The following is a 72,089-nucleotide window of genomic DNA, read 5'->3' as shown; positions in this document are numbered from 1 at the left end:
GAAATGCATTGATGTTACTAGGGGTAGAAAACAAAAGTTGCACAAGACCCACTACCACCTGAAAGATTGTGGTCCATCAGCAAATACATGCTGAGCAATTTGCAAACTGAGTTCTCAGCTAAACTCACCACCAAACAGAAGCCAGGCATGGTTTGGTCAAAATGCTTTTCATTTATACCCATATTTTAATGAAGGTCTATTCTGGCAGCCACCTTGGCTGCTCAGGATGAACCTTGCTGCAGCTTCACAATCCCTTCCAGCCCAGGCACACATGCATGCTGCAGGCAGGGCTGGAGCAGCTGTGCTTTCCGTGAGAAAGGCAATTCCATTAAACTCGCAGCTGTGAGTGGAGTGAGAATTTACTCTGACTTTATTTTCTGTGATTTTATCTACTTATCTTTACTGAATAAAGCAATTTGAGTCTGATTTTATTGTGGCATTGGCCAGACTAACAGGTGTCCAAATTGCAGGAGTCTCCTCTGAAATGGAAAGAATTCAGATTCTTTTGCTTCAGGTTGTGGTTTTTTTTTGTTGTTGTTGTTGTTTCTTCTTTTTTTTCTTTTTTATTGTTCTGTATCAAAGAGATTCTTTAAAGGATTAATCAGCAAAGCAGTGTTTGTTTCTTATGGTACTTGCACTAGACATTAATTGGTAAGTGTAGCAAACCCATCCCATTATTATTATAAATGCAGAAAGAATCTACAAAGGGGATTTCTTGGAGCAAGCCTATCTCCTTGTGATACTAAGCCCTAATCTGTGTGGGCTGACAGTACCACCACATTTACTGCCTGCTGACAGCTGAGTTAAGAAGTGTAACACTATGATCCAGAGGTGTCAAGATTGCTGAAATTTATACTGGGATGTGTGGTGTTTAGCTTGTTGACTCAGCTGACATAGGTGCGTTAGAGGAGCAATATCATAAGACAGCAGAGGCACTGTAATTTAGCATTAAGCTATTTCTTTTGGGAAACACTTTTGGTGCTTTCTTAGAAAATATATATTTTATACTAAGTGCAGGAAAGTGATATCTTCAACTAAAAGAAAAGCACACGTCTGTTATCACAGATAGAGAAAATGTAGTAGAGAGAATGGGCAAGAGAATGATTCTGAATTATGACGCTGTCTTCCCATTCCTTCATTCTAACTAAGCCTAGGAATACAAAGGATTTCAACTCTTGCAGTGAACAGCATGCTTTCAGAGCTCAGTTGTTGTTACTGAACTGAGCAACAGGATGACCAGGCATCAGAACAGTAAGACAGGGAAAGATCTGAGAACCTGCCTTATCAAAAGTATAGGGCTACTATCCAATCAGAGGAGAGTCTGCTCAGCACAAACAGTCAAAGATATAGTTTCAAACCGAGCTGTTCCGACACTCTCCAGTAGATATAACAGTAGCTCTCTACCATCCATTTTATCAAATCCCTTGCAATGACCGTAAGGTTCTCTGTTAAGATTAATGATTAAAAGGACCTTGGTACCTGAAGAGCTATTAGCAGAATGTTTCATTTTTTTTCCCTTTGAGGAATTAACTTAGTCCGAGGTGGGAGATTACTAAGGGTACCTTGACATCTGCTGCTTTGAATCACTCCAAAAACACAAATTTGTCTTCCACTGAATTTTTTTCCAGTATAGATGACTCAAAATTTGGAGAGGAGATGAGGAAATTCCGTCTTACCCAAAGAACTATGAAATGCTTTGCATTTGCTTTGCCTCGGGGGCCTCTTGATATCAGACTTAAACTCGGAAAAACAATAGACAACCTCAGAAATTCATGACAATTTGCTTACTGAGCTACTGATGCACATACCCTGGCTTCCTAGCACTGTTTTCTTTGTTTCCAAGAGCACTAAATTCTCAGTGACTAAACTTTGGAGTAGGCTACATTTTAACAATATTTGCATGAATGTTGACCCCATTGCAATGAACTCCTGTGTTTCCTCATCAAACTGAGAACTGATCTGCACACATGTCGGATTTCCTCAGAACACCCATGGTTCAGAATATCCTACAGGGAACTGAATCACCTCAGGCTGAGCAAGAAGTTAAATGTAGTAATCTAGGTATGTACTTGGACCACTGACTTCTGTAAACCCCACTGTCCCAATGCTATCCTTCTGGATGTATTTTTGAAGAGGAAAAAATGGAGAAAACAAGCTGTTATCAGGCTTTTTCACCACCCCACAGCTTTCAGACACCTCACTCTAAAATATATCTAGAGTCAATGGTAGTCTCCCTTGGTCCCAGCAGCATCTGTGTAACCATGTTACGACCGTTGTTACTGAATGAATAGATGTTGTAAGCTCTGCAACTCATAACTGCTTTAAGTGTGAACCTTGCAACCTGATCTTGTATGTGCTGGAGCAATTGAGATTACTTCCATTAGCCACTCAAGAACAAACTAATCTGTTGTGCATGTTATGTCTTCAGGGTCTTCATGGAACAGAATCGTAGAATCACTCAGGTTGGAAAAGCCTGGTCATCAAGTCCAACCACACCCTAACCATACTACCTTAACTCTAACAACCTTCCACTAAATCATGCCCCTGAGCACCACATCCACATGGTTTTTAAACACATCCAGGGATGGTGACTCAACCACCTCCATGAGGAGCCTATTGCAGTGCTTAACAACCCTTTAGGTAAAGAAGTTTTTCCTGATACCCAGCCTAAACTTACCCTGGAACAACTTGAGGCCATTTCCCCTCATCTTCTCACCTGTCACCAGTGAGACCAGCCCTGCTCTCGCTGTAAACACCTTTCAGATATTGGAAGAGAGCGATAAGGTCTCCCCTCAGCCTCCTTTTCCCCAGCCTAAACAGTCCCAGTTCCCTCTGCCTCTCTGCATAGGGCATATTCTCCAAGCCCTTCACAAGCCTTGTTGCCCTTCTTTGGACCTGTTCCAGCACCTCACTGTCCTTTCTGTACTGAGGTGCCCAAAACTGAACAGTACTCGGGGTGAGGCCTCACCAATGCTGAGTACAGGCGCAGGATGACTTCCCTAGTCCTGCTCACCACACCATTCCTGATACAAGCCAGGATGCCATGGACCTTCTTGGCCACGTGGGATACAATATTACACTTTTTCTGCTGTCAATCAGAAAATTGTTGTACCACACTAACTAAATGCAACCCATAAGAGCTTTTCAAGAAATGGAAGGCCAGTTTTTGTTTGTTTTTTTGTTTGTTCTGTTTTTTTTGTTTTGTTTTGCAAAACTACTGCTTTTACTACTTATTATATAGAGAAAACATGATCCACTGAAAAACCTTTAGCATTCCTCCAGAAAACATACTTCTTGAACTCACATTTCTCGGGGTCAGCTTGAGTCAAGAATGTAACAATTTACAGACAAGTCTGATTAGACGTATAAGAAATGATAACATAAACATGTTAGAGAAAAAACACATTAGTACAGAACAATTTTTTTTAAGTTAGCATGACATAAAGAACACAAGCAATTAATTTCTTCTTTCTCCTCCATACAGGAAAAGACATTATAAATTTTTAGCTACCTATACCTGTATCTACATATTCCTAACTATATTTAGATTCAACTTAGATTTTTAATTTTGGGGCTTGTAATATTCCACTATCAGTTTCAAACAAAAGGAAATGACTGAAAATTCTCAAGTATCCTAGCCAACCACATGTGTTAGCTCATCATAGCATGTGTACAGAAAATAACTTATTTTCAAGGCTCTTTAATGATCGCATTCTTGTTTTAAGAGCATGTTGCCTACAGACAAAGAAATCTGAGGTTGTCAGTCATTACATTCATGTTACCTGAACATCTTGTTTTTTACTAGAGTTTCCATGCACAAGCAATATCAACATCTGTTTCAAGGATCTCTGCTGGAATTGGAGCTTCACACAGCCAAATTGCCTATGTTTCCACTGAGGAAACAGCTATTTACTTTATGCAGCCATCTGGGCTCTAAACAGTATGTTTTATTATTCGTGATCTTGTTTTCCAAGGTTTCTTGTACAAAATTTAATTCCTTCATAACTTATTTCTTCTATAAATGACATTTAAAAAAAAATAAAAATTGAACTTGTGAATGAGTGCTTTGCAAGAGGCTTGTGCCATCAGTGTAAATTCTTACATATTTTGGATATGGAGCCAAACCTCAATTGAAACAGCTCTGACGATCTATATATTCCCCACCTCCCTCATGGAATTATACATGAAAACAGCATTTACAAAGCTCTCTCCCAGCTAGATGAATTGCACATATTGTTGTAGTTTAATAATTCAGGATGACACTGGTGAAGTCATTCACATGGTTTAAATATGTACCCTTGGAGACACAGAGCTCTCACCCCTTCTATTTAAACAAAGGGACAAATTGCAAAGGCTAACAGCACAAACATATATGCAAACCTTTCCATATAGGTCACAAGAGAATGGACATGACTATACTATTTTTGCTCAGATATTGATAGAAGTTTGGTTTTTTCCTCTTTTCCCCAGCATATCTCAGATTTTCCCTCAGCCACTTTTAGGCTCCAAGATACACATCACAATTCAGAAAGAATCAGGTACCTTGGAAGATCATTTGTAGAGATGGTAAGAAATCCTAAGTCACAGACAAGAACAAATGAGTTTCCTAATCCCTTATTATCACTCTCACAAACCAGTTTGTTATGCTATGGAACTCACAACCTCATACAAGGAAATAAAGGCCCAAGCATTATCAGATTTGCTCTTAGTTCTCCAGACACGAAATCAACGTGTCCCTTTTATCCGCAAGAGTCCTCTACATAATAGACGTATATAACACTCCACCTTTACAAGCAGGTGAACTGAGAGATCTTTTTTCTCAGGAAACTATTCCACACAAGAGTCAACACACTAATTCATCCTGGGTATTTCCTGGTACAGCTCTTTTCTGGTCACAGCTTGCACCAAGAGAAGCTGCCTACCACTTCCTGTTAAGGGTTAGTTTTTACCTATTACCTGTTCAGTCAAGGAGGCCAATCACACAAACTAAGTAACAGTAACCAAGATGCTGTTCCCTTTATGCAAAGCCATGAAGGGATAAAGCAAGTAATAAACTGCACAATAAACCATACAATGCTAAGGAAACTGGGAAGTGTTTGGCTGAACAATTCTGCCACTTTAGGAGTCCTGGCTGTGAGAAAAGTTTGATGTCTTTTCACTCTTTCCTGTGACATAAAACACTGGTCTCATAAGAACATTATTATGTTTACTTATCTGGAGTCACTGAGTTTAGGAAAGCAACAGCTAAGAGGAGCAAGATAGATCAGGCGAGTGAGTTCACACATTAGTAGACAATTAACAGCTTGGTAAGGAGGTGAAAGACACAGGCTGGAGGGCTGTGTAATGCCTGCTAGTGCACTATCTGACTGAAGCAAGAGCTGTTCCAATTCATTGAGAAACACAAGCTCTCTATAATCTAGTATGCATTGGAAATAAGTGCTCACAAAATTTTTACTGACAGAAGTGCACAACATAAAAAGTTCAGAAACCTTAAGGACTGGTGTTCCAGGTAGCACTAGCTGAACTCCAAAAGCACAAGTACTGTTGAATCAGTAATAGGAAAGTGTATGGGAAATTGGTAATCACAGCCTGAACCTCTGATTAATCAGCTGAGGCAAGTGTTGGGTCAGCTGTGGGAGCACAGGTGAGAGTAATTCAGCTTTGCTCCTGGAAGGGGTGGAGCTTGACTCCACCACCTCTATACCTCATTTAAGGGCTGACCACCACTAAAGTAGCATCACTTGGAGACTGCTTCCTGGTGGAGTTTGCCTCAGCATTTCCTAGTGAAGGCATCCATATTGGTGAGTCTTTCTTTATGAATAACCTTTTGATTATCTGTTACTATCTTTGTATCATTCCACCTTACAGTAAGTGTTAGTATACCTAGCTATTCTGTTTGCCTAGCTAGTAGTAGGATTTGAAAATCAGCCCACTTGGAGGCTGCAGCACTGTAAATGCTCCTCTGGATGGTAAAGATATGCGTGAAAACAAGTGTTTTGTGTAGGCTTCACAAATTCTGAGTGTGTCATTCAATACTGGCTGTATTCTTCTTCATTAATAGTGTAGTCAAATAGAAAAGCAATTTATTAAAGAGAAAAAAAGTGTGTTGAAGTAAAGGAGAAATAAAGTTATTGTTGTAGATCACAACAATCCCTTTAGACAAATCTCTGCATACTTAATAGTACATGCTATTTAACAGATGGTAGCAGCTCATTTTAGACTACTAGGTCTAATGCATGAATGTGTGGTCTTGAGTCTGTTAATGTGCACCACTTGCTACTGCAGACCATGATGGCTGCTTTGGAGGTGTCAGCCTAGTTTGTCCAAATCCATCTCAATCTGATCAAATCTTGATTAGTTGTTAGCTGTCAGTGGACAATGTAAGCTGATTGCATGGTGTCATAGCTAAGCATTGTCTGAGCATAAAAGTGTACTATTAAAGCAACAACGAACAGGAATCGCTGATGGATCATAGGGGAATCAAATTCAAAGTTAACAATGGAGACACCATGTGTTTACAGAGGACAAACAATGAGAAAACAAAAGGACGGGGGACAGTTTTTTATTACTCTGTTTAACTCTGTACTCAGCTGGTTTTAAAAACTACAAGGAGCCACTAAGGCTATGTTTATAGTTAAAAGGCTGCAGTGGCTGCTTCCTACTCCCCCTTTTTTGCTCAACTGACTGCTGGTAGTAAAATCATATAATCATAAAATGATTTGGGTTGGAAAAGATCTTTAAGATCACTGTATTCCAACCCCCCTGCTATAGGCAGGGACACCTCTGTCTTAGACCAGGCTGCTCAAAACCCTATCCAGCCTGGCCTTGAACACCTCTGAGAAAGCTCTAATCCATTGTAGCAACATGTTTGGATGCAACAAACACACAGTTTACATCTTAGTAAGTCAATGGGAAGAACACAGACACCATTTCCTTTTCCTGTGTTGTGGCCCTTTGGCACTTCTTTTCAGCTGTGCTATATGTACAGACAAGTGATTTTTACAAAGTCACTTACAGGGGTATATATCTTGTATATAAGAAATGCACGGGGTTCAGAAAGTAAATTTCAGCTATTCTTAAGTGCAGGTAAAAGCTAGTATAAATGCCCAGAAAATGCAGCTCTATGTCTCTACCACTTCTTCCTCAAAACATGATTCTCTGTAATCATGTCATTCCAAGAGACTTTTGCTAAGTACTGAAGGAAAAGTGGCTTCCTCTGGTGAAGGGAAGAAAATGCCTGTTGCTGCAAGCCAGCCACCATCTTCAAGTCTAAGATGTATTAAAGCCCCTAAATTTTTTATTCCCAGCAGAGCCAGATAGCACCAGTGTTTCCCTGACAGCTACTTCTATGTAAAAACCTACTTCCCAGCAGAGTTTTGCAGATGTACCTTCCTGCTCTAGGAGCAGACAAAGAATAAATGTCCATTATGGTTTTATTTGAGAAAGATATTCTTATTGTCCCTCCAGTTCCTCCCACCCACTCCCATCTTTTTTTTTTGAGAGGGCAGGAAGGCACAGCCTGGGGAAGACAACCTTCCCCCCCCAGTCAGAAAATAGCCATTTTGAGGCAAGACCTTAAAACTGATGATTTTGAAACTTTTCTCAACTGCCATGCTGTTCTGCTCCTGCATTCCTGTGGTGCCAACAGATGAAGCTGTAAGCCAGCTCGCCTCCCTGCATCTAATCCTGATACTACTCAGCAGCAGGGAAGGTGGGCAAATGTTCACTAGCAGTTGTTGGCAAAGAAACACAGCAGGAACTAAACTGGATGTTGCCACCGCATGTGTAAAACAACCATTTGAGCAAATGCCGCTGCAGTAGCATCTTTAACCAGTAAAACAGAATGTGCTGTTAACCTTTTTTTTTCCTAGCTAGTAGCGTTGAAGAGTTAATTGCAGTTACGCTGTTTTTGCTTTTAGTGAAACTATCGATGAAAAAAGATGATTAATTGTTTGCAGCATTTGATGTGATGGACTTTTATATAAGACCACAGTAACAAAAATAAGATTTTTAAAAGGAAAACAGGAATGTGATCCTGGTGCACTACAATAAAATGTTCTGTATCTATTTTAACAGTTGTTTCCCTATGATCTTTCTTCTCTTCCTTTATGGAGGCACTGCAGGTCTTTAGTTGACATGTCCCTAGCTCAGATGTTTCAGTCTAGCCACGGTGATTTTATAGCATTGGAGGACTGTTGTGAATGAGGGAGCCAAAACAGTCATTTTCCATGCTTATCCACTGTTTGTGAGCTAAATCTGTCACTGACTGTGTCATCAAGATAACTGGTCAGCACCAGCCCAATAACAGCATCTCCCCAGGCTCCCAAGTTTCCTTGCTTTTGACAGTTGTTCATACAGACCATGTTTGATACGAGATCCCCCTCTTGAAGTTGAGCTCATGTCATTCTCTAAAGCTATCAGTTTGGCGTCTGTGAAATACAACTTGAAAACCCAAAATATCAGCTGGCAATGCACGGAGCGCTCAATTTTAGGAATGGGAATTAAATTTTTCCTGTCACTGCTTGAGAAAGATGCTGAAGGATACATCACATAATTGCAATTCCTTAGTATGCTTAATATGCGTCAGCAAGAGGGCAGGTGCTAAATGACAGGCCGGAAAATGTTTCTAAAGGAGAATCATTTTAACAGTTTCACTTCAGCCCAACTAATTATGTGCATACCAGGGATGAGGGCATCTCCAAAAGTAATGCCTCTACTTTATTATGCTGGCCCACAACATCAAAGACAGATGTTTGTGGAATGGCAGTAGAAGCTGAGACTTCCTGCCACTATTCTGTTGCATTTTGTTGCTGTGTGACAGATAGCAGCAGAGGGGCAGTCTGACAGAAAGGTGTCTGCCGTGGAAGTGCATATGAAGCAAAAGAGTGGAACTGAATTCCTCCGTGAGGAAAAAATGGCACCCATTGACATTTGTTTCTTACTGTATGTTTGTGGAGAGCAGACAGTGAATGTGAGCACAGTGAGGGGTGAGTGGTGCATTTCAGCAATGGTGACAACAACAGCGGGGCACTTCCCAGGTGAAGATTTTAATAAGCAAGGCATGCAGTTCATTGCTGGTGAAATATGGTGTTTTGTAGCTTAGGATTTTCTCTATGAAACAGTGTTTTGTGTGCTCTGTGTCTGGTTGTAGTTCTTATGGAAATAAACAGAAGATACTACTTTTGGAGCAACCCACTGATCTGTTCTATCTTTATAGAGCCAAATATCAGATATTTGAAAAATCAAAGAGAGAGGATGCAGTAGGACTATAACATTTATAGCCATGTTCTCTTTCGGAAGGCAGCTCTCTGTAGAATTGCCATCACCTTCCCCACGTTGTTTATATTGCAGCTGACATTGTCATGCTTGCAAAGCTGCCAGAATAGCGATGGTGGTTGATGCAGCAAAGAAACGGCTTTTGCAGAGTGAAGCTCTATTACATTCTATTACATTAACCTGTTACACAGAATAGAACACATGAGCTAAAAAAATTTAATGGCTTGGGTGGAAGATCTACGTAGGATAGCAGCTTCTGCAAGGAAACACTGCAGTAGAAACCATGCCTTTTGAGAAAGGACTTGGAAGAAGTGAGGTGAAACTTAGACTAGAATAGCACAGCCAAGGACAGCATTTCACTTTGAAACAGTTTTTTAATTTTCCAGTGTTTTGTGAAAACAAAAAATGGGAGTTGAAAGATTAGAAGCAAAACAGAGTTCAGAGGAGCCACTCACTGCACTGAACCTTACAGGAGAACATGAAACACTTTCCAGGGAGACCTCTGCACTTAATTTTTGGTGTGCAAGCCTAGGCCAGCAAAGACAGAAGACCCATAACATTGAAAAATCACACTCTTTGCATGGAGGAAAGCGGAAAAAATATTAAAAGCAATGAAATAGCTCCCTGGCATTGTATGAATCACAGATAAGTAAAAATGGTTGCAGAATTCAACCTCAGGTCTCAGGAACATGAAACAATTTGCCCAACCACAAAGATTTTGCTTAAATATAGTGCGGTATTTGGCTTTTGATTCTTAAGCTTTGCAGTTCAAATCTGTTCTTTCATTACAACTTTCACTCCGTAGTATTTAAAGTTCAGTTCTCATGACTTTGAAACATTTTTGAAGATCAGATGGTGAGAAGTACCAGAATTGTGCCTCAGTTTTGTCAGTAGGCCTGGTGCAGTCTCTGGGTGATGCACTAAAAGAGCTGAGGAGTTCTCATAGCTCCTATTGCTATGCTTTCAGCATCCGCTCTTGGACATAGCTACTGTGCACTGAGTCAGGTTGTTAAGCTTTGTATTTATTTAATCCTCGGGAAGATAAGGATGGATGTTCTGCTAAGAGGTCTTTTGTTTCATTCTGTACCAGTTCAGTAGGAGCAAGAGAAGATCTAAAGCCGCAGGCAACGGTTTATATATCTTGTAAGTCTTCTAAAGCCTTGTCATCATATGCCGTATTATGTTGTCTTTTTTACGGAATGACCATTGCTCTATTGCACGTTACCTGCCTTCTTGTGACTTGATGAACCACACCGTAAAAAAGCAGAGATCTAATAAAGTTCCGCAGAAACCAAAACCAATGAGGGAAAAATGTTTTCCTGCAGCACCATCTTGTGGCCCTGGATTTTAGTACAGAAGGGCCTGGGCTATAGGCCCTGGGCTAGAGGGCAGCACTCTGGCAGATTTGGAAACAGCACCGAGTTGTTTCTTTCACCAACTGCAAAGGCAATGGGAGCCTTTTAAAAGCGCTTGTGCCGCCTTCTAGCTGACATGGGCCCTAATCCAGTTATTGGGAGAAACAGAAAGGAAAGCCAAGCTTGGCTCAGCAATGTGCAGCTTGATACACAAGAAACAGATCAGCAGAAGGGAAAAAGTGTGTTGCAGGTGGATCTGGGTCAACCCTATATTGAAATTATTCTGTAGTACGCTGGAGTCCAGGAGCAGAAAACAGAAGTGATGAAATCATTATGAAAGTGATAATAAGACAAATTTTAAGTTCTCTGAATGGTTCCATGTGCAAGCAAGCAGGTGATGGAAACATCCACTTGTATGTGATGATGTCAGTGCAGTTAGCCTGTAAATGAGTATTTGTGAATTGAATTTAAGGTGACTGTGGAATGAACTTAAGGTGATAATCCTTGCAATAAGATTTAGCAGAGAGCTGTCAGATTTAGGGTGGGATGGTAAAGTTGTGGTCAGACTTGGTGATCTTTATGATCTTTTTCCAACCTGAGCAATTCTAAGATTCTGCAAATCTATATTGTTATTCTATATGATTCTATAGAATCATATTCTAAGATTCTATGATTCTATATCATTATTTGATATGCTCTATAGAATTGCATTCTGAGACTCTATAATTCTACAACATATTATATATAGCATATATTACATACATACATGTGTATGTATATATATTTCTATATAACATTGTAGGTAAAAATAGCAGTTAATTCTGCAATACCCATGCTGAACAGCTGACAATTCAATTCTCAGACTGGTTCAGAAATTACAGCTTGTATAGAAATTCCAATCTAAAAATCAAAGTTTTTGCCTTCTCTGTTTTTAAGGACATCCTTACAACGGAAGTGCTACATACAAAAGGGACAGGGCTCAATTCCACAAGCAGTGCTTTTAAGTACCACTCTAACAGGTAATATAAGCATTGCTGGGTCTTCTCCATCTCATATCCCTCTTTTATAGTGCATACATGTTTGTTTTATTCTGCAGGCTACATTTACTGCAGATGTACTGAATGCTTTCAGTTAAATACAGTTGTTTTATAAGTATGTGTCCATTTGTCAGAATGCTCTGTGACATTGAAAGCGGTTGATATCAAGACGTTCCAAGTCAGACTTAGTTGGGAGCACAGCTCTCTCTCATAATTACCTTCAGCCAAGCGCTGTATGTGTTTGTTGTGTGCACATTTCAGCTGTAAGAGTTGCCCCTAAATCCAAGAAGCAGGAAATTGTTTCTATCTTTGTCAAAATATTTCAGGATTCATAAAAGTAACATCAAGAAGCAGCAAGCAGATCAGATTTGGAAGGCAAACTGAACACAATTCAATCTCCATCGTTTTGATGCTCAGCATCAAAAATATTGTAATTCTTTTTCTTACAAAATTATATCCCAACCATCTCTAATAGAGTGTTACTGACAAGGGTTGCCATATCAAGTTTTAAAACTTCTGCATGTGCTAATGCTGTATGATGACTGTATGCTCTGTCAGTTTCAGGAGACTGCCCATATGTGCACTTCAACTCTATTACACTTGGGCTTTAACTGATGTCTTTTTTAGAACTAGCAAAGCTAAGAAAAATGTATTAATTGGGTAATCCTGTAAGTATACATTTTCAAAGTATCACTATTGTGATAAAGACTTTTGTCTTTACTTTCCAGGTTAAGAGTAAAGATTAATTTACCACTGTTCTTCAAAATTCTACCATACGTATTTCACAGCACAAGGAAAAAGGGCCAGAGGTTGCTTTACTAGTGGGAAGTTGATTTCTACTGACATTTAAGTGCTTATTTTTTACTTTGTACTCTGCTATTCAAAACTATTACACGTTCATTTCTTATTTTGTGTTACACTTCAGGGAGACTGAAAGAAATTGCATTTTGGCATCACTTGCCTTGAGAGACATGTATCCGAAAGATCTAAGGAAGTTCTGTGGTGCAATGATATACCATGAACAGAAACAATGGCAGAGGAAATGTTACCAGTTTCCTGAAGTTCTTTGCCTAAGCATATCTTTAAGCATGTCGCTCTAGGGCTGACCTCTGAATTGTGAAGGTGCTTTACTAGCACCTAGGGTGGCTTTAGCATCCGGGAAATGGAATGAGCAGTTTTTCTCTTTCAGCATTACCGTCATTTTTCATAAAGGAGATATGGAGTGAGTACAAAGAAACAGAAATGAACAACTTGTAATGCAAAAATCAATAGCATTATCAAAGGTTGGCAATGTTATATTGCTTTGATGCTAAAAGAAATAATTTCATTTCCTAGAGCATACTCATACTGTGTAATCCTGGTGTCTTTCTCCTCCGTCTTCATTAATATGACATGGATGGTCCTCTACACCAAAAGAGAAGAAAAATAAGGAAAAAAACCCCAAACTTACAAACCAGTATAACTAGATTAAGGGATATCTTTGCAAATTTGGCAAACAAATATTCCCACTGAAGTTCTTCCTTGTTGTCTAATAACCTCACTGACGTATTTATTATGCCATTATCACCTTTAGCATGCTACTGTTTGGCACAGTAAATAGCATTTAATTCCCAGCTTACATGCATTTCAGCATTTAGTAAGAATGGTAGGATTTGAAGCTGTGTGAAAATACCAACATAAAACAACCCTTTCCATAGAAAAGATAGTAACTTAGTTACATCTTAGTAACTAGAAATGGCTCCTTGTTTCCTACAAGCAGCAAAAACCTTACTTTTCTTTTCTGCTCTCCCATGTAACACAATTCACACGTGGGATAAGGGACACAAAAATGGCAGAGGATTTAAGCCTAGAATATTCAATGAATCACTGAATGATTTGGGTTGGAAAGGACCTCACAGCCCCCCAGCCCCACCATGTGCTGGCTGCCCAGGCCCAGCCTGGCCTTGAGTACCTGCAGAGATGGAGACCCACAGATATGGGCAGCACTACCAGAACCTCACCAGAGCTTGCTCTGCTCTCATTGAACATGAGAGGACAGGAATCAAATTCTGGCAGATTCATTATTTGTCCCACAGCAGAAACTGAGGGTGGCTTGTGATAAAAAGTGCTTTTGTGACAAAATCTACTGGACTGGGAAGCCAACAGGAATTCAGTATTGCATATGTCTAGTATGCTATATAAAATCAACAGTAACATAATGCTGAACAGAAAGAACAAAAGAATGTTCTGAATTTAGTTTACCTTTCTTTTGTGTTTATGATCCTCTAAGCCTTTAAGTCAATTTGATAACAATCTATGCATTTCTTCACTATTTGCTTTGTTGTTCTGCAAAATTTGTTCAATTTTTTTGTTCGCTCTTCGTAAAGGATTGATACATGAACTGGAACATATTAAAACAACAGAAGGAATTAAGACCAAACCACTTAGGTTTTAGCTGCAAAAGCCTATCTGAAGAGAAGAAAAAGTGAAAGATACTACTGATTACAGGGGCCATAAGATTTCATCAACAGAACACAGAGAGCTACCCAAATCTGGAGTCTCTCTTTCTCCCCCTCTCTCTCTCAAAATAAATAAATAAATGCAGGTTCCTATGGGAAACCTTAGAATTTTCTCAACAAGAACCATAATGGAATTAATCAATTATCCCAAATTTCATCAGAGAAAGCTCTATTAATTGTTGGTCAGTCTAGAGAACCACGTTTTACTTCTGTGTATGTCCTTCACAGCACAATTTTTGTATTGTCTGTGGGAGACTCTCAACAGTGACCATACAGCATCGTTAATGAAAACAAGGATTTCCAACTAAATAGGTTTCAGGCTCTTTAAAGGAATATGTTTTGAAGCCATATCCACTAGCAACAGTTCCTAAAACTAGAAAAATCTGATCCAAGTTAATATGTTATAGGATTGCTTTTTTCCTAGAACTGAAATATGTGGTGTTGGAAATTAAAGCCATTTAGCATCTGGTTAATCACTACATGAAATAAAAAAGAAAACAACCAACAATAAATAAGTCACAGCAGAACAGCAGTTCTAGCTTAATTGGCTATGGAAAAAAAAAAACACAACAACAACACAAAAATGATCATTTAAACATTAATGTGAATTATCTCAAAATGAATGCATATTAATTCATTTTCCAGAAAATATATGATAATTTCATGATAATTCTTTGCATCCTGTTTTCCAAGTCACTGATGACTCAGTGTAGCTATCTGTATGCTCAGCATCAGCTGTTGAGCATAGAAGAAGATGTAATGTGGAGATTTTCACAGCAGGTTTTGTCTAAATGTGGCACGCCATAGCAAATAGCCATCTGCTAAACAGCCACATTTCTAAAGTCTACGTGTGTGTGTACATGCACGTATAGAATCTCACACAGCCTACTAACATCTTAGTAAAGGAAAAATATAACACTTCAGAAAAAGATCTACACAGAGAAAGACAATTACGTTACATTAACTAAGCTGTAGTATTAACCATACTATATGAACCACCACCTTAGCAAAATAAAGCACAATTATGTTATTATGCCCCATTCTAGTTTAACCATTTAAATACTGTAGAGCTTACATATTCCCCATTATCATAAGAATGCATACTCATGCCAAAACTCTTTACAATATCAAGCACTAAACTGCTTGCAAAGCATACACGGGTTGTAATGCATTCTATATATTAAATAGGAAAAACTCACTAAAAAGAAGCACCATAAAAAAAAGCCCCAAAACAACAACAATAACAAAACTATTATACATTAGCAGCATTCAATTAACTTACTTCCTTCTCTCTGAAGTCTTCTCCTCCTCCTCCTTTACTCTCCTAAGTCCTACTACTTTGTTCTTCCATCATGTTCTTCCATCCTACTGCATAATTCTATGCTTATCCTTTACAGAAATTCATTTCTACTTCCTGCTCCTTTCAACATTCCTTTTCTCATTCATTTCTTCCTAATCATCTTTCAGATAATTAATTCCCACTTGCACATGTCATTTCCTGCATAGCAGTCAATTAGTTCCCATAAGCAATGTCACACTCGTAGAAATATTTTGAAGGTAGCGGTAAGAGAACAGTTTGTTCTCCATTTTTCCCCATGGCTTAGAGAGAAAGCAAATGGCAAAGAAAAAATATTGCATTTGTTTGTTTTAAGCTTTGAAGTGAGACAAACTTTTCCTCAAATCTTCCTTTATTATAATTATAATAATAATATTATATATTATATATTATATATATATTATATATTATATTATTATTATTATTTTTTAAACTGATATTTTTGGTTTCCCACACGCTGAGATCACTGTGTCCTAAAATTTTATGGGGAAGAAAATGGGAGTATTAAGGGAACAAAAGTCTGGTCTTCCATATGCCAACAAACCTGCCCAGGACAGGATCCCACTTCTCACAGAGCTGAACTCAAATTCAGTCACTACTGCTCAAGTTCCATTCAGGCATTTATGTGGAGACTTCTCTATTAATGTGCAGTCAGTCTGCCCATAAGTTCTACATGCAGTAGGACTAAGTCCAATTCTTTATAACTAAGTCTTGAGAATGGTTACTGGAGCATTAACAAGCTATTTTTTTTTTTTCTCTGAAGTCAAACTGATTACATGGCTCCAAAACACAAGGATTTATTTTCCATGGCATCGTATGACTTTTTCAGCTTCTTTTCCCCATCTTTTCTCTGTTCACTGGCTCTAAATATGTCCACTATACACATCCTTGACATTTAGTAGCAGTATATTGTATAACTAGTTGTTTTGGTGCTAATGCTTACCTCCTCTGAAAGCAGACACAACAAAATAATGGTAGACAACCCAAAACTATAGATCCAACTGCACCAACCAAAAACAGTCGAAATGTCAGCTGCAGATCTGTAGGACCAGTGGAAGTTTGTATTAGTTACAAACAAGTCCAAGATATATACTGAGGTGCAGGAGACAGAGAATAGCCTTGAAGACAGACATGCCTGTATTTCAGTCACACAACAGGAAAAGAGCAAATCCTAAAAAAGCACCCAGATCAGAAAGATCAAGTCAAATTTGACCACTGGATTTGAAACACTTCCAAATGTTTAGTTTCAGAAATAAAACTTTAGTCCTTTATCAAACTAGACTTACATAGATGTATATGCAGTCCTATAGAGCTTCCTAAAAATGAAGACAAAATCATGAAAATTAATGCTATTTATCTATTTCAGTTCAAAACTTTTGCAGCTTCTTCTATAAGCTTTATTTTATTTCTACTGAAGTTGAAGACAAAACTCCTAGATAAGAACCATTCAAGTGTGCAGCCTATGACCATAAAACAGAAGTGCGAGTGCCATGAGTCTTAATGTGCTTCTTCTGTCAACAATTGCTACAAGGCAAACAGCATATGCTCCCAGGCAGTAAATGCTGATGTTTCCTTTGGACATATGTTGTATATCCTGGAGCATTCAAGTAGCTTGCTACAAATGACTTGATAAAATAGCCCATCTTTTAAATTTACTTCCGTATCATAAAAGGAATCAAAGCAGTCATGGTTTAATAAGTATATCTAATTTTAATACATTCTTAAGTATATGTCCTAAATATAAGCCAAACATCTACAGTTTTTACAGGGAAAAATAGGATAAAAATTAAGATTTGTTTCAAACCTTTTAGTGAAGCTGAGTTTACCATACGGTTCTGTCAATGATCAATGATTGATTCTATCAATGATTTGATATAGAACAAGATCACTGAATTCTCTCATAAGAGGAAAAAAATATCATCCACTCCAAGTCTATGTTTAAAGAAAACAATAAAGGCAAAGCATTATGTTTGTTATGTTAAAGGTAGAATTTGTGAAGACGATTATCAAAGCCCAGTCTTCTGCCTGAAGCAATATTACTATCGCCATTAAGTGAAGTAACCTGAGTCTTTGTACGGCCATGTCATAAAACTCTCAGTAAGGGTGATGCCATCTCTTTTCTCATGACTTGTTGTCACGGTTCTATGATTTTTGTTATCAGTATTCCACATCATAACATCATGTAAAGCATGATGATTAAAGTTAGTTCCCCATTCCCATGGACTGCCGGTTTTCTGAATACCTGGCTCTTCAAATAGAACTACATACCCCAGAGGACTTTGTGTTCAGAAAGAAAAAACTCCTGGCAAGACACGAGACTCTCTCTCTTTCTCACTGCCTGGCAGTGCATGGGTGTGCTTCCCAGCCATTTTGCCTTCAATTCAGATTAAGGCCTTCAGTTTTAGATGCTCCCTCTCATTTTATTTCATTTATTAGCCTCAATTCCAAACATATATTGTATTATATTATGCTACCTTGCATTCCAATATCATACATAGTAAATTAACACTTAGATCACTGCTGCTGTTCTGTTTTTAGGCCCAGCTTCCATCTCTCTACCCTTCCCCTTTTCCTGGGGCATGGGTTTGTGGGTCCCTTGCCCCGTTAGTTACAGAACTGGGATGAACCAGCCTGTAAATAGTTGACCCCCCCCATGCAAGCTGAATTTCTCAAGCATCAATGAGTTGCAATTTCCTGTTGTCATATCATCAGGTCCTACCAGTTTGCTTTCTACATCTTAGTAACCACCCTTCAAACCAATTTCTATGGCTATTTAATAACCATTTCACCTCTTCCTCTACACCCAATTTCTTGAACTTTTCTTTACAGCACTTTCACAGATTCACTTCTTTGTATTAAACTCACTGCCCTTCCACTTCCACAAAGCCTTCCCTCTATTCTTTGCACTATTTGACGTAGCTACTTATATTTGTACTTCATCATATGTTCTTAGTTTGTGCTGAGGTTTACAAGCTACCCAGATAATGAATTGCTTTCTGTTTTGATATGCAGAAATAAATGCCCACTTAAATTTACTTCAAAGAGAATGGTGACCCCCAAAAAAACAAAGGAAAGAACAGAAATGAAAATCACATTATCTTACTAGGAAGAGTACTCGGCTATGAAGCAAATATTTACAGAAGAATACTTACTGTCTTTAAATGGGACATAACATTCCACTTCATGCCTGCCTTTGGAAGGACAACATCTATTTTCCAAGCACACTGTTGCATTAATGTTCCCTCCTACATGACAAGGGACTAAGGTGTGCCTTTCTTTGTAATGGCAAGCTTTAGAAAAAAAAAAACAAACAAGTAGTAAAATATAAGATTTCTGTTCTAGAAGGAATACCTAAAGAGAAGCTATTACTTTCATGCTTCCAGCATGTTTTGAAGAAGTCTGTTTAAAAGCAGCGTCATTGACTTCCACATAGAATTCCTTCACAAAAGCTAATCAGTCTTTAAAATAAAGTCAAGAGAAAACCTACGATCGTGTCATATGAAATCTTAAATAACTGGCTTCCTTTCAGTAAGAAACATTTAAAAAAACGGAATTGAAAAACATATATATTATGTTTCTAAAGTGGAAAGACACCAAGTTTTCTGACTACACTGTTTCTAATTAAGCAAAAAATAATTAAATAATTAGTTAAATAAAATCAATCAAATTGAAACATTAAAATATCTTAATTTTTTTGAAGGGTCAATTATATGGTGCACTGCAACAAACCACCTCTCCATTCAGCTTTAATTGCGTGATTCTACAAGCAGCTGACATGACCAATAACCTAAGATACCCAGTCAGTTAATGAACACAACGTGTATAATTTGAAATTAGATGTTTAAAAATAGGTTTATGGATAATCATAAGATCTCCTGTGGGAAGCGCTGTACATATAAATTGCTTATAAGCTTTAGATATCTGACATACAGTCCGTGATTTAATTCCTATCAAACTTAGTATCATGCAACACTTTCACAGAAGCTGCAAAACATTTGGTTCTGCCACTCCCAAGATTGGCTGCATTGTCAGTTTCACCTTTATCAAATTCATTATTGGGAGTCAAATTCAGTTATATTAAATGTGAGGTCGGGCACTTCACAAGACCTCAGTGTTTATTTAGGGCTAGGCAGAAAATCATCAAGGTATTCACTGTTATTACTAAATAGTTACATATTAAGTGATGAGTGACATTTGCCTTCCATTTGCCGATGAAACAATCCTAGAATCAGGCTTGCCAATCTTGTACATGCTGTGCACTTTCCACATCTCATGGATTTTACCTTTCTTATTGCTATTAGAAAACACATTCTATTTTGATGCCTTTCTCAATAGTTCTCTAAAACTAATGCGTGTCTCACCAATTAATTTCAGCAGTCCAAGGGTCTGATCTGATGGCCCTGAATCCTTCCTCAGCAAGTAGAAATGGGAGCAACTACTACTGAGCAAAACACGCTTACACAAGCAGACTAGAAAACTAACTCAAAACAAATGCAAGACAGTTTGGGAAGGTGAATTCTACATCAAATTGTCCAGCATTTCTAGGTCACTTCACTGATGATGAATAGTTTTATAAGACAGAAGTAACACAATTGAAGCAAATCCGTGATGGCTCAAACAGCACACTTAATGATACCCTTTGGCTGAGAACTAGTGAATTTTACAGTATCAGACTGAGGGGTTCAAATGCACGGAGTGCCAGCAGTTAAGGAGTAAAAAGCTGTACTGGAAGTGAGATGGAAGAAGAGGAAAGAAACAGTGCTGCAGTGATGAAGTGGCACTTACTCACTGGCCTGAAGAAGTTTAAAAACGCTTCAGATGCATCTTTCAGTTTCGTGACAAATTTGCTGTCTGCCACTTCATTTTTTTCCGAAGCAGGAGTTGGTGATGTAAAACCTGGAAGCTCATAATGATTAACTCATTACCATCAAAACATCCATAATTAATTAAATTGAATGACATTTTCATTCTGATTATCTTTCATTATGAAGGCATTTATAGTCATTATGGGTTATGACGCTGATGGCTAGTAAGGTTAAGCACAGATGTCTTTCCATTGCGTTCCATTATATTACATCAAACTACTTCATGCACCACAGTGAGCAAAGATGTGAAATTTAAATAAAGGAGTCAATTCACATGGGAATTGAAAAGAGAACAAGCACTACCTTTCACATAAAATATGCAGGTTACATGAAAATTCTGTATTACAGCTGTATTTGTCACGTATGCAAGCAGAACTTCTGGTCTTTAGACCAAAATATGACCTCAAAAACAAACAAACCCACCCATAGAAGCGTGTCATAGATGGTGGCTTCACTGGATACAACCAAACTTGCATCTCCTGTGGTTATTTTTTTGTTGTTGCTGTTTTTTCCTTTTCTTCCAGACAGTGGCAGACACACAGGAAAGGAGCAAATAACTCATGAATACAGATATTCAAGCACCTTTGAAAACTAGTAATTTGCTGGGACTTACCATAGAATTGTTTGAGTTGGAAGGGACATTTAAAGGCTCTCTAGCACAAACCCCTGCAATGAACAGGGACACCTACAGTACCATTAGGTGCTCAGAATCCCATCCAGCCTGACTGTGTCTCCAGGGGCAGGGCATCTACCATCTGTCTGGGCAACCTGTATGTATGGGAGATTGGTAATCACAGCCTGAACCTCTGATTAATCAGCTGAGGCAAGTATGGGGTCAGCTGTGGGAGCACAGGTGAGAGTGATGTAGCTGTGCTCCCAGAAGGGGTGGAGCTCGACTCCATCCCCTCTGAGACCTCATTTAAGGGCTGACTCCCACTGAGGCAGCATCTCTTGGAGATTGCTCACCAGTGAGGACTGCCCCAGCTTCTTCAGCCAAGGCACCACCACTGGTGAGTTTTCCTTTACTTATTCCTTCTGTACATTTGCTACCATCTGTATATTAACAACCAATACACTGTGCCATTGCCTCGCCACCCTTATTATAACCTACTTCTTCCTTATATCCAATCTAAATTTTCTCTTTTAATTTAAAAACTTTTTCCCCCCTTTCCTTTTACCACAGATCATGCTAAAGAGTCCATCCCCTTCTTTCCCGTAGTTCCCCTCTAGATACTGACAGGCCACCCTCAGCTCTCCCCACAGCCTTCCATCCTCCATGCTGCACACCCCAGCTCTCAGCCTGTCCTTGCAGGGAGGTTCCATCCCTTGGATTATTTTTGTGGCCCTCCTCTGGATGCGCTCCTACAGCTCCATGTCTCTTCTGTGCTGAGCACTCCCCATCTGGATGCAGCACTCCAGGTGAGGCCTTACAGAGTAGAGCTGAGGGGCAGATCCCCTCCCTCGCCCCGCTGGCTGCACTTCTTCGGAATCATCCAGGATCCGGTTGGCTTTTTGGGCTGTGAGAGCACAGTACTGGCTCATGTCCAGCTGCCATCTATCAGTACCCCAGGTCCTTTACAGCAGGGCTATCCTCTATCCTTACAAACCCTAGCTTGTCCTGGTAATGAGTGTTGCTATAAGCCTGCTGCCAGACTTTGTACTTGGCTTTGCTGGCCCTCATGAAATTCTCCTGGATCACTGCTTAGCCTAAATCCTTCTGGATGGCAACCCATCCCTCAGGCATGTTGACAGCCCCACAGAGGTTGGTGTCATTCACAAACTTGCTGAGGGGGCACTTGATCTCACCATCAGTGTCATTGACAAAGACGTTAAAGAGTACTGGTCCCAGTACTGACTCCTTAGGGACACCACTTGTCACTGATCTTCATCTGGACACTGAACCACTGACCACCACCCCCTATGTACCATCTCACAAATGACTCCTCCCCCATCTAACAGTCCACCTGTTTGATCTGTATCTTACCAATTTGGAGAGAAGGATGCTGTGGGGCACAGTGTCAAAGGCCTTACTGAAGTCCAGACAGATGACTTCAGTGGCTCTTCCCTTGTCCACTGACACAGCTAGCCCACTGCAGAAGGCCAAAAGGTTGGTCAGGCAGGACCTGCCCTTGATGAAGACATCCCCATGTGCCTTAGCATAGCTTCTAGGAGGATCTGCTCCGAGATCTTCCCCAGCACTGAGATGATGCTGACAGGTTGGTAGTCCTCAGATTATCCTTTCTACTTCTTAAAAATATATGTGACATTGCCCTTTTTCCAGTAACCGAAGACTTCACAGTCATGACTTCTCAAATATCATTGTGAATGTCTTTGCAATTACATCAGCCTGTTCTCTCACCAGGATCCATAGACCCCTATACTCTTTCCAGGGTACCTGTCCCTGTTTCCACTACCTGAGAAAAATCTTTCTCTCCAGTTTGACCAGCAGGTCCCAGTTTAGGGGTGCTGGTCTCTTGCCTTTCTTTCCTGAATTCCTACTTTGTAAGTGACCAATTCTTTAAGTCTCTGTTAGCCTCACTAAGATCACATCATTGATAACTGTAAGCTTTGTTAGCCTCACAAAGATCATACCTTAGATTGCTTGTACACATACAAGCCCAACGTAAACTGCTGACCAAATCTGGGACTAGGAGGGAATTCAGCTGCACTGTGGCTCTTTGTGGTTCAAGGAGTTCAGAAAGGAAGGTGTCAACTCTGAACCTCATGACTCAGCAAGGGAGCTTTCTGTACTTGCATTTTTAACCCTACTGTCTATGCAGTAAATAATCAAGTGCATACAACCATCTCAAATCTTGTCACCTTAGTTACAATTAAGCTTCATTAAATCACTATACTGTATCCATATTACGATCGGTAAAAATAGTCTAGTTTTTCTCCTACAAGTGTTTTCCATCCACAACATCAACTGCAGTTGAAATCCCCCAACAGAACAAGAGCCTGTGATTGCAACACCTCCTGTAGCTGGAGGTATAAGCTTAAACAGACTCTGGTGGAGGTAGTCTGTAGCAGACCCCAACCACAAAGCTCCCTTAGTTGCCTCAGTCTCTAATTCACACCTATATGCTTCTGACTTGCTCATGGCCACTCTTCAAGGACAACTCTTCACATTCCATTCTTTCCTTGATGCAAGGGGCAATGCCTCCTTCCCCTTCCTTCCCTTCTGAACAGCTTGTAGCCATTGATAGGCACACCACAGTCATGGGAATCACCCTACCAGGATTCAGTGGCAGTAACTATGCCATGGTTTCCTAGTACTATGGTGGCTTCCCGTTACTTTCCCAAGCTGGATGTATTGGTGTAGAGGCACTTCAACTGGGAAGCTGATCCTGCCACCTTCTTAGAGGATAACTCCTTAATTACTTTGAAGTATTTTCACCTAGTTTCCCTGCTGCCTTCTCCTGTTACCTCAGTAGATCCCAGCTCATCATCAAAAGATTTCAAGACTTCTCAATTACCTTACAACTACACTGCTTTGAAGAAAGTATTAGCAATAAGCCTTGTTGTCTCACTCTACCTCTTTTTCATCAAAGCAGAAATACCAATTACACTGGGTCTCTACTGGAAATCAACCAATTCACAGTGTGGAAGAACTCAGAATTCCTATTCGCTTGCCTTCCTTCCCCCTCCCTACAGGGGAAACTTAAGTCATCGGAACTTTAAGAGCTTTCAGTGATAGTTTATTGAAAGGCACTTCATGGTTTTATAGTGCCTTATAATAAGACCATAGGCTAACCAAAACCTAATGTATTCAAATAACTTCAGGTTTTTGTTTTGTTTTCTAGTTATTCTCAAGCAAGGAGCACCATTAGTTCCAAGTACATAAATGCACTATTTGTCTTGGTGCACAGTTTACATTTCCAGTACCAAATGACATTCTTCGGAAAAGAAGCATTACAGGCATAATTGAATTCACATCAAAATAGGGACTGATAAGGATGTGTAACAGAAAACTGAGCAACAAAGTCACATTAGCAGATATATCACTGTTTCTCCGCCTGCCTTGGTGGTAAGAGATAGAAATTTTATAGAGTTCAAGTTTCAAACAAAATTTTACAGATTTTGTAATAATTTCTTAAGAATTTCATGCAATAAGCAATCTGGCAATCAGTTTGATAAGTAACACCTGAAAAGATGACCATGATCGTCTTTCTTACTACTCCCTCGTCTTATTAAATTATATCAAACTAGGCTTAAGGAGGCAAACCATATAATGGACACTGCCAATCACATCTGTATCTATATTAGAACTCATAACAATACAAGAGGTATTACAGAAGCATATTACAATGAGTTCTGCAGCAAATCGATAGCTTTTCATCGAGAAAAAGCTTCAGATGTGGATTCTCACAGCATGAAGGATTAATAGCGAGCTTAATGTGTGGGCTGATACTTTAAGCACATTTCAGATGACATTTAACTTCATTTGAATGCAAGTTAACAGCTTAACAAAAATCATCATTAACTATTTTGAGCCACCTGCTGCAATAAGCAAATAACAGATCTCAACAGGTTATAGGAACAACTGTATCTTGGAAAATGTAGTTTAATGGGGGAAAAAAAAATCAATAAGCAAATTAAAGCAAGACAGGTGCATTACCAAGGATGAAACAAACAGCACATTTCTCACGGGTATAAACAGAAATGGGAACTACAGTTGTTGAGAAAACATTTGCTGTGTTGAAGTGACAGAACTCTGACCAATCCCACCTACGGTAACTAACTTTTATCATGTTCTTCAGTAGTTTCCAATCATTGCCAAGACAACAAGATTGTAACCTTATAGGCAAATTACTTGCTTCTATGAAATCACTTTTCACCTTGAAAACTCACTTGAATTGACGCTATGAAGCAGCATCAATATGACATAGCTCCGTGCTAGATGAGTGCCAATTCCTTCTTGTAGCATTACTGTAATAAAGCGAACAGCAAGGCATGTGGTCACACACAAACTTCTGATCTTTTATCTTCGTACTCATGCATTACAACAAGCATGACAGGTTGCTTCACAAGGCATGTCTGTTATCCCCCCAGATAGGGAGGCCAAACTCAACAAAAGATCTTTCGGTGGTAAGAAGTGATTTTGAATAAGTTACTCATTTTAGAACTTATGGGCTTGTTAAACCGGGACTGGGGGAGCGGAAGGGGGAATGTATATCTTCAAAGTATCTTAGAGCTAGATAATAAAACCTTGAAAGATCATTTGTGGTCCATTATTCTAATTTGTATTTAGTGAACAGAATGAGGACTGAAGAATTCAAAACTGTTGAAAGCTTACAACAGAATTCCAGTTCAGCTTACAGAGTTCTTCAGCCTTCCCAACATCAGAGAATATGAAATGTTTTGGATAAAAACATTTAGAAAAGGTGGACAAAAAAGATACAATGGATAAAAATACTTCTAAAATTCTCAAGTCGTTTCTATCAATTTAACAATAAAACTAAGTTGGGTTTTTAAACCTCCAACCACCCCCGGAAGATTGCTGTGCCAGATGCTATGTTTCACTGCCTGCTGCTCCTGTTCTGATACTCTAAAAGGACTTTTTCAATCACTATCACAAGACAAACCAGGGATTTGGTTAACATTGGTAAAGGAACAGAACCCTACTTTCTTAATTGCTGTACAGAGAACGGAATGATTGTGTGTTACACAGGTATTGTCCTATGAAAGGTCTGTTGTTTGTTCTCCTGCTGCTAAATGATGAACACTTTCTTGCAGTTTGAACATACCTATACTGTAGAGTAACACACAAACACATTTGCCGTCCCAAGGAGAAACTTTACATCTGACAGGTTTTTCTTCTGTTTTTCTTAAGAGGAGAGGAATCTAATTTTCAAGACACCTACTATAGAATCACAGAATTATCAAGGTTGGAAAAGACCTAAAAGATCATCCAGTCCAACCATCAAATAATCAAAAAGTCAAACCATCAAAAAACTATAGTTTCTCCCCAACATACTTTCCTTATATTTTCTTCTGCAATTGGATCAGTAAGATCACTGCTATCCTGTGCAACTCCAGGCAGAGTCAAACCTCCTCGTCACAATGGGCTACTTGTTACCTATGATGTAGCTCAGAACAAACAGAACAGATGTGGAACTGAAGCTAATATTCAGTAGACCAGAAAAATCAGCTGCATGTGGTATAAAAAAGTCAGCCTCCCAAGGAGCAGACAGCTAGAAGACTCAGTCTTTTAACTCACTAAGTTAAGATCACATTTGTGCCATTACTAACATACAATATACAGGAATACCACCTAGTAGGCATATATGCAGACCAGGTAATAGATACCTCAGGCTATTAAAATACACTCCTCATAACAGACAATTGATTTCATTAAATTTAACACGAGCCTTGAGTATAGACTAAATCCATCAGCCAAAGAAAAAAAAAAGCCCTTTAATACCCCATGCGACCTTAACAAATCTTCATTATACCATTTCTAAAATAGCTGAGTTCCTCATCATTTAAAGATAACATCTACGGGATGCTAGTTTGGTTTAAATTACCCGCTTTTATTGGAAACTGGCATTTTTTTTTGGAAAAAAATATTGGAATTCGGAGCAAAAACACGAGAAGGAATCTTGTCTTATTGAATCCTCAGTAGAAACTTAAAGCATTCATCTATAATTGTTGCTTTTTTTTAATGATCCAGTTTTATAGCACACTTAGAAATTACTTTAAGGATTTCTTTAAAATAGGCTTCAAACAACAACACCACAGTAGCAACCAGTTCATAGTCAATTTAGCTCCATCAGGAATTTCTCAAGATCAATGATCCGTGTATCATGCGAACAGAAGTGGCAAACATGAAGTACACCTGAAAAAGACTGTTAGGAATAGAAAGATTCATTGCTTCTTGTGGGCATAAGATCCACAGGCTGCCGTGAAAAATTCATACTTTCAGAGAGTCGAGAGCTATTGCAGTGAAGACAGCCCTTCCTACAGTAAATAAGCATGAAAACATCAGGTGAGAGCTGACTTAATTTCAGTGAAACTCATGAAAGCACAATCCTGTAGACCAAACTGGACTCTGTTCAGAACACTTCACTCTGAAGAACTAGCATCATTTTTCATAACATACATAAGGATGCCTTATACGTTCAGATATTGCATTTCTTCTAGCCACTGTGGTTTAACGGATGTGAACACAGCTCTATGAGTATGGCTCTATGACTACCATCTTTTAAGGTGAAAACATAAGTAACTGTTATGTTCAAGTTGATGGTAACAGTATCAGCATCAAAACACAGTTCTACTATGACAGCTGCTACTGTTTCAAGAAAGCCTTTAACAATACGTGGAATTAAAAAACCCTGAGACTCACCTTTACTTCTGTAGTTTAATACAGAACACCACTTATCAGAACCATACCTCAGGGCTCCTGAAACAACTGAGGAACACACCGTGAGTACACTGATAACTACTTAATCTATTCCCCTTTAATATTCAGAGTAAGAGTTTTGAAGAGAAAATACGCTGCAGCTCAGAAAAATAAGTTACTTTTCACAGTAAGTGTTCCTACAAAGAACAGAGTCTACTCACTCAATTTACTTGCAGCACTTTACTTGTTTTTGGCCTGTTGAAACGGACAAGCAAAAAACATCTTATTTTAGTGACACAAAATGGTAGAAAAAGCCAATCTACAAATAGGTCGCCTAAAAAGTTTCCATACTCGAGTTAATTGATTTGCTTCTTGAGCTTACAAATCCTCATCAAGGGCATAAAGATAGGCATCCAGATAGATCTTTTCCTGAGAAGACTGTGATTCCTGACAATATTTTAAGCAAATTCTGAGAATCTTAAGTACCCAATGAAATTAGCAAAAATGCAATTGATACAGAAAGTAAGCACAGACTTCCTACTTCCATAAACATTTGTTAATTTATAAGGCCTTGAGGTTAACCCTATGGAATTTAAACTTTGGCATCATTCACGAATACCTCTCACTCTTTTTAAAGAACTTTATTTTTTAAAATAACTTTAATTCATAGGACCATACTTTATAAGTTACCGATACGACAGACCTGCACTCAAGGATCAGACATTTGTTGCACTTTCAAGTTGCTGTTGTTTTGCTTTGTTGTTTTTTTTTTTATATACTATCACATGATTTTTCAAAATAAAACTAAACATTTAGATTCACAGTTTAATTTGTTGAAATTTAATAACACTTAAAAACACTAGAATTTGAATTGAAAGGGATACATGTTAAGTACACAAATACTGAAAGGTCATAATTCCAAAATGCACTTGAAAACGGAATGTGACTAATTAGTCAGAACTGTAGTTTAACTTCACATTTAACCTAGTTAACACCTTAGTAAACTCACCACTAAATGTAAGAGATATAGTGCATATAGTGTGACAGCTCAACAGATTTTGTACCATTTCATAATGAGAACATTTGCTTGAGCATTATGTGCCATATTTTTGAAAACTGGTAATATTTCAGAATTTTTCTAGAACGTGGAAGTAACAAAAGCTACAGTTAAGGTCTAAACAGAAATATTTTCTCTACTTGCCTTGAGATTTTTTAAAGCAATCATTTATAAGGATTGCATCAACATCAGTTAGCAGAGGAAGATCAAACTTTATTGAAACTGCTTGCATACAAAATATATTGCACTATAACCAAACAAATGTCAACATAAAATCCAATCTGTTGTAGCTAATATGTACAGAGAATATTGCCCAAGAGCAGTTACATTACAAGGTCAGTCTACCTCGGTTAATTATCTACAGTATTTTAAACCAAACAGCTTACAGATGATGTGTGCAAGGTACCAATTTCTGTTTTCAAATACTATACATTCCCAAAATAAATAACTAGAAATCAACATTAATGTTTGGCAATACTTTTTAAGACATTTTTATATTTGTTAAATCATGTGCAGTTTGTTGCCATTTTTAGTATTCTCACCTGTATGCAAGGAAAACAGTGAATGTAGGAAGCAAAGAAACAAAACTCACAAAATACATCAGAGGCAAGGTCAAGTTTGTACAATTCTGTACATAATGAGTGGCTCTCACTCCGGAGTAATTTGAATTAAAAAAAACAAATGGATTAAAATGGAGGTCCTTATATAGCTGTGCCTATTAAGCTTAATGTGTGATGAAAAATAAAAGGAAGCACAGCTCCTCCCCCTACTTCCCACTCTTCCCTAGTGTATGACTGTACTTTGGATCAAATGTTCATTCCAATGGGCTGGTATTTCAGACCTTATACCTCAAAATATGACGGATTTGTTCCAACCACGGCATCTCCAGTTACTACACCAGGACTTTCCAAGATGGTGATTTTCTTTCTACCTCTCCTGAGATAGTCCCCAAATTAAAATAACAATTCGGAACTTTTCGGGAGGATGAAAAACATTAGCGCTTTAAACTGGTCATCTGGCCAAACAGCAGGCACACATTACTAGTTGTGAACAAATTACTTCTGTTCCCTTAGTAACAATGAGTTGTATTTTTGTTGTTGTTGCTTCTTTTTCTCATTTATTTTTTTTTCCTTTAAGTTCTCCACAATGGAAAGTTTTTGTTTTTGTGTTTTTTTGTGTTTTTTTTTTTTTTTAGGTTTTTATTTTTTAAAAATCTATACTGCCTACAAAGAAAAAAAGTTACAACCCCTTTTTCAGTAACACTACTCGCCAAATCTTCAGTGCAAAATAAATTTCCTATTCTTATAACTGCCTAACCCAATGTTTATGTAAGGAAAAAATTATGGAAAGCATGCACTTGTCTATAAAGTACTAACATCTGACAAGGATTGCTACATATATTTTACATTTAGTGTTACCAACTCATCTTCCCTGAATTCTGCATCCAAATATATTATTCCTACCTGCCAAGATATAAAAAAGGCACAGATCATACAACTTTTTTTGCTAATGAAAATGACAACTGTTACATCACATGTATTTTCAGGGTCCACTAAAATACTGAAAAAGGTGGACCGGAACGTGAACTGACACAGGACATAAAACGACATAGCATTTCATGAAGAACTTGTAAGTTAAATTGAAAACAGAAGCCAATTTGATTACTGCAAACACTATTTATTCTGAGAATTGAAATTGAGCAGTGATTTTGACCCAGTGCGTTAAAATGGTACAACTGAACAGAAAGTTTACCAATGCACAGCTCAGTATTTTTAAAACAAACAAAAAAGATTCTTTAATTGTTTGAAGTGCAATATGTACTTGAAAGCGATTTTCGGAAACTCAGATATTTTTTTATGCAAATATTTTAATAACTTTTTATTCTGAAAACAACTGCATACTGTTGATGTTAAAAAAAGGCTAACAGAGAACATATGTTCATTTCATGCCCTGCGCCATCTTGCCTACTATTTGTCTTTGGCCTAACAAGTTTCTCTAACGTGGAATAGGAATTACTGAAACAGTATAGGAAATATGACTTCAGACTTATGCAGTTTAGGGTACTCCATTCACCAGCGGCTGTTGACCATCTGCGTTGTCCGCTTTCTCTTTCTTCTGATTACGTTCTTTACCTGTGCGCAGCCGGCTGCCTTCACTGGAGGTATTCTGTAATGTTTTAGTGTGAACACTCCTTTCATTATTGCAGTCAATTCTGATCTGGAACAAGTCAAAGTTATATAAAGCATTCTCCTCCTTTTATCTACCCCTGACATTTGCTACCTTTGCAGCCAGGAAGGAGTCAGGAGTTTATTAAAGTCAGAAGAAAAGTAGTGCCAGATCCTTAAGGCAACTAGCTGAAACAGGCACCATATGACTGAAAAAGCCACGTTCTTTGAAACACACACACACAAAAAAGCCACCCACAAATGCAAAAGTCCTCACACTCTAGACTACCTAGGACTACCTAGCCTTTGAAAGATGTTCCTTGTACTCACGTCTCCTTGAGACTGGAAGAAAAGAAGTTTATGTTCAAGAAGTTGGAAGACCTCACAGTGCATGTAACTCATTTCACTTCTAATAATTCAAGATTCTAGCTGTATAGAAGCATTTTGAAAAAAACAATCCTAGAAAACTCATGAAATAGTATCAACACTAAAAAAAGTCATCTACCCATGCACCTTTTGAACCTGAAAAATCTCACTTAATCCACCAAAAAGACCTATGTGCCTGTTGCAAATAGCCACATTTTATAAACATTCAAATAAGCACTAAAAGTTTCTTACGTGTAGGAGGTAATTCCTTAGTACTATTTCTAGCTTATTACTTAAAATACAAGGTTTCATGATTTGATTTGTCAGCTTTCAAGCATACTTCAGTACTAACTTAGTACCAAATACTACATCTAAATCTCAGAGCAACAGAAAAAAATGACTACGATGATTTTCTTTCTTCAGTATCAACATGTGCCTTCATTTACTTCATCCTCCTTTACCTACTTAAAGTAGGTAACAGCATATTAACTATAAAGTTAATTGCTAATTCACCAAAAAGAATCTTCTCAATCTCATCAGAACTCCCAGTAACACCATGCAAAAGGTGGCAGCTACTCATTTTTTTCCTCCCAGTGTAACTCATCCTATGGAGTAGGAGATGGTTTAATGTCGGCAAGTCTCACACAATGTGAGAAAAGTTTCCGTTTGGGGAAACTTCAAGTATAGACATAAAATAAATATCAGCTTGAATTAACTTTGCCCAATGAAACGTATTTGAAAAACTGCACTAGTATCTTTATAAAAATCTAATAAGTCTTTTCAATATGTGACTAGAACTACTTCTTCATTTGCATTCTTAACTTCTCTGGAGATTACGGCTGCAATAGACGTACCTGTTTACTTAAAGCATTAAGTAATCTTTTTCCTCAGTTACACTGCTTGTGTTGAAAAGAAAAACAACACTAGACAATGCCTCAACAAAGAAAAATGAAGAATTATAGGCTAATAATTATAATTAATACAATAAGGCTGCCTAATAAAACCTCATGGCTCAGGAACAGAGTTGTAATCCAAGGGAAAACTAAGCTCAGGAAATAAGCTCTAAACTATCAGTCAATTTGTGGTCAGTCTGAGCTAAAAATCAAACAGTGCCACTTAGCACTTTCAGAAACTGGTAACAAACAAAAAGACACATAGCTTCCACATTAGGTAGCTGCACCTTGATGTATCAAGGAGCACGTATGCTAAAAAATACAGAACACTGCTATTCTTGTAAAAGCAATTAGAAAATAAGGAACCACAAGGCTACTGTGTCAGCTACTGTTCTGAAGAATCTACTCTTAATATATAACGCTTATGAAATTTTAAACAGTGCATAGGTCTAATAAGATAAAAATTACCAGTAGAGATCCATCTGCTGTTCTCCCTTTTGCATCCCTTGAATTACGCTGACGGTTATCTGTTCGCGACTGCTCATCATTTCCTGCAAAAAGAATTAACTATATTTTTCAGTAAGGATGTAGCATTTTACTTTAAAAATTCACGAGTATTACAGGTGATTACTTCAAAGTTTCCATCCCAAAGAACACTAAAAAAAATAACACAACCCTTGATAAAACAGCAATAGCTCTCTAAGTATGACTGAAGAAGCAACACAGAACACTTTCTCAGGTGGTAAATCATAGACAAAACGTCATCACCGAACAGTACAGTTTAAGAAGACCATCTCCTGAAAGAAAATGGAGATGTCTTACAAAATGATCAGCCACAGTGCAGAAAGACACAATCAACTTTAGTAAGATCTAACATACTTGTAGTTTCTGTAATACCTTTCTAAATACTGCATTACTTCTTTTAATAAAAAAAATCTTGTTAAGTTAAGCAGTATCCATAACTTGAAAAAGCATTTCAAAAGATATGCAAAGTTGTAGAATTATTACTTAAGTACAATGAAAAAATTCACATTAGTAAAGAAAATATAACTCCAATGAGTTCACCCATTTTACTTTTGTCCGGTCTTTTCCATTCAACATGTAGATTCCAAACTTGTATTTGGTTTCCACGCAGTGGGATTATATAAGATGGGAATATGAATTATAGGAAAGTGTAAGATTCTAAGATACAATTCTACATGCATTTTCAAAACAGAATTTGGTTTCTTGACCTCTGTAAGCAACAACATAACCCACAAGCTTGAGTCAAGATGCATGTTAGGAGAGCAAATTATAATGAAATGTAATCACAACTAACTCACATAGGGAAGGAACTTGTTATAGAAAGCATGAAAGGACCTCGGAATGCCTTCTCAGCAAGTCTTCAAACGACATCAAACTCTGGGCAGCGGCTTAACCTTGGGGGTTAGGGCTGGCAATTATAAGGACCTCAGTGAGCTGACTGGAAACCCATTAACATTAGAGATGAACTTGAAGTCACACAGCGTTAACAGACTAATTCCATCCAACACTATTTGTTGTAGACAGACTGCCTATACAGCAGCTCCACAGAAAGGGCCACGGCGGTCTGCTGGACAACAACTCAAACAGACATAAGCATGTTGTCACAGCAGTGACAGCTAACTGAATAATGAGTCATGTTACTATGTGTATTCAGCAGGTCAAAAGAAGGGATTTCCCCTCTGCTCAATATTCAGTACACATACTAAGTAAAGTGTCCGGTTTAAGGAGACTGACAAAGTGGAGAGAATTCAGAAGAGGGCTTCTGGAAAGGCTAGGACATTGAAGTACATTACATGAAACAAGAGGCGGAGAGAACTTTGCTTAAGACTGACCTCCAAAATTAAGCCTAGATTTACCTTTGAATCCTCCACGACCCCTCCCTCCTTGCCCTCTTGCACCACCTCCACGTCTTCGCCCATCTCCTCTGCGAAGGTAGTTGTCTCGTTCCTCTTCTGCTTGGGCTAATGACCAATCACTAAGTTCATCTCTGTGATCAGATTCCGTTTCAGAAGCATTTGATGCTTCAGAATTAGTTCCTATCAAAAGGATAAAAAAAAATCCGAAGTGTGCCAGTGTAGCTCAATATGACAACAAAACAAATAATCCACGTGCACTTGAAAATGTTAAGAATTCCAAAATTGTTGAAAACTGTTTTCCAATCTCTAACACAGCTATACTTCTCCAAAAAGTCAATACAGGTATTTTCAATAAGTTAGAAGTACACATCGTTTTAAATTGTGCACTTTCATAGTTACTTGGTTTTTAATAGCCGTACCAATTATTGGGTCTGCTTGCGCAGATGCAGTAAGTCTAGTCAAATTTAAAAGAAACTAAATTCCTGAATTTAACTTGTCCTGTCTCAGCTCACACCCAAGACTCTTTTATTAAAAGAGAGAAGAAAAAATAAAAGTCTAGAAATGTATCAGATAGAAAATAACGTCCATTCCATAATTTTTGTAGCTAATAGATCACCTTTGCTGATAGTTTCATTATTTATCCCAATTTTCCCTTCATATAACAGTTCTTAGCCAAGTGACCTCTTTTAAAAACAAAAATCATAATTTCTCTACTTGAACAGAAAAACACTGGTCTCCGACTACACTGAATGTATGCCAGAACTGTCTTAACCAAGCTCATACAGGCCTTTCAGTCAGGACAAGCATCAGCTGGCCTTTTTTCTGAATACTGAGGTTATAACCAGCCCCGAAGAAGCAGGATCTCAAAACTATCCATTGATAACTTAAACTTCAAAAGAACAATCTTATTTTCTTGACTATGCTTTTCTGGTAAAAAACAAATTCAAATTAATATAAGGTAAGCACTTTTGTAAACTGATCTACATGCAACATATTTTCTAATTTTCTTTGTACTTATGCAAAACTAGCTCTTTACAGGGTAAAAGGAAAAGCAAGGCCTACTAAGAAAGGTTTAAAATACAGATAAAATAACAAACTTTGCCCTAAACAGTTTATACATACATGCGCTCTCAAGAGACAGAAGCTATGTGAAAATATTAGCAGTAAATTTTACTTCAGAATATTTTCTTGAGCAAAAAAGCTCTGAAGAGTCTTCAAATCTTATTACTTAATATGAATTGAATTTCTCATTGAACACTTGCATTTCTAAAGTGTTAACTACTAATAGAACAGGATTCAAGAAAGCAATATCTAATTGGCTACTATTAAAACTATAAGCACACTTCTAGTTACCTACCCGAAGCGTAGCCTGGACCACGTCTGCTATGCCCTCTGTTTCTGTAAGGTCGACTACCTCTTCCAAGTCCTGGACCATCATCAGTTATATACCCTTTTTCTTTATCCGTACGATTTGGTGGTGGCCTAGAGGTAGCTCCAATCTGTCGAAGCTGCTCATCAATTTGCAATCTTTCCAAACGTAGCTGGTCCACCTCCTGTAGAAACACAAGCATAACAAAGTCAGATGTAACCACATGTGATGATCCACTTGCATTTATCAGGAAAAAAAAAACACAAAAGTGTTTCTGCTGATAATCTATTTAATACTTTGAGAAAAATCTGTTGTATAGTTATAGTTCCTTTATGAAAATGATGTTAAATAAACAGTGAAGTTTACATTATTTTATTTTTGAATACAGTAATATCCAATCATAGTGTCCCAACAACAGCATGGTGTAAACTTCTTAAGATGAGATTTCAACACAAGCTTCCTATTCTTGCATATAATAAATACGAAAATTAAACAATTATAATGTATTAGCATGGTTTCATGTAAATGCCTAAACATTACATTGTTGTTAATTCTACCTAACTATAATGAATAATGCCAGGGAAGTAAGAAAGCATCAAAGCATAGAGCACAAAGTGCTGTAACTCAGACACAGAAAGTCTGTACATGCAGTACAGACATAACACAAACAGGAGCTACTGACAGCAATACATTTAGAAAGCACTTCTGTTATACATTGAGAAGTTGTCTAGTTAATACCAGTAGCTGGTAGCAACCTTTGTTCTTTCTCATTTGTTTTTTTTTCCTCTTTTTGCTCTGTGTTTTTTGTTTTTGTTGTTGTTTGTTTTAAGTGAAAAACCTATTTATGAAAGCCAAAAAAGTTTCACCTCCACCAGAGAGCAGCTGAGCTTGGAAGGCATCTTTGAGGGTCACCTACGCCAATTAGGACATCGGCGAGCCCCTTCAATATTTACAGAAATGGGATTTCTCTCTTCCTTATGTGTAAAATATCCCCTTTTTTTGAGATTGATTTTTCTGTTGCTTCTTATTCCATTGTATTGTGCATTCTAAAAAAAAAACCCTGTTTTTTTTACTCCCCACTTCTGACAGTTGATTCTTTGAAAAAATAAGCCAAAAACCAAACCAAGACTGAACAAACACCGTGGCATTTACAATAAGCCTTCTAAAATTGACTGGATATATCAATTTTTTTAAAAGCCTTTGGGGCCTGAACAGATTTTACCTGTTATCTTAAGTACTGTTAGACAAACTACAGTGGCAGAAAAGCAGCTTTATCCTCACCTTTAAATAATTAAGATGATAATCCAGAAGAACAGTTGCATTAGTGATGCTATCCTTGGTTCCCACAAATACAAATGGTACCATTCCCTAAAACACAGTAGCACAGTAACATTAATCCTATGTTTACTGATTAACCATGAAGTATCAAAGAGAATCTAACATTTTTATAAACCAAAAAACAATGTTTACAATATGGATAAGTGTAAATTCAGAAATAAGACAACAATGTATTTAAATTTCATACTGACTAGATCATCTAGACTAAATTCTTAGTGACCTAATCTTGCTTAAAAAATTCTTAGTGACCTAATCTTGCTTAAAAAAAAAAATCTTAGACAATGTCTACGTTTTTTTCCCATATCAAATGAAATATTAGAACATACCATATTTCTCCCCTTCTTTCATAACTAATAATCACCTTTGTTGATCATGTTTGCACTCACACAGCTATTTTTATGCAGAAGGTCAATAAAAAAGACTTTCAGCTTTTAAAAAATTAACGCTGCCATACAGTCGAACTTATCTTTCTTAATGATCTCTCAATTGGTAATAGGAAAACAAGTCAGTACATCAAGCAAAAATTACTAACTTATATGCCTGTTACCTCTGAAGTATTTTAAGTGATTCACTAGATACCTGCAAAATATAGAGCCAGAGTTGAAGTTGAGATCTGCCTAAACAGGGCCCCGAGCACTGAAAACAGCTAAACTTTAGCAGATACAAGGAAAATTTCCACACCACAACATCAAACCCTGAAATAGGTCCATGTAGCAACTCAAAAGTTCTAACTACTGCCCACACAAACATGAGCTAGATTTAAACTACTTGAGGCTATGAGATGCAGCCTCAGAGTAGTACAAGCTTCACTGTGAACTGCAAAAGTCGAATTAAGTCTTGTAAAGACTCAAGACACTGAAACCTAAGCCAGTGCAGACAGAACTTGACTACCCTAACTGAACTTATAGATAATTGAATAAATAAATAATCACTAGGTTATCTCATCACAACCTTTAAGCACGCACTTAACTTCCACAATGCACACAGTTGTTAACTGCATTTAACAAGGAGATTTGCTTTTGTGCCCCATGCTCCTTCAACTGAGAGCAACTGAAGACACACTTGAAAAATCAAACAATAAATACATTCACAACTTGCTGAGGCTCCCTGAAAGTGACAGTGATAAACCTGTAATATTTTCTATTGTTTTTTTTATTTTTATTTTTTAAAATGAGCAAATGACCCGTTAGGTTTTACACATCTGCACTAAATACACTGCAAGGAAAAATAACTTAAGGCAATTCTTTTATTCTAGGAAGCTTCAACACTAACACTAGATTTTTATTTTCCTTTAGCCACAAGCACATTCAACTGAAATATATTATCTGAGGTAGAAGTATTTAATAATTGATGAAGTTTGCTTGTTTTTTTAATATATAAAAAAAAACAAAACACAACTGAATGGGCATTAACCTCGTTACAGTATCAGATTAAAGACAATTGATTCAAAAAACAGCTTAAGGAAAAACCAGATGCCCATTACCACTTTTAGGCAAGGAACCCATGTGTATGAATGACAACTCGTAACAATTTGAGCCAGTAGTAATGTCAAGCAATTTCAGCCCTACAGAAAATTCAGTGTTTATTCACTGAACCTTATTTCTAACTTTGAAGCAAAAGCAGAGTCTTCCACCTAGCTTCTGAAGTGAATTCTGAGCAACATTTGGACTTAGGAAATTTAGAGACAAACATAATATACATGATTAGAAGTCCCGATATAAAATTATGCAAGTTATGAAATTGCAAACAAGATTTATGGTAAAATCCTGACTGCTTCATTCTTAAGAAAAAAGAACCCAATACTGTATTCAGATTTAGAAACCAGGCTACTGTTCTTCACACACACAAAAAAAATCAAGCCTGCAGTATTTGTGTCTAAATCTTGAAAGATTAGTACATACTCTTTCCAAATATGACATAAAAATAAGTTTACAAGGACCAACTCTTTCCTGTCGCGCTTTGACCTCAGGAGAAAAAAAACAACACCCACATTATAATCAGAACTTCACTTTACCATTACGAAGATAAAAGGAAGAATCTATTTTATCACTGGGCAGAATACAACCATCAGATAGCACAAAGAAATCACATTAAATGAAAAGATACCTCTTCTTGTGGAATATTTTTATCATTTTCAGCCTCAATTCTCACTCTTACAACACCAGATTTGTCCACTATCTCCTGAATCAGTTTTCCATTTTTTCCAATTACTTTCCCTACAAAAAGGACATATAAAACATTCAATTTCCCCCAAAGATTGAGAGTACTATTATACTGTTATTAAACAAAACCATTTAGTTAACAGTGAAAGAACTTGTCAATACTTAATACTCCACAACATATTTAACAGGAACACAGAACCTTATGACTGCTGAAAAACCTAAAAAGTAAGGAAGTTTATTTCTTATTTTTTTAAACAGGACATCACTGAAATAAAGGCAGTAATTATCGAGTGCATAACAGCTGATACAATTAACCCCTGGAGAACAAATTAAGCTTTTCTTTTAATCACAAACAACATTGCACCTATTATTCAAAGCTAAACTAATTTTTCACTTCCGTGTTTGTTTTTTAAACCGTGAAATTTTAAACCCTAAATATTTGTACAAAACGCGAAGAAAAAAAAAAAGCTACTAAGTTCTTCCTTGAACACAAGGGTTGTTCTGACAATCAAAAGCTTCTTTTGAGTAACTTATTCCATTACATCTTTGGAGTAACTGGTTCCTAATAAACGAAACAAAAAAAACCTTGGTGGTAAATTCAAAAAAAAAAAAATCCAAGTGAACCAAATACAAAAACGAACATTAAATGATAGAAAAATGTATTTCTTAAAAACAAATGTTAAGTAGAATTCAGCAACATACATGAAACTCATTAAAAATTATGTATACATACAGTTCACTTCGTAACCTACATTTTAGGTTACTGATTTCTATGAAACCTTTTAGAAAGGCAACAAAAACTTTTAGTTCTGTTTGAAATTTTTTAAAGGATAATTATGTAGAGAGAACAGATGCTGAGTTTTTATTTTATCTAAGGAAAACGTAACGATTCCAGTAACGTAGTAAAAGGGTTTTGTCTTCATAATCCAAACTCATTTGTTTTCTGCCAAACTACTAGAAATTAACAAGTGAGCAAGCACTATTCTGGATATGAGATAAGGTTGGTCCAATTATATGTTTAAGGAACCTAGGCCAAGAAGCAGACTAAAAGTAAAATGCTGCCAAAACCAGAAGGAAATGCAGGGTTTTAAGCAGAAAATAGACAAAATAAATTTCCAATTAAAGTAACAACAGCAGCCTACCATTTCACTTGTCCCCTTAGAGGTAACAAGAGGGAGTGGGATGAAGAGCCTACCCTAAAGCTACTGCTCTAAAACAACTCCAGAGCTGAGCAATTAAAAGCACTTGTCCCTCTGCAGAATTTTCCACTGCTTCAACACAGGCTTCCATAAACTGCTCCATATGAGGTACACTAGAGTTCACAGTATTCTTCCTCTTTGTAGCAATAAAACTCAATAAAAGAACTTCCACATATCCCGCACATAACGAGGGCCACATGCACTCCAGCGGACTCTCACAAGGTATTTGATAATCTAAGTCACTATTAACTTTGGAGTGTTTTCTTGATCTTCAAGTACCTTAACCAGGCCTTCAGTTTATCCTACAGTGCCGCTTCTAAACAAAGAAAAGCACAGGAGAAAAATACAAGACAGTGCAAGAATTACTTATCTGTTGTACAGCTGAAAAAATACCTCAGCATCTTTGAAGGAAATAATTCAATTCTTTGGCTTAAGCAAGAAACTACTCTACTTTGTATTAAGGCATCTCTGAACTGCAAACCAACAGGTAATTCCTTAGGAAGGACTGAAAAATATTAACAGAACAGGGGTATGACAAAAAAAAGCCATAAAAAAAAACAACAAGGCTTTCTATCACCTAAGAACTGCTGACAGATAACTTTTTCTTACCCTGCCTCAGTTCTAAACATTAAAAACCTCGGAAGGCATTTTTCTTCAATACCAGTCTCCAGGACTAACATACCTACTAAATTTCTTGGGACTTGTATGACATCTTCAGCAAACTCAAGGTAACTTCTTGCCTTTTTCACTGCATCTTGATCCTAAAACACAAAGGGTATGTAAGAGAAATGAGATGGGTTTTCCCAAAGTGTTTGTTTTATATAATTCTTATCATTTGAAGGGTTAAAGAAGGGATCCTACCTCTCCGTAAATATGGAATGTGCAGGTATCTTCATCAAGATCAATGGCAGTCACTCCAGGAACTTTTCTGGCTTGCTGAATATTAGCACCATGAGTGCCAATAGCCAAACCCATTAAGTCTTCACGAACAACAAATTGTTCATGGAATCGTGATGCAAGTTGTCTAGAACTCTGAAAGGAATCCAGATATTTATAGCTGTAGCAATTAGACAGATCAATACAATGAGAAAAGGAAAAGTAAGAGAAGCTAGTGTAGTCATAATAGCTGTTTTACTTTTCCTACTCTGAGCTACAATAGAAAAATACAGTAGCAGACATTCAAAGGTCTACGGCACAGAATGGAGTTTATTTGATCGAAACAATGAACCATAAATAATATTGTAATAAAGCCAACTCCATTCACTAAATATTTGTTCAGCACGTGGATATGTGCAATTTATATATTTATATATTTATATGTCAATTAGCTTTTCAACAGAAATTTTTTACTACCTGAAATTTTTGAGTTTGGCTGAAATTGTCTTTATAGTTATTAACAGAAACATGACAAATATCAGCCAACTTCTATCATATTAATCATAATCATAGATATTTATCACACAATAACCTTCACTAAAGTATGATGCAGGTAGAAAAAAGACTTTCTAAGCAGAATTGAACAAAATTCTTCAGCCTTTCACAGCAGAAAAAAGATTCATGATTAGAATAAAAGCAAGAATCCCAGATTAGTTAGGGATGGGAATTAATGACAGCAGTTGCTGGTGCACACCTCTGTGGGGACACAGAGAAAGAGCTTTGAAAAGGCTGCTGTTCTTCCCACCTCTGAAATAATACTCTGCATTTCATGAGGTAAATTGCCCACATGATTGCCAGTTCTGGAAGAAGACAAAAATGAATGACTGAAAAACTACAGTGGGAGTGTTCGAGAAGGAAAAATCAACGAGAAGAAACTGTTTCCTTCTTGGTCTTGAGAATATTAAGATCTAAACTATGTTGGCTTACAGTTCTCAAATACAGAAATCAAGAGACTAACAAGAGTAACAGAAACTCTTCCTGTAAGCAGTTGTAACACCTTCTGGATACAAGAGGTTTGAACTACCACACCACATCCCACGAAGGGATGAAACCACAGCAGATCTAATCCTTTCTGGGGAGCGGGGTGGGGAATAATGAAATCTGGCTTAAAAACAACGAAGTTGGTATACATCCATATACAACCTACTGCTCAAAGTTTTATCACTCTTCTAGTTCTTGCTGATGAATCTAAAAAGAAGTTTTAGGAAATGCTGCTATATTTTTCTGATTCGTAGATGGGAGAAAAATATACAAAGATAGGTTAATTCTAAACATCCTCTAATTTCCTATTCCTTCCCCCCCTCCTATGGATGAGTCAAACTTCTTGCCAGTCAACACCCACTCTCCAGTTGCAGAAATATCAGAAGTCTTATCTGCTCTAAGATAATTTTATCTAGAGACAAACCAATCCATTTGTACATACTGACAACAGTCTCACCCCCTCCTATAGATCCACCTCTCATTTTCATAGAATCTTTCGAGTTAGAAGGGACCTTTAAAGGCCATCTAGTCCAACTCCCCTGCATCTAACAAGGACATCGATAGCTACATCAGGTGCTCAAAGCCTGACGGGGCTTCCACCACTTCTCTGGGGGCAACCTCTTCCAGTGCCTCACCAGCATTATTTTAAAAATTTTCTTCCTTATATCCAATCTGAATCTCCTCTCTTTTAGCTGGAAACCATTTCTTCTTGTTCTATGGCAACAAGCCCTGCCCCTCCTTTCTTACAGCCTCTCTTTAGATGCTGACAGGCTGCTCCCAAGTTTCCCTGGAGCATTCTCTTCTCCAGACTGAAAAGCCCCAGATCCTTTACCATGTCATTGCAGGGAGGTGTTCATCCCTTGGATCATTTCTGCTGATTCAACAGGTCCACATCTCTCCTGTACTGAGCACTCCCCATATGGATGGGTGAGGTCTCGGAGCACAGAACAGAGGTGCAAATCCTCTCCCTTGCTCTCCTGGCCACGCTGTTCTGGATGCACCCAGGATCCTATTGGCTGTGAGGGCACAGTGCTGGTTTACATCCAGCTGCCATCCCCTAGTACCTGTCCCTGATTCCACTGCCACTATGTTTCTTTCACAAGATCCTGTTCTAGACTATCATAGTTTCAAGCCACGCTCACTCCAATTACTTTTAAAAACAGTAAATTGAAGCTATCAAACATGGCACTATCTAGTGCAATGCACTGTGTCATTAGACTGATCATTTTATGGCTCATACTATGAAGTATGTGCATATACACACGTATACACACACTTCATAGTTTGAAAAATTATATATATTCTTATTTAGTAACAGAAAATCCTGCTTGATGGGAAGGACTAGGTATGAGACCGTATAAAAATGAATACTCGTAAGAACAGACCACCTAACTATAAACTTATTACCTACTGTATCAGTAAATAATAATTATTCTCCTCTCCCATTCAAGTCCTATCAGCCATCAAGTGTTTGGGAATTATTTTTAAATCTAAAATTACTTCAGAGAAAAAAAACATCCATACCTCCAGTTGTTTGCTAGCTTCTTCATTTCTCAAAATCAGGGATAACTTGGTACGAAGACTTCGAAAGTGCATATCAATCAGCATATTCGCCCGCTTCGTTGTTACATCATTGATTGACTAAATTATTAAAAAGGAAAACAATGTTTATGTAAGAAATTTTCAAAGTAAGTATTGCATTTGGCATGGTTAGATGTTCATACTTACTAAAATAATAAGCTGATGGTTTTCGGAATCATATATTACAGAAAAAGCTCCAACTGCCTTTTTGAAGTCCTTATGTGCAGACTCTTTGGCACACCTAAAAATAAAATGCTACTAAGTTAAAATAATAAGACTGCTGCATTAAGAGCCTAAAATATTCTTTTCTCAATACAAAGAATCTTAAACCCATTTATCTATCTATATCCAAGTCTTCCCTTCCAATGAAGGTACTATTTCATTTAGACATAATCTACTTTGCTTGTTTTGGTTTTGTTTCTCTTCATGAATAGAATCAAGTTTTTTAGCTTCATGTTAAAAAAGCTAAAATCATTACATCCAGCAAGTATAAAATCTCAAACACACTATGCACTAGTGTGGCATGTGATTTCACTGTAACTACTGCATTATAACAACTCCATGCTCATCTCACACAATACTGGCTTCTCCAGACTTCTATCTACTCACTACTTAGTGAACTTGTTTACTGTAACACTGACTTCCACAATTCCAAGTCTAATCTGAACTTATAACTTATATCATAACGGGGCAATAATATACATCTCAAAAAATAACTAATTCTGAAGCTAAAGAGGGGAATCACTATTAATCTGGATTTTAGACTTATATTCAGAAAAAAAGATGTCTGTGTTCTGGGAAAAAACAGTTGTTTCTGCACTGCACAATAGGAAGTTTTAATCATTGCACAACTACTTGCAGAACCATCATCGGAAAATCTTATGCCCAACAGTATGTCTTTTATTGTCATTAAATACCAACTTTGACATTGTCAAATAGTCCATCAATGAAATCCTGAGCATTTACAAATTATCAATGAAGATAACAGGGAATGGATTTACATTAATTTAAGCGTAACTGAACAGTTGTAAGAAAACAAATGGCAATAAAAATCTTATTGCTGTTCTGCACACAAGCCTTAAATCCAGCAGATCTATATTACGCTTTAAAGATCACCTTTAATATTTTTGAGCTATGATCATATTCACGTTTGTACCTGCTATATTTTTAAATAAATATTTTAAAAATTACTTTAAAGCAGTAAGAAGCATTTTTATTCCTTCTTTCCTCAAGCTCAAGAAGTTACCCATGTTTTGAAACAGTTTGTAAAGAAATACTTGCACTTACATTTGCCTTAAATCCTCAGGTACTTCCAGTTTGATTTTATGGAAAGTATCTTTTGTTGCGGGTTTGTTAGGGTTCACAGATCTCAAACGCTCAATTGTGACAATTTCGTTGTACGTAGCATCACAGGCTGCATATTCTATTACATAAAACTGATATAAAAATAATAAAATCATCCGAGACATGTTTTATTACAAGAGTAAGAATTACACTATCAAGTTAGAGGCACTTTTGTTAACTCAAAAACTAAAACCGAACTCTTCTTGATTGAAGTTAATGGTAATTGCAACTATCCTAGTCAAGTTGTTTTTTGAAATTGAAGGGAGAAATATTAAAGTCACTTTACATCGATACAAATGAAAGCAATACAAGAAAAACTTTAAATAAGTATATATTATATGCATATTCCTACCTCACCCTTTATCATTCTCACTTTAGCCAACCACCAGCAGCAGGGTTCTTTTTCATTTGCCCTGGAATAAACCTGAACAAAACACACGCATTATACAGTTGTAGCCCAAAAAGCTGATACAGATTAGTATTACCATCAGCTCTGCAAAAGATGTGAAGACCAGCACAGCACATTAGTACTTACAGTCTCCACTCTAAGAACTAAATAGCACGAACGTTAACAGCCAAAATAACTATTGCAGATGTAAGTAGGATATAAAACTACTTATATAAGATCATAGAGATCTACCAGCAATTGTTGTTTCAGTCTGTGTACAGGAAAAATAAAGAAAAACCAGCCTTCTGTATGTTGTACAGTGCTTCTTACCTGTATGCAGTTCCAAAGTGTGGGGAGGATGACAGGAAGACAGATCTTTACTATTTCAATACATACATGATACTGGCTGTAACTACATTAATTTATTTTTTTTACATTTTCTTATTTTTCAAATCAGAAGTTTTGCTCACATGCTATTAAACACTCCAAGTTCTTACTTTTTATAAATAGTAGAAAACTTATTATTGCTTAATAAAATGTTGAAGTCACAAGAACATGTTCAACTAAATCCAGGCTCCTGCTAGCTTTACAGAGGTGTTTACATATATATATTTATGTTTACTTGTATTTTGCAGGAATAGTATGAAGGCTGCTCAGAAGGTAATGCCTGCTACTTTGACATCAGAGATGGAAGCTGGTGATATGACAGTAGAGGATGAGCCTTCCTGTCCATATCCTGTTGGATTTTGTCACCATGTGACAGATGGCAGCTGAGAGGCAGCCTGACAGAATGGAGTGTATGAAGCAAAGGTATGGAAATGAACTCCTCCATGCAGAAAAAACATAACCCACTGACATTTATCAGGTGACATTTGCTTCTGTGGATTTTTTCGAGCTCAGCTGTTGTTCACTGCTGGCAAAAACGCTAATGGTGCCTGACTATGTTGAAAAATTGTGTTTTGCAACTGAGAATTTGCTCTGTTAAGTAGTGTCCAGCAGAGGGCCAAAAAGATGATAAAGGGCCTGGAGCACCTCAGGAAAAACTGAGCGACCCAGGTCTGTCCAGCCTTGAGAAAAGATGACCCAGAGGGGATCTGATCAATAAATATCTAAGGTTTGAGTGACAAAGGGAGGAGGCTAGACTTTTCTAAGTAGTGCACAGTGACAGGACAAGTGGAAATGTAAAGTGTGACAAAGTGAAGTATACAAAGTTCTGCACAAATGTGTGCAAGAACTTCTTCACAGTAAGGGTGATGGAGCGCTGGAACAGGTTGCCCAGAGAGGTTGTGGAGTCTCCTTCTGTGGAGATGATCAAGACCCACCTGGATGCCTACTTGTGCAACCTGGTCTAGAGAGCCTGCTTTGGCAGCAGGGTTGGACTTGATCACTAGAGATATTCTGCCCCTACAGTTCTGTGATTCTGCTATTGTGCTCTTTGTAACTGTTGTAGTTTCCATGGAAATAAATAGAAGGCATTACCTTTGGAGCAACCTATATACAGAACGCACATTTTTTTCATTCAGTTCAAAGTTTCGCTAACAAATAGACATTATATTAACTTACCTATATACACATTAATACACACACACTAAAAGCCTAAATGTAGTTAAAAGTAGTCCAAGTTAACATTGCATATCCAAATCACCGAGTTCTGACAAAGGATCCATGCTCAAAGAAAATCTGATCTCTTTTGTAAATCAGTGTGCACATAGTGATACTGTCATACTGTCAAAAATACCTTTTGAGTGTAAGTTTGACATCATTTTCTATGTTGTATTTTGAATCAAAAGAGTTGCAACATAATATGGAGACAAGCCTTCCACTGGCTTGGCTGACACTTTCACCCCAAGTTCTCTCACTTCTCAAAAACGTATTTTGTTAATGGAATATACATACCTCCACTTCATCACTTTCATTTATGTCTTTATTATAGCCTGCAGGTGGTGGAAACCTCACATCATGGAATGGTATTTGTCTCTCTGGTTGCCAGCTAGGAATAAAAATACAGTGAATGACCTAAACACTTTCACTTTCTTTTTAAGACATAAATTCATTCATTTCACCTTTTTTCAGTTTTGCAGAACTTTTGTGTACGTATATCAAAATCTTGCTCCCACCTGTACTGTTCTGAAACCTTCCAGTTGTTTTTTAGAATTTATAGCTACAGGTTTTATCCCCAACATCAAAAATTCAGGTTAAAAAAATTCTTAACACTTTTGAACTTTTACTTCAAAATCAGTCTCTTCCATCTTTAGCTTATAAGGAAATAACCCAGATTATGTCTGAATTCACTTTGAATTTTAAGATTATTTACGAATCTTAAGGAAAGTTTTGTTGTTGTTGTTGTTTTTTTCCCAAAAGTATATAGTTATAGTATACACTATATATATATATATACTATATATATACACTATAACTATATACTTTACACACATATATAATATATATACTATTATACTTTATATAGTTATAGTATATATATACTATATAAAGTATATCGTTATAGTGTGTATATATATACACACACACACACATATAAGTGTATATATATATATATACTTATATATAGTATATATATATATATATATATACACACACACACACACACCCCACCTTGGTTTTCCTTCCTGAAGGAAACAAAATCTAAGCTAAACAATGTAACAGAAGGCTAACTTGCTGTGCCACTAAATCATGGTAAAATATTTAAGCGTGGGAAACTGGCATTCATCACCATCTATAAAACAAATTCTGTAATAAAGCAATTGGGAAAATCTAAAATAAAATATTCAAATAAGATAGAAGCAGTCATGGTATCACCGCTTACTTAAACACCGGTTGCTATTATGTAAGTCCAATAACATAATTTCCAGAACATTCACCTTCCCCTGGTTTTGTACTTTAAAATACTTAAACAATTGAAAACACAGACAAAACGTATGTAGTAGTTAATCCCCTAATTCTAAAACGTAACATCAGAAGCACACACTGTCTAAAGGATGCCACTCTCCATCATCAAAAGTGCTATTTAGGTTCATCAAATTCAAGACAGAAACTCTCTTAACTCTGTATTTGCAGATGTAACAGGAATATACTTACTTGTTTTCAAATGCAACTGTTATTGAATCTTCATGTACATCCTTTACAAATGCCTGTGAAGAAAAAAAAGAGGTACTTTTACAGCATGTCTACAGATACTTTTAAAAAACAGTCTTTCCTCAAATGCTTTCCTTCCACAAATATTATTCAGGATGTAAATATGTTTTTGAGTCAACCTCTTACATTTTGTAGTAGACTAATATAAAACACGCACTGAAAGCTGGTAACCTCCTGAATTCATGCCTGTAAACAGGCAGACAGACAGAACGTCCAAGGATTACACACAGCCTTTCTGCTTCTTAGAAATAACAGAAGAGGTAACTAACAAATGACAAAATCATTTTGAAGTATGAGATATGAAATCCAATGTCTTAAACTTGAGTTATAGTTATCACTTTGTACTTTCTGACAAGAAAACTACAGTTTAGAAATTAAACATAATTACTCTTTAAAAAAATATTTAAAAAATCCCACCTGTTTCACCACAAGGTAAACCTGAATATTGATCCACCAAAAATCACACACAGCCATTCTAGCACAATTTTCATTCACACACTCAGCATCCTTAACATATAAACTTAAGCAAAATGCCCTGCAGCCTTCCTTGTTTTCTTCTGGGCAATGAATAGCAGCTGTGCTAAGTCTCCCACACAACCATGAAGCAGCACACAGAGTTAAGTCTATAAGCCTAGAGGGTGCTTTTTTCCACTTACGCTACTGAACTCAATGACCCTTGATCATTTCTCAGCTCTATGCTCAAACTCCCCCATGCACCGCACACCATGATATTCTAGTTTAAAAAAACTTAGGGATTCACTAGGAAAGATATTTTTCATAGCCTCAAACAGAGGGAGCATAGCAATGAAGGTGGAAAATAATGCATTGTTTGTTTCTTTTCAAAAATACCTTTAAAAGTTACTGAAATAGATGGGCACTAGCAACGTGCTGAGCACTTCACCAGCATTTGTCCAAGCTTCTCACACCCTTGCAAAGTAGAGATGGACGAAAGTCCAAGAACAAGAGAGATTACACAAGTTAATTCTACCAACGGAGGTGCACCCCAGTAGATGAACAAATTCCCAGTAAACTGAAAATAACTTAACAGCAACCTTCCTGTAAGTTGTAATTAATGAACTGGAGCACATTTCTTTCTTTCTCTCCACTTTTCAAGTTGCCAACAGAAGAATAACACACGTCTTAAAAGAGTGTTAAGATTCTGTTAGGTATGGCACCTAAGAGGTTAAAAAAATAAATAAATCCACCAGCAATTCTTTCATGAAGGATTCTCAGGCATCTGCTAAATTGCAGCAGGATCTCACAAAAATCAAACAAAAGCAGTACCTAATGACCAATATGGAGCTCCAATAACTGATTACAATTAAAGTAAGCAGTAGATATTCACAACTGTCATTAGAGACATTCACTACAACAAAGAAGTAGAATGCTAGTTAATAACCTGAAAACAATGCCATCTCAAACAGAAGCCAAAGCAAAGTGACAACAAGAGCAAAAATTGTTTTATATCTTGCTCATCTCTCACAAAACCATAAGAATAGACATTCTGAAAAGTTTTCTATTGCTAGCATCCAAAGGATGCCGTCAGGCTCTAAGAGCATTTAGATATTTATTTTGGAATTCAAAGATATCCTTTCCAAAGGAGTGGCAAACACAGTTTGTATTTTTTAATAATATAAAACAAAGTGTGTCTAGAACTGTATCTCTGCATCATGTTGACAATACAACAAAAATACTATTTATATAAAAAGGCAAAAGAACTCCCGGTCGAACATTTATGTACTGTTTTATATTGCTGCCTCTTTTGCAAGAAAACTAAAAAAAACATGCATTTCATAGATACTGTGGTAGTCCTGATTTGATCTGCAACACTATACAGATCAACTTCAAAGTTTTTTTCCACATTTTGCCCAAAATGTTTGCCATGAGCAGCTCTGAATCGCCTATTCTTATGGATAGAACAGAAATTGATGCCTTTAATACCTGAAATAAAACTGCTGAGTGTTTGCTATGACTTCTTAACACCACAGAAAAGACGGGACTTAGTATTATTAGAAATATTTGAGTATATGAAAGTTATTTTATAAAGGGAATCCAACAGAAACGCTACCAAGAACAGCCGTGAAGAAAACAGTTAAGAGTAACATCATAAATACTACATCCTGAGAAATAACTTGTTGATACGTCATTATCACATGCACAAAACAGCAAAGATTGTTTCTGCTAAAGAAAGATGAATGATCCTTTCGGAGAAGTCATCCCTCCTCTAGTCATTAACAATGCTCCAAAAAATCACTCCATTGAAGAGTATGGATCATGGCAGAAAAATGCATGAGCGCAGTAGTTTAAAGAAATTCTCATATTCAGGCCTGACAGCTCCTAACATCCAAATCATCTTGACTAGAAGCTCCCGACTACAGCAACATAAGCAACTAGATTTGGCAATCTACCATCAATAAACACACTAGATAGCAACACAAATGTAAGTTATCAAACTGAAGACTGATCTAGCACCTTTAAACAGTCTCCCACTTATAAAAATCTGGAAAATGTAAAGCAAAGAGCTAATTGAAAGTGTATTTAACTATGGGCAATCTTTGTTTTCAATTTAACATCATGTCCTGGTTTAAAGACTGAAGAGCTAGTTACTGTCTGTCACACGATAAAAGAAGGGTGAGCTTCGTTAGGCTGAAGATGATCTCAATAATGTGCAAAGGTTTACAAATTAATTATTATAGCGCTTTCTCACTTTCCAGCTACTACGAAGGCACTTCAACACTGCTTTGGTCTCAGCCCAGAAATCTGAACGTGCCTTAATCAAGAATTTTTGACCATAAACAAGTAGCATCAGTAAAGATGTTTCACTGACTTCAGAGGAGTCAACCACAGAAACAGACTGAATATCTGCTTTTTCCTCCAGCCTGGCCAAAACCACTGATGTTACTTATTCACCCTTTGATTTCTAGCCTTGCTGATCTTACAAACATAAAATTCCTAGCAAACACCTCAATTCAAATAGACAACATACACAATACCTCAGTCTACTTCTATGAGCTTTATGCTTAGATAACAATCAGACAAAATATATTAAGAGCCTAAACATACAGTTTCTTAATTCTACCGAAAGTTGTTTTTTCTTCTTCTGCAGTTCCAATCTTGTGACATCAAAAACAAAAATCTGATACTTTGATCAGATCACTTTTTACAGCCTATACTACAGCATTATGTCTATTCTCCACAGGTATAACAAGTTAAATAGACCCATATTAAGTAAAATTGAAGCACTAAGTTCATACACTTAAGCACCTGTGCATTTCTAATTACAAACTGTAATGTTTTGAAACATCGAGTTTTGTAAGTAGCTGTAAAAAATAAAAATCAACTTAATCATTAAAGCACTAGGAAAGCTGAAAGCAACGCTTAACACCGCTGTATTTTTTATTACACATACCACAGAAAACTACACATAATGCTGAAAGGAAGCAACAGATCATCATCACAAGCCAAATTCACTACAACAGGATAAGCCAATCCAGATGTCACTGAGGGCAGAGGATAGGTACTGATTTCACACAGACTGCTATTAGAAGCACAGTAAGCAATCCTTGGTCTTTCTGGAAATAGGAAGTCCAAATTGGGCATGGAAACTCAAACTTAAAGGTGCACATATGTGGACTTGAAATGCACACCCAAGAAGAGATAGAACACTGGCAAATATGAACACACAAAAGAAGCTCTGAAAACACAGAGAAACTAGACAGAACTAAAATAAGGAAATAGGATGCTGTGACTACAGCAGCTACGATGTCACCAACTGCAGTGCCATCAAATTAGAGTACATACAAAGAAATTCACATCACTGTAAGTTGTGCTTTTATTTCTGTAAACAGAAGCAAGTTTTACAGAGGCTGGGCCTACTTGTTCTTCTCTGATATGAAAAGTCAAATCGTGGCACGTTTCCTATACCAGATTTCACTTTCAGTCACATTAATCATTAGGATTTTTCTCCATGCTTCATGAACTACTAAATAGACAGTGAGAATTACTGGAGACACCTATATACTTATTTATGCACTAAATGGCATGACGGACACTTCAAAGGAATGAACAGAGGCTCTAGCTGTCATTAAGTGTTTTTGTTGTTGTCCCTCCTAACCCTTTCATCAAATAGAAACACAATCAACCATTTTAATAATGGAAAATAATAATTTTAAGAAGTGAAAATAAGCAAAAATATGTTCTCGAAGACAAAAGACTTACATTTATACAGACCAATATCTACACCTGCCTAACAGTTCTGTAACATTTTGTACCTGTTGCAAGGAAAGAGTCATAAGGAAGGGCAAATCACATTAGAGAAAAGGCACACCAAACAAAAAGGCAGACCAGGAAAAGAAGAAAAGTCACAGAAATGAAAACTGAATCAGAAAAAAATAGTACAGACTATCATCCTCAGAAGGACCGTCAATGAACAAAGAGAACAAAGATGCTTGTTAACGGTATGCTGCCTCCAACAGGATGCTTCCTATTGCCAGCAGAGATTACAACAAATAATTACTCCCAAACTGGAGAAAGGAAAAAGAAATAAATAAATCCCATGCTAAAATGATCTCTTTTCAAAGGAAATAATATCTAGAGCTAACACTGGAAAGACTGGACAATAGACTGTCTGACAATAAGAATGTGAAAACCTTCGATTATTATACCTACATGAACCAACGTGATGTGAAACAACGTACCCTAGCAGCATGCACCTCCACAGTTTAGCTATTTAACTGAGCTGCTAAAGGGCAGTTCCGTCTCCTTAAGATACACAGCCCTGGCTGTTGGAATAGCCTTAAAAGTAAATAAAGGTATTTAATCTTTTATTCCCAGGGATTCCGAGCCAAGCAATGTATGAAGTCATGACAAAGCATTTTCAGGCACTAAATTACTGATTATTCCTAAATTATGCTTATCTACTTCACGATACTTTCCATGAAATAAGTCATACGGGAAGAAAAAGTTCATGGAATGGTGAAGCATTCTTCACATAATTAAATCATTACTCCTTGAAAGAATTAGTATCCAGCTATCAAAATGATGCATTCAAGAACTCTTGTGGAACAATGAACCTGACCAGTAAGAAACTTGAATTCAAAACTTCCACATTCTGAATACATACTCCACCTACCAAAGTACCAAAATCAACTCCTATGTTACACATGGAACATTACCCATTTAGACATATCTCAGCATGCATTCTGGATCAAGTCCCACAGCCTAGTTTACGTCTCTCAGTAGAGTGCAGGTGACAATTAGGCACCCATTTTTTACTTTCAAGATCAAGATGTTGCTGGAAACACTCAAAATCAGAACACGCTGATGGACTTTAATTCATATGGTCTTTAGAGAGTCTATGAAAGCCTCAAGGAGAAATAAGGCACTGATTTGTACCACCCCACCTGTCCATGACTCCAGCAGCCTCATATTCCTTCCCTCAACATCCTCATAGAAGCAGGGTTGCTTTTTTTTTTGCCAAAACACTTAAATGCAATAATGAAGATCATAAGAATGATTTCAAGCCAAAGAAACTATCACTAAGTATCAGTAAACCATGAGATGGTATTAAAAAAAATTTCCTTTAGATATGCTTTCTGTTATTGTTGTAAAAGGAGACTGCTTAAAGAAACTTCATATACAGGAAGAAAATGAATCTTGCAATTACGTCCACACTTAACATCACCGCACTTCTTGTTATGGCGGATCAATCAATCTGGTTTACAATCAAATCCCAGATCTGCAAGACAAGCACGAAACTCAAAAGAAAGAAAACATTCAGATAAATTACTTCATAGAAGTGTGACACCCAAACATTATGATATGTGAAAGATCAGTAAATAAAACACCAGCAATTTAGGCTAGAGGAAAATTGCTGGTCTACATTGACCATTACTGCATGAGATGGCTTGTTCCCCCCTAAATAAGTAAATAAAATGAAAAAAAATCATCTGTTGCTCTGTTTATCTTAAATGTAATGCTCCATCCAGACAGAAAATACAGGTGAAGTGTAATAAACCTACACGTCCCATTTAAGTTCCCTTAGATAATTTGACCATTTTCATTTATTATAGGGTCCTTTTTGCTCTTCAATCCCTCCCAACCAATCCTTACAGATTAAGGAGGGGAGAAAAAAATTCCTCTATTTGAATTTCTAAAAGTTAAAAGGCAAACATAACCTGCAATTTGGAAGCAACGCCCATGTCATAACTCAGATACACTGAGCTACATGTAAGCAATAAACTGCTGGGAGTATATGCCTATCTATAATTATTACCTGAGCTACAATCAGAAGCGTGCACACATTTTGGAGGAGAGGGGACAAAGAGCATAACAATATTAGAACTACATGCGACTTCCAAAAAGTTTACAGATGTTTTATACTCTCCCTGGTGGCTTTTAACACTAGTTATTAAAGAATGCACAGTATCATTTTTAGTATCATCTACTGTGCACTACTGTGTAAATACTGTCACAGGATTTGAGGAAAGCCTCATTAGAGCTTCTCTCTTAAGTAACGTATTTATGCCTGTGTTTTTTCCTATGTACATACTGTACCTTAAAAAAAACCCACAAACTTAAAGCTGATTTTTCAAAGCACTAAACAACTTCACTACAGGAAATGATATTCAGATCCAGGACTCGGACTTCAACATTGCAAACCCACAGCGTACATCTGCGTACCAAACTTCCAGACTTCTTCCATACTTTCCTTTTTTCTTTATTTTAAACTCCTCCGGAATGAGGAGAAACAAACGTATTTTAGAAATAAGCTTTTAAATTGTCTCCATGGAAAAAAAAAAACTCAAGTCAAGAGTGTTGGACCTGTATCATTTGGTACCAGTCTGCCCTACCACATTAACATCAGTGTGAAATTCTACCTCTTCTTTCCTTACTAACATAAATATTTGATGCTGCACAATAACAACGTCTACATTTTAAAATAATACAACATTTAAAGAACGGTAAACTCGCAGCAAAAGATTGAGGGGTGCTTCTGGTATGTTTGTACACAGGTGTACGTGACAATGATAGTAGGCCCACATTCACCACGCTCAAACTTGAGTTTTCAGTGAAGGGGGTAGAACCATACCTTGCACCCAATAATATGTTAATCAATATACCCTAACACAAGCAAAGCCACGCCAGTTTCCAGTATTAACGGAAAAAATTAAGAGCTCAATATGTGTATTGAAGAATCAGTGATGGCTTTATTCAGCACACAGACTTGGAAACAAACATGGAACGCTGTTCAGTAGTTTCAGTAAGTGGTGCCATTGATAATAAGACGCATAGAGCAGCTCAGCAAACGTATTTGGTCAAGCAACACTCTTCTTAATGTTAATATGCAACGTCCCCAGCCGTGGGATTAAGAAAAATAACTGACAACAGCTCTGATCATGAACGTCTATGGAACAAGCACCCCTCTCCTCCCCCGCCTTAAACGCCGTGCACCAGCAGTGCGGCTCTCCCGGGAACCTGGAGAGCGAGAAAGACTTTCCTTAAGTAGCGACAAAAGCTAAGGATTTAACAATTAACGCCCCATCCCCGGCCCTGATCCTCGCTTCAGCGCCCAGAGACGAAGGCCCCGGCCCTCCTCCTCCGCCCCAGCAGCGCCAGGGCCTCCCCTTCCCACAATGGGCGAAGGCCCGAGGCCTCCTCCGCGGCCGGGGCCTTCCCTCCCTCCGTTGCCCACAGAGCTCTCGGCCCCGGGGCCGCATCTCCCCGGCGGCGCCTCCCGCCTCCCGGGCGCAGCGATGGCCCCGCCGCGGCCCCCACTCCTCCCTCCTGCCCCAGGGCCCCACTCTCCCTCCACGCGGGGAGGAGCCGCCGCCGCCTCCGTCGCCTCCTCCTCTTCCTCCCGTCCCGAGCCCCGCTCCCTCCCCTGAGGCCCGGCCCAGCCCGAGCGCCCGGTACCTTGTAAAAGGCCCCGTTGGAGCCGCGCACCTCCACCACCAGCTCCTCCATGTTGTGCGCGGCGGCGCGGTGCGGGAGGCCCAGGCTCAGCACCTCTTCCTTTGCTTTTCTCTTTCTCTCTCTCCCAGACCCGGAGGAGGAGAAGGAAGAAGAGGCAAAGGTGTGGTGTGCGTGTGCCGGCCGGGGGAGGGGAAGGGGAATCTCAGTTCACCGTGAGCCCGCGGGGGTGGGGCCGCGCGGGGCGGGGCGGGGGGGGGGGGGAATGGGGGTGGCACTGCAGGCCGCTCCGCGCCGCCACCGCTCGCCTTCGGCCTCCGGGAAATGAAAGCGAAACGGCCACCGCCGGGCGGCGCGCGAGGGGTAGGGGCGGCCAGAAGGCGCTCGCTTCGGCTGTAACCACTGAATCCCGTCACGTGACAGGCTGCGGCGGGGCGGGGAACCGGCCCCAGCCAGCATGCGCCGCTCGCCGACTGCCTAACGGCCGGGCCGCGCACCGCCCCCCCCCCACCCCAGTCTCGCGAGCGCGTACTGGCGCGCACTCGTACGCATCCGCAACGGCGGCGTCAAACTGCGATCGAGCCCAGCCGACGCTGAGCCTGCCGTCGGGACTCTGAGTGACTGCGCCGTCGGCCAATCACGTTGCGCTCTGCTCACGGCGCTTTGACGAATCAGAAGGGGGAAGAGCCGAGTGGGCGTTTCTTCGAAGCGGCCCCGCGAGCGGGGGCGGGGCTGAGGGGCCGAGGGGGCGCGGGGAGAGGTGGGCCGGCGGAGGTGGTGTGGGTCCTCACGGCACGGGAGAGATTACATTCGAGAGGGGAGGATAATGTACGCGCTGTGGTGGTTCTTAATGAGCTTTGCACTGCCTGATAGTCTGGTGGCTGTGGCCTAAACAGCTCACGAGAGGCATAACGGGACATCAGCAATGCCTGGGTGCCAGGTGTGCTGTTCCTCTGTGCTCTGCGTATGGGAAACAACAATAAAGTTTGCCATGCTCTGTCTGCTGTTGTTCTAGCTGTATCTAAAAACTGAGTGCATGGTCACTTCGTGTGTGAATTCCTACCCTACTAAGTGCTGTAAGTGTTCTTACAACAGACTGGAGCAGCGTGCATGCAGTTCGCTACAGCACTTGGTGCTGGTGTCTGGGAAGAAATGTGGCTGTGGTAAAAGCAGAGACCAGTGGGATGAAGTTCAACAAAACTGAGTCCTGCACCTTGGCCACAGCAGCCTCAGGCAATGCTACAGGCTTGGGACAGAGTGGGTGAAGTACTACCTAGAGAGAATGGGCTTGAGGGCATTGGTTGATACTTGGCTGAACATGAGCCAGCAGTATGCCCAGATGGCCAAGAAGGCCAATGGCATCCTGGCTTGTATAAGAAGTGGTGCTGCCAGCAAGAACAGAGAAGTGATTGTCCTCATATACTCAGCACTGGTGAGGCTGCACCTCAAGTACTCTGTTCAGTTTTGGGGCTCTCACTGCAAGAAGGACATTGAGGCCCTGGAACAAGCCCAGAGAAGAGCAATGAAGCTGGCGAGGAGTCTGGAGCACAAATCTTGCAAGGAGAGGCTGAAGGAACTGAGATTGTTTAGTATGGAGAAGATAAGGCTCAGGAGAGACCTTATATTTCTCTACAACTACCAGAATGGAAGTTGTAGTGAGGTGGGGGTCGGCCTTTTCTCCCATGTAACTAGTGATAAGGCTAGAGGGAATGGCCTCAAGTTGCACCAGGGGCGATTCAGGTTGCACTTTAGGAAACATTTATTCTCTGAAAGAGAGGTCACTTGCTGGAACAAGCTGCCCAGGGTGGTGGTCGGGTCACCAACCCTGGAGGTGTTCAAATAATGATCAGATTCGATGCTACGGGACATGGTTTAGTGGGGAAATATTGGTGGTAGGTGAACAGTTGGACTGGACAGTCTTGGAGCTCTTTTCTGACCTTGGTGATTCTATGATTCTATAGTTCTATGATTCTAATTTTAGCAAATTCTTGAGTACAATGTAGGGTCGATTCAGTATAATGACTTACTGTAAAACTTGCATTGCTCATTGAGCAGGCTGTCTCACTACTGACTTGTTTGGTGTTGGTAGAATGTCTAAGAGAACTAGAGGAGGAGAAGCTGGAAGAGGGGGAGCAACATTTGTATATGAAATAAAACACTGGGGAGATAAGGTAACATAGTATCAGTACCATGAAAAACATTAGGAAAAATAGACCTCTTGTCACTATTTCTCATGTTAGGAATGTCTTTTTATTTAAACTCAGAGTAATTCTAATGGAGAGATCATGTACTGTCCTAAACCAAAATTAGCTAAGTTTTTCTGTCACTTGTTATTTATTCCAGTTATTCTCTTTTTAACAGAATAGGTTGCTGCCATGCAGGTATATTATCTTTAAGCAGTTAGAATCTCAGGATGTCTAATTTAGCTGTCTTCCAGTGATCATTTCACCACTTCCTCTATGTTAAACACTGCTATACTGTACAATCTTCCCCAATTCTTAAATTTTTCTTGCCATTACTTAAATTCAACATTTTCTGTCTTGTCTTGACTAGCAAATGTTCTCATCCTTGTCTGCTTACACCAATTTACGTATCTTGAGAGCATACTGTCAATTTTCTGCTCATTGACTCCTAACATTTCTTTGTATTTTTTCAATTTGCTTACTGTTTCTGCTATTTTACTTTGAACTGTCTTCAGACAGAATTGTCAGTCCCTTCTGAAATGTGATGTTCACTAATTAACTCGTTTTTATATAGCCTTAATGTAAACCACATCCTTTTAAACGTCTATCAGAAACATGGTGAATCTGCAAAAATAGATCTCAGTAAAGATCTAAATACCAAAAGACTTCAGTCTTTTAAAAGATAAAAGTAAAATGTTTAATTCAAATGTTTGACTTGGTTTCTCATATGTAACTCTAGTGTTCAATACTGTTTCACAGACTGTAGGATTATGATTTGACCAAAATACTTTCCCCCTCCCATCCCCATAGTATTCTTTCCCCAAAAATCTCAGTTCATCTGCTCTAAGTCTTGTGTTTGGTCCTTCAGTTGCTCAGTTCTTTTTCAGATCTATGCTGCTTTGTGATTGCAGACTTATCAGCTAATCTGGAAGGTATTTCAGACACGCTGCATATTGGAATATGTTTTCTTCAACAAAATAATAATAATAAAAAACCTTGGCTTTTATTCATTATGCATTTAGTTAGGTGCTTTGTTAAACATTTGTAGAGAATATAAGAAAAATGTTTCCTCATACCTTGTCCTTAGGAATGCTGAAGTGCAGGAAGCAAAGGTAAATGGCATGTTTCAGGGCATATTGGAGTCCTTTACCTTTTATTTTCAGTACCTGTTTAGCTAATATCATTTCCCTTGGACTTTTCTCTTAGTTGTACCTGTTCACTGTCTATTTACCTTCCTCACAAATGGTAGCAAGAAGTTGAGCATTTAAAATGCAGGCATCAGTGTCTGCCTTTCAGAAGGACAACAACAAGCAGAGGCTTTCCATCATACAAGAAATGGTTCTAAGTTTCTGAAAAACCATTCATATAGGCACTGGGATATGAACAGTGGGAATTAGCATTATTCTTAATAGATGGTTATCTCATAACTGTTAAAGTTATGGGGCCCCGGGCAACCTAGTCTAGTATTGAATGTGTAGGTTGGCAACCCTGCCTGTGGCAGGGGAGTTGGAGCTTGATGATCCTTGAGGTCCCTTCCAACCCAAGCCATTCTATGATTCTGTCATATTCTAAGGTGTATAGAATTCTGAGTTACTTCAATGTAGGACTTTGTTATGTCATTTAGACCAAATGGTTCAGACTTCTCTCATCATTTTATAGTCGGAGCCAAATGTTTCAGTGAACAAGAGACTATTGCATTATTTTAAAGATGAACTGAATGGCTTCTATCACGTATGATATAATTTCATGTATATATGCTGTTTACACTGTCTCCACTTGCAGACATAGTAATTTTATCTTGTATGTTTAATTAAATGCTATATCCATGGTAAATTTCTTGCATCAAAAATTCTGTTAGAATCTCCAGTGTTTATTTTTAGCCCCACAATATTCAAAATTTTGCATGTTTAACAAGTTCCAGCACCTTACTCCCATCTGAAGTTCTGCATTTATAACCTCATAACCTCTCTCAAAAACTGGAGTTAATGCTCCTTGGGTGACCTGTCTGATAATTGGACCAATTGAGCCACACTTCATCTATAATCTAGATGTGTATAACACAAAAAAAGGGAGCTTTTCTTCCAACCAGTTATTAAAATTAATCAACTTCACCTAGTCATGTTTTTTCTGGTCAGATAGTATAATTTTGTAGTTATGTCTGTAAATCAACAATTTTAGACATTACATGGTAAGAGTGAGAAATAAATCCCTCTCCTGAAGCTTCCTTTGTGAAGTTCGTGCATGAAAAGCTTTTGTTGCAAGATAAACGACCTGGTAGGAGATCTGTATTCTGATGCAATTCAGAATTTCTGATCTCTTTTTTTGTTAGTGCACACTGTAGTATCAATAAAATGCCTTACGGTAATCAAGGTGAAATTGTAATATTATAGTAAGTAGGTCAGCAAGTAGAAGAAGCAATTGCTATCAGTAGAGGTATAAAGTTGAAAGATACTTAGGATAGCTTTATGATTAATGAATAATATCCAAAGGGTGAATATTACCAAAATATTGTGGTTTTATTTGCTTGTCCTTGACTAAACCAATAGCCAGGAATGATGGTATCCAGATCAGGGTGTAGAGCAGTAGGTATTCCTGGAACTTGTGAAGAAAACCTGAACCAAAACAGAGAAGATTTGGAAGTATTACTGTATATGTACAAGAAATTGAATTATGCTATGCCTGTTTGCTCAGATATTTAAATAAATGAAAAGGGAGAGCTGGCATCCTCAGACATGGAGAGAGCTGAGGTGCTATGAGTTCTATGCAGGGAGACCTGGGGAACTACATATTGGTGAGCCTCACCTCTGTGCCTGAGAAGATAATGGAGTAAATCCTCCTGAAAGAGATGTTAAGGCACATGGGAGATGATCCAAGACAGCCAGCACAGTTTCACAGATTACAGATCGTGCAGCAGTCTTTCCTTTGGGTCTGTAGATCCCCAGATCCTCATTACAACCCTTCTTCTATATAGTGCTCTCACTAGCAAGCCTCTAATTCTCTGTGACCTGTCAGAGTGACCAGGAACACTGATAGATGGTGGAAAGCAGTTTGGCTATTACCTCCACCATATCCCTTAGCATTGTTGGGGTGGATCCCACCTGGTCCCATGGACTTGCGTCAGTCCAGGTGGGAGGTAGTAGGTCTGTTTCTGTCTGAATCATCAGGGATTTATTTTGCTCCCCATCCAAGACTTCCATGCCAGGGGGCAGAGAACCCCAAGACTTTGAAATACATTTTTACCTTCATTAGCTTGAACAGTCTTTGACATATCATATGTATGCTTATATTCTGGATATATTTGCTATATGGATTTTGAATGTGATTTTCATAAATAATGTAATATTAACTTGCTTTTTTATAACTTCACAAGCTCCAGAAAATATGTTTGAAGACATAACTCAAATATTTTCTAAACACAAAAAAGAATTAAAGTGCAGTAATTAAGCCATTACCACAAGAGGTCCCCCAAAGACAATTTGTCTTGAAGTGAGAACATGAGGTGATGAAAATTTGCTTTCAGAGTACTGATGTCCCATATGTTTAATTAAGTTTTAAGACTAATTGAACACTCCACTGAAGTTTTGAAAGAAAAAAAATGATCTTAGTTTCTTTAATGCTGACTACAGACAAGCTTAGGACCAGTAACTTTATTTGGAACTGTTATGGTTTTGTAATTTGGTTCGTGTTGCTATTCCACATCACAGCATCATGTGGGATAATGGGAGTTAAGGATACAAGTTTTTTCTTTTTTCTTCCTTTCTGTGGACTGCCTTAAATGGGCATGGGGGGAGGGGGCAGCACCGGAGGGAAGGTCGGGAAGAGTACGGGGTTTTGTTCGGTTTCCTGCGAGGAGACAGCGTGGTTGGAGCTTCTCGCCTTGCACAGCCCGTAGGTAAGATTTGGACTTGTTTTTTTCTTCTTGTTGACACTCTCTCGTTGTTGTTTAGTGTCACTGGATTGATTAAACTGCCGTTCGTTCTCAGATCGTTCCTTTTTTTCCCCTATTTCTTCCCTCCTAGCCCCATTCGCAATCTCCCTTCCCTTCCCCTCTCTCGGAGCGCACGTGGCCGGGCTGTGCCGCACCGCATCGTGCTGTTAGAGAGAGGAGGTACTTTGTTCCTTTTCTCCCCGGGTTTGTTACCACTGTCCCGGAGTGAGCTCTAGAGAGAACTCCGTGACAGGACCTAATTAGGCATTATAAATACGTAATGCCATTTGTTGTAGTTTATATTAATACTGAACTTAAACAATGTATGGGAACTGCTGAATCACGGTCTGAACCTTTGACTGACCACCTGAGGTGTGAGCAATAAATCAGTGCTGGGAGCACAGGTGAAGACAATTTTCCTGTGCTACAAGCAGTGGTGGAGCCTGGCTCTATCTCTGCTAGATTTCATTTAAGAGCTGACTACCACTGGCAAAGGATCTCTTTTGGAGATTGCTCCTTGTGGAGGTTTCTAGTGAGCCTAGGAAAAGAATAAGCTTCATCCATTCTTTAATTTAACAACTTGTTTAGTCTAACTCTTCTGTATTATTTCCTAATTATAGCATTGGTATATCCACTGATTACACAAACAATTATTAAAGAAGATTATTACTGTAAATGTAATTTAATTTTAGCAACTGTCCTGTAGCTGTTATCTACACTGTTCTTCTATTGATTTCAACTACTCATGAGAAGGCTATGAAACACGTAATATATGCATTGAATCCTGAAGTTCCCTTCTGAACTCTCGAACTAGATTAGATCTGTTCTCTTCTAATGGTCCTGTCCCTTTCAGTTCAGAATTCTTACTCATTTTCACAGGCTTTCAAAATAAAAAAAAATAAAAATCTTATGTACTGGAAGTTGAGAGTGAGGTTGTGCTCTGTTAGATTAGATTATAATGAAAAGTCAACTAGATGTTCTCATTTTATGGGAAAGACATACGTGCTGCACTCTTCAAAAAAACTCCAATAATGCATTTCTGAACCAAATAAAATGAGATTTTCAGCAAAACCATGATGTTATTAAAGGAAAGGCTGCTAGAAGAGCATCCCTTCTAATTTAACAGCAACAACAGCGGGGGTGAATAAGTGATGCCCAAAGTGAGGCAGAGGCCTGGCAGGCTAATGTTGTTTTGGTAAAGTCAGAAGTGCAAGAGAGGGCACCAAACATTAGCCTTAACCCAACCTCCTCTGATTAACAATGCCATAAGACTCGCTGTGATGCCTGTCAGCACAAGACATGTGACTCAGTCCCACCACATCAAGAGTATAAATCTGCCTTTCTGTCATTCAGTATGCTGTTTGGAGACGCTCCATTGGCTTGGAATGGTTTCAAGCTATGGCAGGGGAGATTCAAGCTGGACATTAGAAAGTGTTACTTCTCAGAAAGGGTGGTCAGGAACTGGAATGGACTGCCCAGGGAGGTGGTGGAGTCACCGACCATGGGGATATTCAGTGAACGACTGGATGTTGTGTTGAGGGACATGGTTTAGTGGGAGATGTTGATAATAGGTGAATGGTTGGACTGGATGATCTTTTAGGTCTTTTCCAGCCTTGGTGATTCTATGATTCTTGGGTGTGTCAACAGATCTCACTCATCTCCTTTCTTGGTTAGCAGGGTCTCCTTTTTCAGTAAGAAATTGTGCCTCAGTTATTTTGTGGATGGTAATTATTATTTTGTAGGCACATTGTTAATTAATTACTGTCTAGCCTTAAGATATTTAGTGCTGTGTAGCTGATGCATTTATCAGTCACAATTCTACATCCATTATCTGTCACCTCAATAAACCATTTATTTTAAACTTTGTGAAACTGCTTCAGTGTAAGTCCTTGAGAGGGCTCTGAGAGGGTAATGCTGATTCTCATAAGTGTCTGTACTGGTAGTCCTTTAGGTGTATTTAACTAAGTTTGAGTACAGCAGCAACCAGGTTTCTCTGAGAAGTTTAGAAAGCAATGGGGTCCTTTTTGAACATCATGAGTTGACAAGAGGGCTTCCCCTTCTAGCCACATATCAAGATTCCTATACTTAATGTGACAAAGATTTAAAGCCATGGCCGCAACATAGTGTTTGAGTGTTTTTTTGTTCACAGAGTGAGAATTATGGGAGTTAGTTGTCATACTGCTTGCAAGAACAGTGGGATCAAGTGCACCTTCAGCAAGTTTGCAGATGACTCCAAGCTGAGTGGTGCAGTTGACACACACTAGAGGGAAGGGATGTCATCCAGAGGGACCTAGACAGGCTTGAGAGGTGGTCCTAAGCCAACCTTATGAAGTTCAGCAAGGCCAAGTGCAAGGTCCTGCACCTGGGCTGGGGCATTTCCAAACATGAATGCAGGTTGGACAGAGAATGTCTTGAGAGCAGGCTTGAGTAGAAGGGTTTAGTGGTATTGGTTGATTGAAAGTTTAATACGAGCTGGCAATGTGCACTCTCAACCCAGAAGGCAAATCATATCCTGGGTTGAATCAAGAGAAGCACGACCAGAAGGTCAAGGGGGGTGATTCTACTGTACCTAGAGTACTGTGTCCAGTTCTGGGGCTCCCAACACAAGAAGGGCATGGAACTACTGGAGTGGGTCCAGAGTAGGGCCATGAAGTTGATCAGAGGGTTGGAGCACCTCCCCTACAAGGACAGGATGAGAAATCTGGGGCATGGAGAAGAGAAGGCTCCCAGAGGACATTATACTGGTCTTCTAGTACCTGAAAGGAGCCTACAGGAAAGCTGGGGAGGGACTTTTAGAAAGAGCATGTAGTGACAGAACAAGGGGAAATGGTTTTAAACTGGAAGAGGGTAGATTTAGACTAGATATTGGGAGTGAGTTCTTTACTGTGTGGGTGGTGAGTCACTAGAACAGGTTACCCAGAAAGGCTGTGAATGCTCCCTCCCAGGAAGCATTCAAGGCTAGGCTGGATGGGGCTGAGAGTAGCCTGGTCTAGAAGGTGTTGTCCCTGCCTACAGCAGGGAAGTTGGAACTAGATGATCTTAAGGGTCCCCGCCAACCCAAGCCATTATATCATTCTGTGATAACTTTGTACTTATTTAAAGATATTTTCTCTCTAAAACTGTCTAACATCCCCAAGTATAGAACAGAACTGCTATCTAGAAATGGAAATGTCTTTTGTTTAAATATAATTAAAAAATAAATTATTCCCCTTCAGCTTTCCAACAAACACAAAAATCAGTAGACTTAAGTCTACTGATCAGTACTTAAGTCTTACTGTCTTTTAGCTTGAGGTTAGCGTGTTTTAGCAAAATTTATTTTACTCCCTCTTTATACATTTTCTGCTTTTAATATGAAATGATCGTTCTATGATTCTATGATACCACTGTAAAAATATCTACTTGTGTATTGTTAGCTCTCCTGCCTGATCTTCTATAAAGGCATGAAGTTATAGTTGATGGCAGACATGATTACTGATTTGAATTTTAAAGAGGTGTCAGTGCATCATTCTTCCTTTTGTACTTAGAACAATTTTCAGAAGAGATGGGGAAAATGAAGTGTAAATTTATTTTAAGTGCTCTCTAAATCTTTTGGAACAATGACACAACTCAATCTGGGAGTTGGTGGAAGAAATGTTTAAATATGGAAAGGATTTAAATGAGTAACAGACATGGATATTCTTGTAGAGGTGTTGTGCCTCTGCAGATTACTGTTTTTCTATTAGTTGCCTGAAAGTGTTGGCTACTTAGCATTGCCTAGATTGCCTGCAAAGTGCCAGCTTAGTATGTGATGTGCAAAAAATCATCACCAGGAATCACAAGCTGTTTTCTCACTTTATCACAAGCCAAACTACCCCACAAATACTGAGGTCTTATGATAAGATTTATTTTGGTAAAGTGTTTTGCTGAAGGAGTTTTGCTGTTGGTTTCACTGAGGTCAGGATTCCATCTGTCACCTGCCACTAGAGTCTCTAGGATCTCAGTTGCTCAGCTACAAATGGAGTTGCACCGCATGACCTCCAGATATGCCTAAGGTAGGCATATCTAAGGTAGTCTATGATTTTGTAAGGTTGGAGTAATTCTGTACTTCAAATATGTTCATGCTTTTTGATGCAACATGTATCACCACTTGTAGCTAGTTTCCATTAAGTATTAAAATGCTGCATACATGGTTAAAGAAAGTTTGAGAGAATTTAGTGCCTTGTGAAAGTTCGTATGCCATGGAGTGTGTTTCAGCAGATTTCTGAGTTGGAAACTAAACTGCAGAAAATCTATAGTGTGGACACAAATTCTATTGAATTGTGGAATCAAACTCAATAACCATGAAGTAGTTAAAAGACAGGTATGTTTATTCAGCGTCTCCTGTACACTGGTTGCAGGGGGGATAGCCCCTTCCCAACCTGCATGCTGAAAGCAGGTAAACATCCTTATTTACAGAAGGAATACATGCATATTCATAGTACTTCTAAGATAAGGAGTGGTTACTACAGTTACATCTAAAAATTCATTACAACATTCCACACCCATTCTCTGCTCTAAACTCCACTTTGTTGATGTGGTACACTTACATAGTAGTAGGTCTGTTGTTGCTTCAAATTAGCAATGTGGGTAGGCAAAATCATTTTAGAGAAAGATTATCTCTGTCTATTTTCCAAAATGATGGGGGTGTAGTGGGCTCTTGGGTATGTCTAGGCTTTATGTCCATGACTTTTTGCATGCAAGTTGCATATCATCTTGAAATTTTTGCCAGGTTTTGGTCTCCTCCAAGGAGAGAAAGATAAAGGTATTAATTTCAAGCTTGTTGTATCGCCTCTCAGTGAAGGGTTGTGTTACTACTGAGAAGAACTCCTTCTTAATTCCCTCCCCAATACTAGCAGCCTTTGGTATTCAGACACCCTTAGAATTCAGACAGACTTTTTGTAAAACGTCATGAGTCTTTATATTCAATACAACAGGTACCAAATTTACATGAATTGTAATCTTTCCTTAACATATGTGACTACATGTGTAGATGTGGGGAGAGAGCACTCCAGGTTGGTGTACTGTTTTCCCCTTTTTGTTGCAAACATCTCTACTCTGTCCCAAAGCCACTACATCTCACAGCAAATGGATTTTATATAGATGCATTCTGGAAGCAAGTAGCTGGTTCTATGTACTTTGTCTCCCCGTCCCCAATTTTAAATCTGACAGTTCAAAATTGAACCTCACGGGGGTGCTATTCCACTTGAAATAAATTGTATTACATTACACTGAAATGCCTTGATTGATCAGGATAACACAAAGACGTATTTGAAATTTCTTTTCCTTCCTCTCATCCTTACAGCATAACCCGATCCTTTGTTTCACACAGGATCCTAAGAGTTACTCTACAACTGAGTTTCTCGCCTGCCAAAGAAATCTTCAAACACAAAAGCCTTGTTTAGGTGAAATACTTCATTGGGTGAAGGACAGAAAAATACATGCTGCAAGAAGCAGGTTTCTGAATCATATAAATAGTTTCAAAGAGATTTCTAAGAGATTACTAAAATTGCAATATTTATTTATTTATTGCTTCTATCATATCTCTTGTGCTTCCTTTACATTCACCCTCAACAAGAGGGGCTGCTTGTTTCAAGCCTCTACTGTGACAACTATTTAATAACTCAAACCCACAGAGTAAAAACCTGAAGAAATTGCTCAAGTTCACTGAGAAAAAGTAAAAATACAAATCGGGAAAAAGGAAAGCCTACCGCTCTGAGGATGTACTCAGATGTGCATTGGCAATGGAAAATAAAAGATGTACAAACAGTCAAAAATAATAAGTAGATGTATTGAATAATATTGAATAAGTAAAAACCAGTGGAATGTGGAAAACTTTGAATGCAGAACAGATACCCTAAAATCACATCTGCCTGAATCAGTCCAGGCAATGCATCATGCTGCCGGGTTTGGTATGACATCACAGAGCAGAAAAGCCATATGTGAACAGATAGTATACCTATAAGGTTTCTGTGCTTCTTTATTTCTCTCGGCACCTGCTTCAGAGGTCTGTACATGTTAAACCATTATCAGTGTATTTCAAAACGCACTCAAGAAACTATTTCAGATAAAACATTAATATTTTTGAAAACGCTGTCTGTCACAAATATCATTCCCTAGTAGAGGCAAAACTTCCATTATTAAACTGCTAAAGCTCTTCTTGTAGTACTAGATCAGCACCAAGAGCCCTGTTCCCTAGAGAGCATTGTTTATGGCTTCCCATGGAACACAGATTGAAGGACGAGGACTGGGATGTGGAAGGAGCTGATGCCATTGAGTTTTGAATACAAATTAATAAAACAGATGTGCTAAATAGAGTAGCTATGGACTGATCTTATCATTTGTAGTTATTAGCATATACTGATAAGTCTTATTAGTTTCCTAACCACCAATATACTGCTGGGAGATGCATGCATATACTTTCACTTCTACTTCACACTTAATGAAAACAGACAAACAGCCAATAGACTAAAAATGAGGAGTTATCTTTCCCAACAGTCACATGTACAATGATTGTGTGCTTAGTGAGTGACTGTACAATAAAATACTGATAGGGATGAAAATAAAATAATCACATTAGCCAATTCGGAGTTTGAGAAGACCTGTCTCTAGGAGGATTGATGATCCCAACTCACAAGTGTGGCTGCCCACTGCTGCCCAATGGAGGCTTAATGGCTTAGATGATATTTGGAGGCTTAATGGTTTAGGTGATATTTGGATAATTTTGATATTTGCTTAATTTTGAAAGCTAGTATGGAGTAAGCTGAGAGACAGCTATGGGTTAGAGCAAGAACTTGAAGTGCTTAAGGGATATGAGGAACAAATATCTGAAATAGGACGCAGGCTGGTGTATCCAGAGGAAGTCTTTGAGTTTCTCAACTTTACGTGAGAACTGATAGAGGCAGGAAAGCAAGTCCAACCTCACTGAGAGCCCTCCAATTATTTCTGCTCTGTGCAGGTCTGTTCAGTAAACAGAATGATTTGATGATTCATTTTTTGATTCTGTGATTTCTATAACATCGGGTCACCAAAGGACCTGAAACTAATAGTTTTCTTGAAGGTTCCAGAGCTTCTTAAAAAATAATAGATGGGAACTCATCAGCTTTGGTAAAGTACTACTTGGAAGTACTCTTTTAGTTTTGTGTTGATCACTTGGACATGAAAAAGCCTCTTCTTCAACTGGGGATCCTTGTGCAGCATCGGAAGCTGCACTATTGTCACATTCTGGAATAACTTGTGTAGTGTGCCAAATCAACTAGTTTGGAAGACCAGTGAATTTTCTGATGAAGAAAGCTCTTTTTTTTTCCTCAGCTTTTTTTTCTCTGCAGTCTTTCAGCTGCACACCTTTCACTAGTGCAGAAGTGTCATAGAATCTAACCTCATTGCCATGCTAAGGAAATAGTATTAGGCTGATATGTATCTCTGTGGACAAGAATAATCTCAGCACTCAGCTTCACTGATGAACCACCTGAGTGTCAACTGCTGAAAAACATGTTACAAACATGTTCCAAATGTTTCCCCCAATTATGGATTAGCGATTTTCATATGAATGATTTTATCTGTATGTTTTCTGTAGGAACTTTATTTCTGTTTGTGAGCTTTACTGCACCTGGTGTTTTCACTTTGATTTGCTCCTACACAATCTTACACAATTCCTATTAGCTCTCAAATTATCTTCAAGACTTGATTTCTGTAATCCAAGCCAATGACTCAACAGAAACTATTTTGAAGTGATCGTGATAAGGCACAAAATGAAATACATTTGTTGTTGTTGTTGTTTCTTGGTTCAGAATATTGTCACCTTAATCTGGAATACTAATGTTTCACTTTGGAGATGGAACCACATGTTCAACTCTGTATTCTTAGGACACGATTTGGTAAAACTTTCAGTGATGAATTGGCATTATGCATCAAAGTACAGTACACATAAAGTGCTGTGAAGTTAGGAACTGATAATCTGAGGACTTTCTTATGATTGACCACCTTCCACAGTGTGTGTTAAAAGTCTTCTTTCACCATGAAATGCAGAACCATTTATTTTATGTGCCCTAAAGGCCAGGACAAAGTTTTATTATCTACTTTGGACAGTGTATTGAAGTGACTTAATGCTTGGAGCACTCTAGCAGACTCCGCTGCTTCTTCTTGCTATGGGCTGAACTGTTTGTGCCTAGCATCCATCTGTACATGAGCCATACTGTAGTGATGGCTGGGTTTGGCTTTGTATGTTGCTGCTCCCATCTTTGACCAATTGACTTGATTTCCTGGTCTGGCTGCACACCCTCTGGTCACCACAGAACTGTCTGTTTATTGCCAGCTATGGCTCACCCAGATCACCATTACCAGTTTATCTGTACTTGTTTGGAGGCTTATAGGATCCTGACTGACCTGCCCAGCTGCCTTTCCCATATGCCTTCCCAGCTGCTGCTCACTGGCCAGTCCACCAAGCTCTGTGATCAGCAAACCAAGTCATGGCAGTGGTACCCATTCATTTATTTGTACAGCTGAATTTTCCAAAATGAGCTTTGAATGTTGAGACAGATGATGAAATAAAGTGTGGGAAGGGAGTAAATATGCAGATGAATTTATGTAAATCCATAGAAGCAGGAGGTTAGATAACTGTTTTCTCTATTTCTTTATGGGAACAAAGTGAGTGTTTTGGAGGGAAATCAAAAGGTCCAGACAGATGTTCAACAGAATCTTCTTTAAAGCTTTGTCCATTTGTTAATTGCAGACGTAACTGACAGCTGAGTGAAAATACATCTAAAGTAAGTAGCAAGAGTTGTCGGTAGAAGGCAGCCAAGTGAATTGTAGCAAATGGAGAGAGATCAAACAGCATCAAAGAAGATTCAGTGGAAGAGGGTGGATGCAGCGTGGAGTTATAATGCAATATACTTAGAGATATCTACCAAAAGTAGTCAGTGTGAGATAACATTTATATCTGTGCATGCGTGATAAAACTCCAGAAATACCAGTGCCTGTTAAAACCCATGTTCTGATGAAGTCTGAAGTAATGACATGATTATGACTGTGTACACTGATATGCAGCAGCATTGGCCAATGTCTGGAGACCTTTAGCAAGGTGTTACAAGATTGCTAGCTCAAAATAAAAACTTTGCTTACACAAACAGTGTTTCCATATGCCAGTGATCCCTTGATTGCCGAAGTTAGCTGCTGCGGCTGTCCTGGCCAGAACCGCAGCGACTGATCACAAGGTATAGGGAGGTTCAGTCGGTTCCTTCATGCAGGGAACACTGAGATAACAGAGCAGCCCAGCTGCTCTCGCTGCTGATGTGGCATGGATGTTGCCAGGGCAACAGCTCTGCATCCATGCCCCCCTGCCTAGAAAAGTCTGGCTGTAGTGAGTGCCAGAATGGTGTGGTGAGCAGGACTAGGGAGATCATCCCGTCACTGTACTTGGCACTGGTGAGGCTTCACCCTGAGTACTGTGCTCAGTTTTGGGCACCTCAGTACAGAAAGGACATTGAGGTGCTGGAGCAGGTCCAAAGAAGGGCAACAAGGCTTGTGAAGGGC

The 72,089-nt window shown here is 38.4% G+C and overlaps 2 protein-coding genes across 3 annotated transcripts; both read right to left on the bottom strand.

Annotated features, from left to right (window-relative positions):
* Positions 1 to 13,015: 13,015 nt before the first annotated feature.
* Positions 13,016 to 25,294, bottom strand: FMR1NB (FMR1 neighbor). Its single transcript, XM_072333932.1, has 6 exons — positions 25,219 to 25,294; positions 20,288 to 20,398; positions 18,655 to 18,792; positions 16,446 to 16,542; positions 13,910 to 14,048; positions 13,016 to 13,072 (listed from the first exon to the last, which is right to left on the bottom strand). The coding sequence occupies exons 1-5, from the start codon at positions 25,292 to 25,294 to the stop codon at positions 13,946 to 13,948; spliced, it is 525 nt and encodes a 174-aa protein (XP_072190033.1). The 3' UTR covers positions 13,016 to 13,072; positions 13,910 to 13,945.
* Positions 25,295 to 29,926: 4,632 nt separating this feature from the next.
* FMR1 (fragile X messenger ribonucleoprotein 1) lies at positions 29,927 to 56,678 on the bottom strand. Of its 2 annotated transcripts, none has more exons than XM_072334666.1 (15): positions 56,436 to 56,678; positions 48,465 to 48,517; positions 47,265 to 47,358; positions 45,333 to 45,404; positions 44,924 to 45,072; positions 43,784 to 43,877; positions 43,580 to 43,696; positions 41,000 to 41,170; positions 40,821 to 40,899; positions 38,884 to 38,993; positions 36,721 to 36,807; positions 35,428 to 35,623; positions 34,071 to 34,250; positions 32,659 to 32,741; positions 29,927 to 30,983 (listed from the first exon to the last, which is right to left on the bottom strand). In XM_072334666.1, exons 1-15 carry the CDS (start codon positions 56,484 to 56,486, stop codon positions 30,822 to 30,824), a joined length of 1,698 nt encoding a protein of 565 aa, XP_072190767.1. In that variant the 5' UTR covers positions 56,487 to 56,678; the 3' UTR covers positions 29,927 to 30,821. The 2 variants fall into 2 exon arrangements, with proteins under 2 accessions (XP_072190767.1, XP_072190768.1); XM_072334667.1 differs by having other exon boundaries at positions 29,927 to 30,932.
* Between the last annotated feature and the right edge of the window lie 15,411 nt (positions 56,679 to 72,089).

This window comes from Excalfactoria chinensis, chromosome 4, assembly GCF_039878825.1.
Source record: "Excalfactoria chinensis isolate bCotChi1 chromosome 4, bCotChi1.hap2, whole genome shotgun sequence".
NCBI classification, from domain to species: domain Eukaryota; kingdom Metazoa; phylum Chordata; class Aves; order Galliformes; family Phasianidae; genus Excalfactoria; species Excalfactoria chinensis.
Note: the sequence above shows the minus strand (reverse complement) of the source record. Positions and strands in the feature narration are given on the sequence as shown.

Coding starts and splice junctions, on each gene's coding strand:
- FMR1NB (XM_072333932.1), bottom strand. CDS start 25,294: ATGCTACAAGAAGGAATTGGCACTCATCTAGCACGGAGCTATGTCATA. Junction 20,399..25,218: donor GCTTCATAGCGTCAATTCAA/GTGAGTTTTCAA, acceptor ATGAGCTTCCAG/GTTTTACATCACCAACTCCT. Junction 16,543..18,654: donor TTATGTCCCATTTAAAGACA/GTAAGTATTCTT, acceptor CTGGTCCTACAG/ATCTGCAGCTGACATTTCGA.
- FMR1 (XM_072334666.1), bottom strand. CDS start 56,486: ATGGAGGAGCTGGTGGTGGAGGTGCGCGGCTCCAACGGGGCCTTTTAC. Junction 35,624..36,720: donor ATCATCTTAATTATTTAAAG/GTGAGGATAAAG, acceptor GTGTTTCTACAG/GAGGTGGACCAGCTACGTTT. Junction 30,984..32,658: donor CAGCAGATGGATCTCTACTG/GTAATTTTTATC, acceptor GACTTGTTCCAG/ATCAGAATTGACTGCAATAA.